This window comes from Salmo trutta, chromosome 21 (genome assembly GCF_901001165.1).
Source record: "Salmo trutta chromosome 21, fSalTru1.1, whole genome shotgun sequence".
NCBI classification, from domain to species: domain Eukaryota; kingdom Metazoa; phylum Chordata; class Actinopteri; order Salmoniformes; family Salmonidae; genus Salmo; species Salmo trutta.
The window spans coordinates 36,032,273-36,101,793 of NC_042977.1; the positions used below are offsets into that span (position 1 = coordinate 36,032,273).

Genomic DNA, 69,521 nt, shown 5'->3' on the forward strand with positions numbered 1-69,521 from the left:
GCATGACCGGTTTGGCGGAGGGTCAGTCATGGTGTGGGCTGGCATTTCTTTGGGGGGCCGTACAGCCCTCCATGTGCTCGCCAGAGGTAGCCTGACTGCCATTAGGTACCGAGATGAGATCCTCAGACCCCTTGTGAGACCATATGCTGGTGCGGTTGGCCCTGGGTCCCTCCTAATGCAAGACAATGCTAGACCTCATGTGGCTGGAGTGTGTCAGCAGTTCCTGCAAGAGGAAGGCATTGATGCTATGGACTGGCCCACCCGTTCCCCAGACCTGAATCCAATTGAGCACATCTGGGACATCATGTCTTGCTCCATCCACCAACGCCACGTTGCATCGCAGACTGTCCAGGAGTTGGCGGATGCTTTAGTCCAGGTCTGGGAGGAGATCCCTCAGGAGACCATCCGCCACCTCATCAGGAGCATGCCCAGGCGTTGTGGGGAGGTCATACAGGCACGTGGAGGCCACACACACTACTGAGCCTCATTTTGACTTCTTTTAAGGACATTACATCAAAGTTGGATCAGCCTGTAGTGTGGTTTTCCACTTTAATTTTGAGTGTGACTCCAAATCCAGACCTTAATGGGTTGAAAAATTGGATTTCCATTGATTATTTTTGTGTGATTTTGTTGTCAGCACATTCAGCTATGTAAAGAAAAAAGTATTTAATAAGATTATTTCATTCATTCAGATCTAGGATGTGTTATTTCAGTGTTCCCTTTATTTTTTTGAGCAGTATATGTGTGTATGTAGGTTTCTGTCAATGACCGTGTACACCTTAGCTTCCCACTTGTCGGCAAGTTTACTTTTTCCCCTTTCTCCTTTGCTAGTGAGAAGCACTCTGTCTCCTTTGTTCAGGTGAGTGCTTCTGACTTTTCTGTCATAATGTTTGGCCTGTTTCTGTTGTTCTTTAACTGTATGCCATTGAGCGATGTTCGCTGCTTCATGAAGATGGGACATCAGTGTTTTGACATAGCTACTATAGTCAACAACCACAGGATCCCTCAAAACTTGCTTGAACATTACATCAACAGGGAGTCTCGGAACATGACCAAACATGAGCTGGAATGGAGCATAGCCAGTGGTTTCGTGTACAGTAGCATTGTAGGCAAACGTTAGAGTTTGTATCTGCTGCGGCCATTTCTCTTTAGCTTTTAGAAGGAGTGAGCGAAGCATATTTCCCAGAGTTCGATTGAACCTTTCCGTTCCCCCATTCCCCATGGGATTATATGCAGTTGTGTGTGACTTGGCGACACCAGAGAGCTTGAGAAGTTCTGTGATTAGCTCACTCAAAATTGGCCCGTGGATCCGCTCAGCAAATTCATAAACACAAAATACCTTGTCCCATATCTTTCTGGCAACTTGCTTTGCCGTTTGATTTGAGCATGGAAAGGCATGAGCTAACTTGGTGAAGTGATCTGTCCGAACCAACACATCCACTGAGCGTTGCTTGTTGTCTTCAGCACTCCAAAAGTCAAGACATACTAACTCCATAGGCGCAGAGGTTCTGATGCTTTCGAGGGGAGGTCGAGCAGACGGCTCGGGAGACTTAGCCAGGATGCATCTCCGACAGCACTTGACATACTCCTTCACATCATGCTCCATCTTGGGCCAGCAGAAACGCTGCATTGCCAAATAAAGAGTTCTAGCTTGCCCTTGGTGGCCAGCAAGGTCATGCACACCACTCAATGCTTTCTCCTTCATATTTTTGGGCAGCACATACTGATGTCTCTTTTGTTTGCTCAGGGGATCCTTAGTCACCCTGTAAAGCACTCCATCTTGGACCCTGAGCCTTTCCCCTTGCTTGACGAGAGCAAGGGTTTGTGAATCAAATCCATGCCTCTCTCGTCTTGAAGGACGTCTTTTGCGGTTGACAAACAGGATAGCCTTAGAAATCGTAGGACTAACTTGGCAAATGGGTCCCTACTGACGGCATCAGCCACAACGTTCTTTGTACCTGCTATGTGCTTCAGATCGAACGAGTAAGGCGCCAATTTGGCTACCCATCATTGCTCGCAGGCGTCAAGTTTTTGTTTTGTCATTATGTATGTGAGGGTATAATTATCAGTCCAAACTGTAAATGAATGTCCCTTGAGCCAGTGGCTAAACTTTTCACACACACTCCATTTCAAGGCCAAATCTCAAGTCTGTGGGCAGGATATCTTTTTTGTGAGCCACTCAATGTTTTACTGGCAAAAGCGATGGGACGTGCTCCATCTTCACCAGCAGGTATTTCAGACATTACAGCGCCCAAAGCGTCCAGGGAGGCATCAATTGACAGGATCATTGGCCTTTTGATATCCGGATGACCAAGAACACCACAGTTTAACAACTTCTCCTTAAGGATGTCATGTCTTTGGGTCACCATTAAACTGAAGACATGTTTATCAATTAACTCCCTGTAATTATTATCACGCGATTAAACTGATTAACCGTTTAATTGTAATTAACTAGGAGATCGGGGCACCAAGGAAAATATTCAGATCACAAAGTTATAATTTTCCTAATATAACTTTCCTATATTATAACATTATATATTATATTCTATTATAGTATAGGCCGATTATCATCTGGTTTAAATGGTGTATTTTACCTCGCGTCCAGTCTCATTCCAAATGTCGTAAATTGTTGTATCTGCACGAATCCAGCCTTTACTAAAGTCATCCATACATCAATTGTCTTAAAATCATTTATTTACTAAACTAAGTAATTCACAGAAAGCATACAAACAGTAATTATCGTCACAAAGAATTGGTAGAGTAATGTGCCCTAGTGGGCTAAACAGGCATGGCTGGTGTCTTGTTAAACAATGGGTCATAAAAGGTCAGCTGAGGAGGCACACAGAGTTCATTAATATTAACTATTGATATGCTAATCCTTTGCACATGAACGCTCACTCATTCGGGAACAATTGCAATCAATATATATTTACGCTCAGTGTGTCGTCGGGATCCTTGTTGGAGAGTTCTCTCTCTCTCTTTCTCTCTTTCTCTCTTTCTCTCTCTCGGTTAGAATGGATCTTTCAAAGCGACATTCATTAATGTCGTCATAGAATGAATGTTTCGTTGGTCTTCGCGTTCAATTATATAATTTCTAGCTGCAGACTATTAATTAATATCAAAGACTTGTTCTTATTCTGTCGGTATCGATAGTCTAAAAGTAAACCACGTGGTATAGTTCACTTTCAATAGAGGAATTGGATGGTCAAACCTATTGGCCAACTCGCAATGGAGTGGAGGCCTGGTCTGCTCAATGTAAATCAGGGTGGGGGTTTTATAGGTGAACCTAGAACAGGCTTGTCAAATGACGCCTGGTCCTGTCCGTGTCCCTGGGGGAGTGCCGATGACTGATTTAATCTTTGAACATAAATACATTCTATCACATTAACATCAGTACACAGCATCTCAATGTATCACAAATAGCTTTATCCTTATTAATACATTCTATACAACCATTTGGATGCAAGTCCCATAGCTGAGGCTATTATATAAACAGTTTTATGGTAATATGGCTATATTGTCTCTTCTGAGTATCACAAAATTGTACCAAGCGGACCAGTTCGTAGCTGGATTCTTCACCAATCTTCCATACCTTCTCCAGAACATAAATGTCGTTCGGTTCCCCAATTCTGTGAGTTGGAAGAATTTCCGGTGTCTCTCTATTAAACCCCTCTCTGTCTCAACTGGGCCATGTGGTAGGAGATTCTCCTCTAGAATTTTACAACCCCTTCACAAAGGGCCTGGGTGGGGGGAGGTAGGTTGGGGGATGGTGCAAGGGGGAGGGGGTCAACTGTCCTCCCTGTACTCAAAGAGGGCAACGTCATGACAAGGCTGTTAAGTGAAGAATCACACTCATTAGTCCAGTCAGTAGGTTTCAACTTTCTGAAGCCGCCAGCTTGCTTCTCAGTCTTCACCTTCCCCCTTCTTTTCTGACCTGCAGTGAGAGCGAAGAGTGGCTTGGCAATAGAAGAACAGTTTGGAATGAAATGTTGATAGTAGAATATCATTCCTAGGAAGGATTTGATCCTTCGTACTGATGGCGTGCACCCATCTTCCTCCATTAAATCCGACTTTGTCATTTTGGATATCACAGCCACCTTGGTCGGGTCCACAGCCACCACATCACCATTAATGACATGACCCAAAGATTTCACAGACGTCCGCAAGAAATTGCATTTCTTTGGACTCAGTTTCAGGTTGTGCTGTCTGTCTCTGGAACACCAGCTCCAATCTATCCAAGGCTTGTCTTTCGCTTGGTGCAAACACCAAGAGGTCGTCTAGGTAGCACAGCAGGCTACTGAAGTTTAGGTCTCCAAAAATGCTAAGCATTATCCTCATAAATGAAGCTGGACTATTGCATAGGCCCTGCAGCATTCGATTGTATTCATGTAGACCCAGTGATATAGTGAAGGCTGTATACTTTTTGTCCTCCTCACACATAGGTATGTTGTAAAAGCCTGACGTCAAGTCCATCGTACTGAAGTAGGTGTTGCCCCCTAGAGATGCAAGACAGTCAGATTGTTGTGAAAACGGATGTGCATCTTTGTGTGTCCTTCCATTTAGCCATCTGAAATCTGTACATATACGAAGCCCACCGTCTTTCTTCCACACCATTACTAGAGGGGAAGCATATTCGCTAACGGATTTCCTGATTATTTCCTGTTCCTCCATTTCCGTCAACACTTGTCGTAGTTTCTGGTAATGGGCAGGCGGAACCCTCCGATATAGTAGGCGAAACGGTCTGTCATCTGTGAGTCGAATGCGATGCTCAAAGCCCTTGGCTTCGCCACAATCCAGAGCGCTCTTGGAGAACACATCGTTGTAGTTAATAAGTAACTGAACTAATTCCTCTCTTGATGCTTGACTGATTTTACAGGGTTCGATGTCAATCTCTCCCAACCCTACATCTAGCAGTCTCTGCTTCAATTCCACGGAGTCGGTTGTGATGGGCTGCTTTCCTAGAGTTCCCCCTTCCATCTTGCAGGAGCCTTGGAAAACGGTTTGGCCGATAGGTTAGTGACTTTCATGGGCACCCACCTGTCGCCCCACATGGGTGTAATGACTCGAACCACCATGATATTTCGTGGCATGGTCTTGAATGATGTGGGTTCGACCACAATAGTGCTCCCTGGAGACATTGGCACGCTGTTGGGAAGCCTCCCCCATACTAGATGCTCTTGTTTAGCGAGGAGTGTGACAGCCTGGTTGAGTTTGACTGTCCCTATTTTTCTGGGCATTTCTTCACTCTGCCAACATGTCAGGTTAGTCATCATGTTCAAGAAGTATTCACCTGCAGGTGATGGCTGTAAAGTACATTCTGATATGAGTCTCCAGTACTCGTCAGTACCCTTCATTTGATGCGTAAGGTGTTTTATCAAGTTTGTACCGAGAATGAGATCATCATGCTGACCTGGGACTAAACAACTAATCCCATACACGTTAAGGTCAACTTCATACATGCATTTTGGTTGTGCCGTTTTCCCCCCTACACCAACGAGAATGACTGGCTCTGATAGTGGCTTCTTCTCTAGACTAATATTTTCCGCAAGCATTCTTTGTTCTGCTGCTTCGCTTAAAGTACAGGCCATGGAGCCAGTGTCAAGCATCCCTTTCAATTGGAACTGGTTATTTACAGTGACTGGGGCATGAAACAGTTCATCAAATGGCGTTACTCTTTGTATATTCTGCGCTATGACCCGAACCCCTTCTGGTGCCATATCGTCGTTCTAAATCTTCATCACACTCAAGGGTTTGTTTCTCTTGAGCCGCATATCCACCCTCCAAATGCGGGCCCGCTAGTTTAACGGCTCCGCTCCATTGGTTGCTCGTGTGTCCTCTTCACTGTATCTAGGCCCAGACTTCGGACAGTTTTTCTTCCAGTGACCTGACTCAAAGCATGACAAACACAGACCCTCCCTTCTACAGTGTGCAAGTGTAGAGTGGTTTGAACCGTTACACACCTTGCAATATTTCCTGTAAGAGTACCCTTGGTTAGGTGGGTGCTGCAGTCTTACTGTTGTCTGAGTGTTCTGCGTTAGCACACGATCAAGTAAGCTTATCAAGGTTTGCATGCAGTTTCCTTCAGTTTGATTAGAGGGTGTGACAATTACCTCACTCTGGTTAGGAGACACTGGACAAGATGTCACTTCATCTTCAAGTACAGGCATCTGGACATGTGTGACCACCTGTCTCACAGCAGCAGGGTGCTTTGACCTGGTCAACATTTGGGCTTTCATTTCAGACTAATACTTATCTAGACGTTCTTGTATCTCAGCTGCTGTCCACCTATCAGCTTTTTTGAACTTTAAATCTGCAGAAAGAGAAGGATCTGGGCAGTGTTCACAAACATCATCATTACCTCTCGGCTGGAGTCCTCGGTGCTCCGACCCTGCCCCCTCAAACACTCGTCGGCCACATCTACTGCCTTGTTCAACCGGATCCAGTCCTCCATGGCATTTCTCCTAGTACTGGCAAAGTGTTATAAAGATCGGCAAGAGGCATGGATGAATATGTCAACTCACTGAAATGTTGTTTCAGTATATCTATTATCACTTTGGGGTTCTTGTGAGGTTTCAGAGATGTATTGCTGCGGAGTGTTATCTTTATGATGTCTCTAGCTCTCCCCATAAGCTTGGACATGATCTCCTGCAACTGTTCTATGACCGGCACACCCCTCTTTCTCAGGTAAACGTCCATGAGTTTCTCCCATTCATGTACTGAGTACTTGTCAGACCCATCCCCTCTGAAACATAGAGGCTTTCTCACGTCCGACTGCATGACCAAGTTCATACCGAATAAATTATTAAGGGAGGGTGTGTCAGCGAATGTCTGGCCTCCACTGGAGCTCTGAGCATGTGCGCCGCTATCCTCCTTCCTCTCACCTTTCTTCCTAATTTGAGCTGATATAGACTGTCCTATCTGATGGGCGAGTTGTGTGATAAGATTTCCCAAGTCAGGACTGGCCACCTCTGAACTATCTGAGTGAGTGTCACTAGACATAATTACAGGAGCTGAGGGTGTGTCGTTAGGCACCCGAGTAGAGCAAAACTTTGGTGAATCTACATCTATAGTTCTAGCTGGGGTCTGAGGCAACTCCCTGGAAAACCTCCCTCTCCCAAGAACCAGTTCAAGCTCATCACCGAAGACATGGTCTCCTTTTCCAACAATATAAGTCATTCACTATCAATATACACAAATGAAATATGTATCAACAATTTCAAATGAATCAGTTAATCTAAGAGATATACCTAACAAAACATTAGCTTTTTTCCCCCTTGCGTGTATAAGAGATTTCACTTCCAACCTATTTATAGCATAGCAACTCCCGGCGACCAAGCTGGTGTTGATCAACGACGATTCACAATGATCCACGCTGATCTGGGTCATGGCACCAATGTAACCGGTTCTGCACCGGTACCTTTCTGCATTGTGTTCTGGTAAGGTGTAGGTGGAAGATAAGGCTTTGGACACAATTCAGCCGGTTGTCTCTCTTTTAATGACAGCATGGAATGGATACAAATACAAGGCAAAAGTTACTGCTGCAGTCTGGACTCCATACAAGTATATTTGCCTCTCCTCCTCACGCTCTGAGCAAACTGAGGAGTAAGAGCATGGCTCCCGTTGATGACATCACAGCATTAACACAATTTAGAAAAGAAATACAATAAAATAATTCACTCTTGAAAGTAATGTAATACATCTTAAAATAATAAATTAAAATAAATATAATATTTTCGGTGAAATACATAAAGTATATTTTACATCTGTTACACAGGCAATCAATCACTGATCTGGAAATTATTACTATGAACTCATTCCAATCTTGCAATGAATTATCAGATACTTATGCTGCGTTTTTAACCAAGTGGGAGATGTGAATTTACCAGTTGTGATGTCATAACTAGTTGGATGCATTCCCGTGCTTTGAACTCGTTGAGAAACGGCGATTGGCTAATGGCCAACAAGCTGCATAAACAATAAACTAAAAGTACAGCTATCATGCTTGTAAACAAACTATAGTGTTCAAAAACCATATTAATAGATTGCTTTTTATAAGTAATGTTTTGTTGTTGCATTTAACTGAAGAAAATGCAATTATCGAGGTAATTTTCGTAGTAGATGACATCAGAGGTCAGCATGTGGGAGCTCAGGATGATAGACAAGTTTCCCACTAGTAATTACCAGTTGGAGGGCCGTTCAAGTGGAATCTTCCCAGTCATATATGGTGAATTACCACTTGGTTAGTGAACACAGCATTAGGTTGCGATCCCTTGCTCAGACAGTACATGCATCAACCAATGAGTGTGTCAGGAACCAGATTGCTATAACATATGTGGTTAGCTGATACTTATCCAGGCGTTGTAAGATCTGGCATGCCTCAGCAAAGCCTGGTCAGAGGAACACACCCTTAATCTTGTGCCAATAAAACTGATTGTGGTTTCTATGGCTGCGTTTACACAAGCATCCCAATTCTGATCTTTTGCCCAAAATCTGATCTGATTGAGCAAAAGGCCAATGAGTGGGAAAAAAACAGAATTGGGCTGCCTGTTTAAACGCAGTCATATCTGTCTTATCAGATCAGTAGGCAGGTTTCCATTGACCCAGGCTTATTCAGCAAAAGCAATGTTTCAAAAAATATCATTGCTACAAGTGTAGAAATGGCAGATATAGGATATATTTTCTGAAGATTGACACAATTTTTATCCGTTTGACATGGGCCGATTTTTATTTGGTCAAACTTCTTGCATGATGGAAACTGTTTTTTTTTTCAAATAAACGATGATTCACAAATAATTCTGAAGGTAGAACATCATCCAGTAGGTCTAACTATAAAGTTCCACTGCATTTATTTAGAAATGCCTACTGCTTGCAAAATCATTTTTTTCTGCTATAAAATGTTTTATTTGCAGGACAAGGATTGTCCAGACTTTCAAGAATGCCTGAATTGATTTGGCTTGCTTTTATGGTTGACTGGATGGATGCAAGTTTCACCGTTCAATTTTTTCAGATCTAGAGGAGTGCAATTATAATATGGCATGAGACAATTATTGCATTCTGTCCATGCTGGCTTTCGAGGGCTACCTGAGACATGAAACAGATAGGTGGCAGTGCATACAGGCTGTCTCAAATGTATTAATTCGCATTTTTAGCAATTTTTTTGAAAACGTACTGTTGCAGGAAATTCAATTGTCGCGACTATTTGTTTATGTCAACTTTCTAAATGTAATTTTTTTTAACAAAAAAATCACTGGAAAAGTAATGGAATAGCTAGTGATCTCATGGAAGGAAGAAAGCAATACGGCATTTCCAGAGTATTTGAACAGGTACAGAAAGAGACTTAAGCTTGTTTGGAATTGGAACTTTCCCATTTCTTATTCATCGCTTAGAAGTGTTGTAAATTCAACATCAAATCAACTGGGATATAGGGTACTATGGGGCGAGATGCACCCTGGGGTAAGACGTGCCCTCCCCCCTGTAACTCACAACAACAAAAAAATCAACAGTTCCTCTGGCTGCCGCTATTCTTGATCAACTACAAATGTCCTCTGTTTCAACATTTTTGAAGTCATTCCATCAAAACAATTGAGTTTAATTGATTTAATTATTTATAATTTAGAAAAAGTTGTAGATATAATCCAATGAAGTTAGATACATATGGTTATATATACACATGTAAGGAAGCCTTAAGATAAATCATCCATTTGTTTAAAGAGAAGCATTTTGTTTTTTTAGTAAAGTAGTAATATGTTAGCTTAGTATGTTGAGGGCAGGAATCCGCCTGCCACACCAATGCGGCAAGATATCTCTTTATGGTTGATCATTTGTTTCTAGCTGTAATTTAGGCACTGGCTAGCCAAGTTAGCTAGCTAGCAACCTCACCAGCAGAAAGTCCGAGGTGAAATAAATGCTAGCCAGCTAGCATAATATGTCTATCATAGCCAGCTAATCCCCCAGTTAGCAGGAATAGGGGTTAGGGTCAGAATAGGGTTTACGGTTAGGCTAGGTTCAGAATAGGAGTTAGGTTCAGGGTCAGTTCTCCACCATTCCTAAGATAATTCTGGTTTATTTTTAGATGAGTTAACAAGAAAATATCTGATTATGGAGGCTATGGCGAAGAGGCGCTTCGTTGTGCCCTGAATGCTATTGAACATGGGCAGGGCATTAAGGCAGCTGCCCGGGCTTTTAATGTGCCACCCAAAACCCTGAGGCGCCACTGAGACAAGCAGGTCAAAACCCAGGCCACGGCCATTTGGGTGGGTAACCAGTCTTCAGTGGTTCTTTAGAATGAGACCTGGTGAGTCATACCCCAAAAATGGAAAGAGCCCTGGGATGTCCCAAAACTTACTTTTGACCTGGCGGAGAGGATGGGAATCCAAAACACATTGAATAAGGAAAGGCAGTTGGCAGGCATAGACTGGTTTTAACAGTTTTATTTAGCGGCACCCAGGATAAGCCATCCTTATATCCCACAAGCAACCAGTCTGGCTCAAGCTGAAGGCTTCACACCCACCATGATCTCTACCCCTGCCACAACTTCCACAGGTCTCCAGTGACCTTCCTCCAAATGTTGGTTAGAAAGGGAAACGTCAGCACACATTTTAGGATAGCGTATTTTATTTAACTAGGCAAGTCAGTAGAGAACAAATTCTTATTTACAATGACCACCTACCCCGGCCAAACCCTAACAACGCTGGGCCAAATTGTGCGCCACCCTACGGGACTCCCAATCACGGCCGGTTGAACCAGGGTCTGTAGTGACGCCTCTCGCACTGAAATGCAGTGCCTTAGACCGCTGCGCCACTCGGGAGCCCATTATAATTGAACCAATAGTCATGAGTTCCTGTTCAAAAGTACCAGGTCTACAAACAGCGGCCATATTGCAGTCGCCCCCCAGGCCAAGGAAAATGCCAAGTCAGCTACAGTCGACATCGTCACCCCACAAGAGGTTCCTGGAGGACAAGGCAAAAAAAAAAAAAAGCAAAGGGAGAACGAAACCTGTGACGCTTGTTCTGTTACCAGATACAGTGCAAATACTGGCCTCATGAGCTATGCTGAAATTTAACTGGGGTGGGATTCATTCGTGACCTGTCAGAGGGGAAATGCCAGTGTTATGAAATGTTTAATCAGTTATGTTTTAATGAATGTGCCAAAAATATTAAACTGATGGGAACAGTTTAATCTTGAACTGCTGGGATTTTAAATCTTGCCTTAGTCTAGTTAAACTGTACATAAGCGTTAGAAAGGTATGCATTTTTGCAGGTGATGTATGAAAGACACTGAAACCAAGGCATAATCTTTGGGGTATATTCCCCTGATGGGCACTTCCTTAAAAAAAAAAATGTATAATTACATTTGAACTAAAATGTAAACTGCTGCCATTATCCTGGATTGTTACCTAAGCATGGCCATCAGCCACCTACAATCTCTAAACTTGGCTTGTGTCAATTTGATCTTGGGGTGGGCTACTGCTGAAAAAGTATAGCCAACAATAATCAGGTTCACTTATGACAATCTTTCAAATAGCTTTACCATTGCATGAACACCTGCTGTGACTATCATTAGCAAACTAATTATGCCAAGAGAAGAAAGTGTTACAGTTCAAGAGTAAACAGGACACTGGGTAGTCCAGAACACGAAGTCGCAAAACACTGAGCACTCACATTGTGATCATCTTCTTACAACCAGATGGTCACCTCTTGGCTATTTTGTGTAGATACCGGCTCCGCACTACTGGATTTAGGGTACAGCTCATCAGGATCATAGCATTTTGACAACCATTAGACACAAAAACCATTGTAAAGTACTCATTTTATTGAAACATGCTCAAGTCAAAGGACTTCAAATCCATACTGGGTGGAGGGGTTGTAGTTTCCAGCACTTCTCTAAATGTACTGTGATGCACACCCTTCAGGCCACCAACAATTAGATGGCTGTGGAGACAGAAAAGACAGCCATCCCTGTAACAGGTTGAAGAATTGTTAGTAACATGCATCTCATTGCCGTTGGGGGATGTTACAGTAAAATGACCGCCAATAACCAGCACACACACACACCTGACAAGCAAAGTGTTCCAGACCATTACACCAACCAGTCAACTGAACACATAACACAATGACAGATGAGTAGGTTACAGGTTCAAGTTCATTTGGCATCCAATCTGATACATTTATAAATGTAAACTATAGTCGTCAATGCCAAAATCACCAACCTTGTTTTACAGTAGGATATTTTACAAATTCACTGGGGATCCGGGTTTCAGAGTATTCCACTATTGTGAGCGGTCCAAGAACAGAGTTTTGAACCAGGCCCTGGGGTCCTGAGAACAAAAAAAATGAATTACTTCAAGCTGCATTCCCATCAGAAACTCAAGAGTGATCAGCTCAAATGAATATGGAACTAAACAGTTCATTCAGGCTTGAAATGAAGTGCCTCAAAATACCTGAATCCACACCCCTCTTCAACCGAGGCTTGCAACTCGAGTCACAGCACTTGCAGAGGTCACTTTGAGACGGGTCATCCAGCAGCTCCCATCTATGAATAAAAAAAGTTGGCTGTTGCATTGGCACTAACGTCATTATGGCCCAATGTTAAAGAATGTGACCAATACTTACTCTCCAGTCTCTTTAATGTAGTGGCAGGCCTTCTTTTCTATATCAAAAACCTCAGGGTCCCATGCAACAAGCTTACAATGAATATACACCTGGGGTGAAAGAGAACAGTCAAGAGCTACAGTATGAAAACAACCCAGTCATACCGAGAACTTGTGGTCCACTCACTTCCTCGCCTAGGGCAAACTTGAAGGACTGCAGGTAAAGCAGAATAGCAGACGAGTGGTACCTAGGCAGGAACCTGGAGTTCCCAGTCTTCCCATCAGCAAGGCAACTGAAAATGCATTGTGCAATGAGCAGACAAACAGAACTTCCATCCAGCAAATAATCAAACTTTAAAATGTATTCCATACTTTAATGGGATGAATCCCCCCAGTGCACATTTAGGCTTCGCCCTAGCACTACACAGCAGATTCAAATAATCAAAGCTTGATGACGAGTTGGTCATTTGAGTAGGCTGTGTAGTGCTAGGCAGTCAAAAACCAAAACATGGCCATAGCCAGGTCTGGTACATACCCCTTGTTGGTGATGATGGGGTACACCAGGCTCGCAGACTGCAGTTCTGGTGTTGTGGCCGCCACACACTCCTCCAAGAGCAGCAGCAAGGGCTGATGGTCCTTCTGATCCACTGCTGCCCAGATGGGGATGAAAGAGCCCAGGGGAAACAGGCTGGTCTTAGCCAGACCAGTAAGGTCTTCTACATGCAACAGAGGGGAAGGGGCGCAATGCTCATACGTACTGTACAGCCACAGGTTTCAACTAGCTTTGGGCAGTGTCCTCTGCTAGGAATTTCTTTACCAGGTAAGTTGACTGAACATATTCTTACAATAATTGATGTTGTATGAGTCACTCACCATTGAGGAGTGCCATGTGGAAAACCAATCCTCCATGACCCTCAGCACTACCATAGGCAGGGATAAGGAATGGGGGAATCCACCCCTCAGGTCTACATACAAGGGGGAATGTTTGGTTTAATAATGAAGGTGGCAAAGGCTTAGGAAGATTTGATTCCAACACCATAGCTACAGTACACTACACCCAATAGAGCCCTAAAACGCAACTCAGTTCCACTGCATTTTGTTAGTCATTCCCCTCTAATCAGGGACTGATTTAGACCTGGGACACCAGGTGTGTGCAATTAATGATAAAGTAGAACCGAAAGACAGCAGGCGCCAGACCTCTTAGGGTAAGAGTTGAGTACCCCTGGCATAGATGGTTACCTTATGTAAACACACTTAATATGGTGACTAATAGCAGCAGGTTTGGGCTTTCGGTCAGGTCTGTAAGTCAGGTTGGTTGAATAGATGTGTTTTTTGCCAGTCACCTAGGGAACAGAAGGAGAAGCATTAGTCGTCACAGGATCCAAAAGGGCATACATTGGGTCAAGAGTTAGACATTACCCGTTTCTTGATGGCACAGCCATTGAGGTTGTAGTGGAATGTCGCCATCCCTTCTCCCGTGGGAAGAACAGAAAATGTGGACGGAACACAGTGTCCAAGGAAAAGACGGGCAGCATTTTCAACCAACTCTGGACTGACCTTCCATGTCACTTTAATGGAGTGTTTCTCACAATCCACATTAAAATCTAAAAATATAAATTTGATAATGTCATCATTCACATCTCAAGGGTCAGCATGCGATAAGTAGCCTATTCAAGTTCACATGGTCTCAGCGGTACGTAATCATATTATGCGTTCATTATTAGACGTACCTTCATTGGCAGCGCTTGCTGCTACAACAGCCAAAACAATTGCACATTGCCAAAGGAGAGACATGACTGATTGATCTAGGAGTGCCTACAAACTAGAAATATTTATGGACCAATTGATCCTAATCATCTTAATTCTGAACACCTGTGAGAGGTCAAGGAGCGATAATTATAGACCTAAAAACTTACCAACGTCATCAGTTTTGGTATTTCCTGGTCTGAAAACATCCTTGAATTTTTATGGGTTTTAAAAGTAAAAATTGTAATAGTCACATCTTTTCCCCATAAAGTAGTCTGCAAAGCGGAACCTATGTCTCACAAAACACGATGGACGGACGGAATAGTGACTTACACAGGAAATAAAGTTGAATCAAAAAGATTGAACAATCTGGTTTGCTCAATTTGACAGTACCACACTAAGTGTGGATTAGGTATTTTTTACATCGATTTAAAGCGTATTTTATGCGACAGTCAAAATGCTGATCAAGGTTAAGGTAAGACCAGCCATTTAATTGGTGGCCAAGCCCGCTAGTTTACATACTGAATGATCATCTCATCACCGATCTAGCTATCTGCCGTAGCTAAATATATGAATAGATCTGAAAAGCGCTATATAGTGGGCATCGCAGCAGGCCATTGGCATTGAAACAGTCATCCCCGTATCGAATGCAGAGTTCGCTAACGTTAACTATACTGAACCAAAATATAAACGCCACAAGCAACGGTTAAAGATTTTTCTAAGTTACATTTCATATAAGGAAATCAGTCAATTGAATTAAATTCATTAGGCACCAATCTATGGATTTCACAGGACTGGGCAGGGGCGCAGCCATGGGTGGGACTGGGAGGGCAGGGGCGCAGCCATGGATGGGACTGGGAGGGCAAGCCAATCAGAATGAGTTTTTCCCCACAATAGGGCTTTATTACAGACATAAATACTCCTCAGTTTCATCAGCTGTCAGGGTCCCTCAGGTGAAGCCAGATGTGGACGTCCTGGGCTGGCGTGGTTACACGTGGTCTGCGGTTGTGAGGCCGGTTGGACGTACTGCCAAATTCTCTAAAATGATGTTTATGGTAGAGAAATTAACAGTCAATTCTCTGGCAAAAAAAAAAGCTTTGGTGGACTTTCCTGCAGTCAGCATGGCAATTGCACGCTCCCTCAAAACTTGACACATCTGTGGCATTGTGTTGAGAGAAAACTGCACATTTTAGAGCAGCCTTTTATTGTCCCTAGCACAAGGTGTCAAAGTGGATTGTTTGGATTGTTTTGGCAAAGGATAAATGCTAACTAACAGGGATTTAAACAAATTTGTGCAAAAAAAGAGAGAAATAAGCTTTTTGTTTAGCGAGAAACATTTGTTTTTTTAGTAAAGTAGTAAATGCTAGGTTAGTATGTTGAGGGCAGGATGCCCCGGCTATGCGGCAAGATATCTCCTCTTTATGGTTGATCATTTGTTTCTAGCTGTAATTTAAGCACCGGCTAGCCCAGTTCGCAACCTCACTAACAGAAAGTCTGAGGTGAAATAAATGCTAGCCAGCTAGATAGCATAATATAATGTCTGTTAGCATAGCTAGCTAGTTCCCAGTTAGCAGGGTCAGAGTTAGAATAGGGTTCAGGTTTGGGGCCAGGGTTAGGATTAGAATAGGGGTTAGGGTTATTGTCAATTGGCGATGCCTATAATAAATGTCAGCAAGCAATCAAGTTAACCACTGCCATCTGTGTGTTTTGCTATGTTAACAACCTCCAGCTGCAAGTGTAACTGGTTCTACACCGGTCCCTTTCTGCGTTGTGTTCTGGTAAGGTGTAGGTGGAAGATAAGGCTCTGGACACAATTCAGCCGGTTCTCTCTCTTTTAATGACAGCACGGAATGGATACAAATACAAGGCAAAAGTAAGTTACTGCTGCAGTCTGGACTCCATACAAGTATATTTGCCTCTCCTCATCACACTCTGAGCAAACTGAGGAGTAAGAGCATGGCTCCTGCTGATGACATCACAGCATTAACACAATTTAGAAAAGAAATACAATAAAATAGTTCACTCTTGAAAGCAATGTAATACATCTTAAAATAACCTTAAAATAATACATTAAAATAAATATGAGGGATTTTCGGTGAAATACATAAAGTACATTTTACACCTGTTACATTCACCCCTCCTGAATTTCACCAAAATCCTGAATGCATATCAAACAAGGTATGGAACACAAGGGACACTAAACTCTACTGAGTCACTACTGGCACAAGTGAACACCAAGATCTCATCTTTGGTCTCTGCTATACAAGCTATCTGCAGGCAGATTCAGAGGAATCTAAGGTTGATCAGGCCTGAGAACCTCCTGGACAAATACGATGCCAAGATCATCATACAACACTCGTCCTCACATCACATTATCCCTTGACACCATTCTACACATTACTTAGATGGCTTTACATATCCATGAATATTCCTCAGAACAGAAGAAATAAAGAAAACCTTTTTTTAAAACCGAGTTAGAGACTGGGACTTCTTTCCTAGTGTGGTGGCTCAGCCCTCCATAGTGAATGGTCTCTGAGCCATTGTCTCAATAAGTCGATTTACAGATTTCACTACCCTGCCAGTGTGTGTTCTGACCACATCTTGCGAATTTCGTGAACCCGGTCTTTGTAAGTCTTGGTCACTAGCTAAATCAGCTGGTGCAATTGAGTCAGGAATACCTGAAGGTTCTGTGTCAGGGACTACAGCTACCCTGTCATAGTCAGGAATGCTAATAGCTGTCTCATTATCGCGAGATAGCTGAGCTTGACGGTCTTGATTTGGATTGTCCCTGCAGCTGTACGCTGACTGTTCTTGCTCCATCTCATCTCTGACTGTCTCCTGTCTCTCGGAAGATTCCTGACTTGCAGGGTCATATACTCCACTGAGTATCCATGAACTGGTCATATCTCCAGAGCTTTCCTCTTCATCAAAGCCTTAAAGGTCCATTGACTGACGCTCATAAATTCATTAGGCACCAATCTATGGATTTCACAGGACTGGGCAGGGGCGCAGCCATGGGTGGGACTGGGAGGGCAAGTGCTCAGCCACAGGGGAGCCAGGCCAAGCCAATCAGAATGAGTTTTTCCCCACAAAAGGGCTTTATTACAGACATAAATACTCCTCAGTTTCATCAGCTGTCAGGGTCCCTCAGGTGAAGAAGCCAGATGTGGACGTCCTGGGCTGGCGTTGTCACACATGGTCTGCGGTTGTGATGCCAGTTGGACGTACTGCCAAATTCTCTAAAATAACATTGGAGGCGGCTTATGGTAGAGAAATTAACATTAAATTATCTGCCAACAGCTTTGGTGTACATTCCTGCAGTCAGCATGACAATTGCACGCTCCCTAAAAACTTGACACATCTGTGGCATTGTGTTGTGTGACAAAATATTTTAGAGCAGCCTTTTATAGTCCTTAAGTGGATGGATTGTTTTGGCAAAGGAGAAATGCTCACTAGTAGGGATTTAAACAAATTCATGCAAAAAAAATTGAGAAATAAGCTTTTTGTGCTTAAAAATGTCTGCCATCTTTTATATCAGCTCATGAAACATTAGACCAACACTTTCCATGTTGAATTTATATTTTTGTTCAGTATAACTAATTTACTTTAGGTAGCTAACTAACTATAGGCTAGCTGGGTGTTACTGCCTAACTAAATTCAATTGTATGGCCTATGTCCTACATTTGAGCTTCTTTGCTCACCCAGTCTACATCTTAATCCAGACAGGATACAAGGCCTCACTTAGTACAATAAACAGGTGCTGTAGAACCATAGCCATTACCCACTAATTTAGGCCAGACCTTATAAGATGTTGCTGTTTAGTGCAATATGGTATTTTATGCTCTAAAATGATCAGTTGTTTTACCGTTACAGACTCTCACTGGCAAAGAAATAGAGATCGACATTGAGCCCACAGACAAGGTATGAAACATCTACATTAATCTCATGGATTTGCTTTCTATGTGTAATATTTGGATTACTCATGTCAGCATACATTGCTGGGGAGTGACGTCCTAGTAAAGACATTTAGCTTATATGCTCTCTTGTACACATGAAGGTGGAGAGAATTAAAGAAAGAGTGGAGGAGAAAGAGGGGATTCCACCTCAACAACAAAGACTCATCTACAGTGGAAAACAGATGTTAGTGATTAACCCTTCCATCACAATCTTGTCATGAAACATCAGCTCCATTTAATCAAGTGGTGGTATTACATCTTGGATGTTTTATCTGCTCCCATCCCTCAGGAACGATGAGAAGACTGCTGCAGACTACAAGATCCAGGGAGGCTCAGTTCTGCATCTGGTCCTGGCGCTAAGAGGAGGGCTAGTCTGCCACTGTAACAGAATACAACTCATCGTCTAGTGGGCAGTGGGGCCGGCCTTGTGCCAACCCACAAGTTTCTGTCACTCACACCATGTTGCAGCACAGAGCAGCGAATTGCCACAATGGTGTGGCACTATAATAGGCTTCTTGGGCCTCAGCAAACAAAGGACTTTCTGCTATAATTCTTCTGTGTAGATTGTTTTAGTAACCACCTCTTGCTGTAAGTTTAAGTATTTTGCTTGTGATTAAAAAGGTAAAGTTGACTGTTTTTGTTTTGAAGTACGTGGCTGTATGGCTGCTATTGTATGAGTGTGTGACTTAGCAGTGCATTGTAAAACTACTTTCCATATATAAGCAGTGATAGGAATTCTAAACTCATTGAGGTTTGATAACCTTTAATTAGAAATGACACAACATGGGAGTCGAAGGCAATGCACAACGGAATTGTCTTTCCGTCTCCATTTCTCCCTCTGGTTCCTTTGAGGGTAGTGGTCTAAAGGGTGGATGTTTTGCTTATTTGCACTGAATCCCATTGAAGCGTACCATTAATATCCACAAACCAATTTTCTATCACTGCAAGTTACTTAACAATTGCGTGGGCAGCCGGTAATAAGGCCCAGAAGTTTGGAATATTGGAAAGTTACCAAATTAATTTTCTATTACTACTTTTGTAACCTTGTGGAGGCACTTCTCAAATATGCATCAGCACATGTATATCAATTATTTGGTATTGCAACAAGATTTGCAATTTCATACAAACAAAGACTATCTAGTGTTTTAAGAACATATGTCACCCATTGTGTCTATTTTTTTTGCTGAAAGAGGTTGAATAGTGTATACAGGGCAGGGGTCAGGGCCAGTCTTTCCCCTACATTTACTTTCCCTGGGCATAAAAAAAATAACTCCGTAAGCTAAAGCTATGGCAGGGGAAACACTGGTTAGGACTGCCTGACTGGCACTGATGCTTCAAAGATACAGCGATATGGGGGAGTTATATTATTCACAGATAAAACAGCAACTCTCACCTCAAAATAAAGTCAATATACACCATAATACCTCAGCTCCAAAAAGGGGTTCTGAGTGACAGGCACAAGGGAAGAGGGAAGCAGCCAAGCAGATGGTAAAGAGAGGTAGGGAGAAGAGCACACCAACGGAAGGCATGTACATCTAGATAAGGCGTAGTGTTAGGGGATGCTGATCATGTGGCTCAGATAGACTACAGAGAATTGTAACAGTGAGCCACACCAGTAAGTAGGTCAGTGGTTCTGGAGTGAAAGAAAAGTTGTCAAGCTTTTAACTAGTTTACAAGGTTGCATGAGCCAAGACTTCAAGCTACTCTTAAAATGTATCCCGACGGACCCCTTTCATGTGGACAGTCATGATTACAGTTCTCAGGATTTATTCACCTTCTGATTGGACGAGTCCCACTGGCTCAGGCAGACAGCTGCATATTACTGTTGTTGATTGATGTGACACAGATGACCTGCAACTCTGGAAATACACAGCGAAGCTAGTACCATGTTCAGTAGTGTCATTAATACCGCTAGTTAACCTATGGGAAATGTAATACCAGTAGTCCGAACAGGAGCTGAAAAGGTAGAATGGTGACAATGGCTTTTAGGGTGACGGAGTCTCTTGAGAGTTCATCTACATGAATCCTTGTCAAACTGTAGTGGGACAATTTCCACAGTTCACGAGGGTCAGCCATTTAGAAAAATAACAGAATTAAGAGTAACTTAAAAAAAACATCAGCTTGGATTGACAGAGCATCAGGTTGTAGTGTGGAATAGTTGATTGACAGAGAGGATCCCCTCTATATGATTTACAGGCTGCTGTTAGGTAGAATGGGTCCCCACTCCTGGGCCTGGTCAGCTGTCGATCCTTCCACGTACATTGTCTGATGTCTGTGTCAGTGTTGATGGACAGGTTGATTGCAGCGGTCATTACCAGGCGGTGCTTGGGAAGGAGTCGATCTGCACCGTGTCCTGGCAGACAGAGCTCTGGCTGGTGTAGCACACACGCACCCTAATCTTCAGACTCACCTGGGGGGGAAGGAAGTACATTTTTAGTCCATTGTTGGTGTGCGCATGCGTGTGGTGACCATGAACTGACTGAATTAAGAGCCACCTTGTTTGGGTTGTTGAGGAGCACAGTCTGGGTCACCTGACCTAAGCCATGCGCAGGGATGACGTCACCACTCGGAGCCTTCATCTGTAACTGGACGCTCTGAGGTGGATGGGAGTGCGAGACAAAGGTCATGAACAGCCTGTAACTAGGACCCAGAGTTTTAAAAAGGTCACAAACAGCCTATAAGTAGGGCCCAGAGTTCTTCCTGGTCAGTTACATGGTCTAGAGGACCCTACTTATGACGTAAAAGCTTAGAATACCAAACACAAAGGTACTCCGACACAAAAGAGAAGGGGAAGCAGACCTTGGGTACTGCTGCTTGCAGGGTGAGGCCAGTGATGTCCCCGTCAGTGGAGTTGGTGGCCGTGAGGGTAACAGTCATTCCTGTGTCTGTCTGTCGGTCAGTCTGTAGTTTCAGAGTCACACCGTTCTTCTCATACACTGTAACACTAGGTGGTGCTATGGAAACAAAGAAAAAAAAAAAAACCTGTCATTGGGAATCTTGGAATTCAACACCAAAAACAAATTATCATTAAATACATTATGAAGATGTACTGTATATTTTGTATAAAGCTACAGATGTGTTCATTCCAAAATAGTTGATATTTTACTCCATCTCGCCCTCCATCCATCTCTTTGCGACCCCCTGCTCTGCCCATCGCCCTCTTCTTCTCTCCCTCTCTCAGCTGTTGTGTGCGTCTCACCAGGGGTGACATCCAGGCCTCCCAGTAGGTCCAGTAGGTCTCCCCCAGCCGTGCTGCTAGCTGGGCCGGGTGCTGTGCTGGACAGGGACTGGCTGGGCTGGAAAGGCTCCCCAGAACCACCCAGCAGGTCCAACAAATCACACACCTTGACAAGGGAAAGTGAGGGTAAAGATTGCACATTATGTAACATTCAAGAAGTTTAGTTTGAGAAAGTACACGCACAGTATACAATAGTAGGTCAGTTCTATATATCCAGATAGCTGAAATACCAAAGTTTATTGAAGTCATTTTCATCACTTACCTGATTAGAAGGTTCCTGGGGAAACACTATTTCATGTGTCAGTTTGGTTGGCTCCAACTCTTTGATAGTCCCTCCTGCTGATTCTCCATTGGTATGTCCCGGGGAGCTTTTGTCAATCACCGGCATTCTCTCCAGTACCGCAGCCCTGCGAGCACAGAGAGCTCTCTTAGCAGTGTACTGGGGTGGGATATAGTGGCAACCATGATGCAAAGCCCCACTCACTGGCAATGTACCATACATAAAATATAATACTAGAAATCAAAAACAAATTGTATTAGTCACATGTGCCGAATACAGCAGGTGTAGCCCTTAGTGAAATGCTTTCTTATGAGCCCCTAACCAACAATGCAGTTTCAAAAAATACAGATAAGAAATAAACAAGTAAATCAAGAGCAGCAGTAAAATAACAATAGCGAGACTATATACAGGGAGGTACCGGTACAGAGTCAATGTGTGGGGGCACTGGTTAGTTGAGGTAATATGTACATGTAGGTAGAGTTTAAAGTGACTATGCATAGATGACAACAGACAGTAGCAGCGGTGTATGGGGGGGGGGCAATGCAAATCGTCTGGGTAGCCATTTGATTAGGTGTTCAGGATTCTTATGGCTCGAGTGTAGAAGTTGTTTAAAAGCCTTTTGGACCTAGACTAGGCACTTGCCGTGGGGTAGCAGAGAGAATAGTCTATGACTATGGTGGCTGGAGTCTGACCATTTTTAGGGCCTTCCTCTGACACCAATATATGCATGTATGATTGGCTAACATTGGAAATAGTATTATGTATATTATTGGTTGTACCTCATGTGGTCGTATTTCTTGAAGAGAGCGTTATATTCCACTGCTCTCTGCTGGAGTTCCACGTCGATACAGCTGCCGTAGATGCTGACGATGCTCCTAATGCGACTGCCAGAGAGGGACAGGGGAGAGAAAAACAGGCAGAAGCAAGAGCTATTTTAGTTTTCGCTGTATCAGCAATGTAGAGTCCCAGACCCCACGCAGTGGGCAAAAAAGCTGACACAGCAGTTTTCAGTTATTGCTGTATAGTGGTTCTAGCAGTGTGAGATACTGATGCTTACTCCACGTTATGTGTTATGCGTGTGCTGAGTTTCATGGTTGCTGTGAGAGCGAAGCCCCTGGTTGCTGGCGATGACATATGTGACTGTAGAACCGTTTCCAAGGCGTCCAGGACATCATCCTCTGTCACCTAAGGGCAGGACAGAAAACAAGAACTACTGCCTCGGTTTAATGACAATTACTACTGTATTGTCAATTGGTATTAACCATGACTGTGTTACAACAACCAAAGCATGTACCTGAACAGGTTCTGTCTCCTCACACTCTCCTCTCAGAAGCAGGTCTCCATACTCCCCAATACACCAGCATGCAACCTGTACCAGGGATTGCTGCACACACACAAACGTTGCACATTTCCACAGCTGATAAGTATAACCAGGGCCTTGAGGTTTTCCTGACTGATAACACACATTCCTACAGAGCTTGGCACACAAACACATTCATACTAAAGCCATACCACTGAGATGTCTGTAATCAGGGCTCTGTACAGCTTGTGGACCGTGTAGCAGTGAAGTTCTGTTGCTGTGGTGATGAGCTGGATCAGGTTGGGCACCGTCTCATCCCGAACGTCACCCCCTGCCTGAAAGAGATAGTTTGACTGAGCTGCAAGTTCCTTGGTGTCCACATCAACAACAAACTAGAATGGTCCAAACACACCAAGGCAGTCGTGAAGAGGGCACGACAAAGCCTATTCCCCCTCAGGAAACTAAAAAGATTTGGCATGGGTCCTGAGATCCTCAAAGGTTCTACAGCTGCAACCTGACAGTTTTGCATCACTGCCTGGTACAGCAATGGCTCGGCCTCCGACCGCAAGGCACTACAGAGGGTAGTGCGTACGGCCCAGTACATCACTGGGGCTAAGCTGCCTGCCATCCAGGACCTCTACACCAGGCGGTGTCAGAGGAAGGCCCTAAAAATTGTCAAAGACCCCAGCCACCCCAGTCATAGACTGTTCTCTCTACTACCGCATGGCAAGCGGTACCGGAGTGCCAAGTCTAGGACAAAAAGGCTTCTCAACAGTTTTTTCCCCCCAAGCCATAAGACTCCTGAACAGGTAACCAAATGGTTACCCGGACTATTTGCATTGTGTGCCCCTCCCAACCCCTCTTTTACACAGCTGCTACTCTGTTTATCATATATGCATAGTCACTGACTACACATTCATGTACATACTACCTCAATTGGCCCGACCAACCAGTGCTCCCACACATTGGCTAACCGTGGCTAACACTACTGCTACTCTCTGTTCATCATATATGCAGTATATCATATAGTCACTTTAACCATACCTACATGTACATACAACCTCAATAAGCCTGACTAACCGGTGTCTGTATATAGCCTTGCGTCTGTTATTTTGAAATGTATTTTTACAGTTGTTTTATTTCTTCACACACGCCTTTTTTCTGCACTATTGGTTAGAGCCTGTAAGTAAGCATTTCACTGTAAGGTCCTGTTGTATTCGGCACACGTGACAAATAAACTTTGATTTGATTTAGTACTGTCTAGTAGAAAGCTAGACAGCGGGTCCGGATCTAGAACTCTAAATAATGTCACGGGTCTGGGTCGGATCTAAATGTCCCAGGTATGTGTCATTTTAACTGACTTGTCCTGAAGGACCCGTACAGATCTGAATGTGACTGCTGCAGTAGAGAGATAAATTCTATAATTTATGCTGCTGATCTTGCTTTTCACGAGAGTGGAGCCTGAAGCGTGTAGCTTGTTGTTGTTGACGAATCATAAGTCATCAAAGCGCCAATAGGCTTCAGTCATAGAGCCTCCGTGTGGCAACAGTTCAGAGAGATCTAATCAATGGAAGATGGAATTAAAATGACCAAGAGCCAACAGGTAGGCTGCTACTTAATATTATTGTTATTTGTAGCCAACAGGTAGGCTGCTACTTAATATTATTGTTATTTGTAGCCAACAGGTAGGCTGCTACTTAATATTATTGTTATTTGTAGCCAACAGGTAGGCTGCTACTTAATATTATTGTTATTTGTAGCCAACAGGTAGGCTGCTACTTAATATTATTGTTATTTGTAGCCAACAGGTAGGCTGCTACTTAATATTATTGTTATTTGTAGCCAACAGGTAGGCTGCTACTTAATATTATTGTTATTTGTAGCCAACAGGTAGGCTGCTACTTAATATTATTGTTATTTGGAGCCAACAGGTAGGCTGCTACTTAATATTATTGTTATTTGGAGCCAACAGGTAGGCTGCTACTTAATATTATTGTTATTTGTAGCCAACAGGTAGGCTGCTACTTACTATTATTGTTATTTGTAGCCAACTGTGTAGGGCGAGAAAGCACACAAAGAATCAATTCGTCTAGCTAGCTTGCTTAACTAGCTTCTCCCAGTTTGAGGCAGTCAAGACAGACATGACGTTGCAGTCTATCCCTCCCTCCACTTGGTTGGTTGCTGTCTCATCTCTCCCCAACTCCTCCTCCCCCCAGTGTCACTGGCTCACACTCAGAGTACACACAACACAGCCCCTGCTAGAGCAGCACCTCTCTCTCCCTCCACTCCCTTTATCAGCTCTGGTTAATAAAGTAGCTTAAAAATGGACTTTTCTGCTACTTCACTCACTCGGATCGGGTCTGGATCTGACCAAGTCTATATGGAACGGGTCTAGTTGTCCTCAGGTCCGTTTGGAACGGGTTTCTATATTTTAAAATTGTATTTTGGGGGAAAGCCCAATGTACATTTCGGAACGGGTCCTTTCTGGAGCCATGAAGAACTCCACTCTCTAGACTAGAATCAAAGTGGCAATGTGGGGCGGCCTAGTTTCCACCAAGACGGCTTGAGGTATAGGCTAGTGGGGTGAGACCAGTGAGACACATCATGGGGTATTTACAATAGCTATTCGTAGTTAAAAACAAGTTGTAGATGCTCTGAACCCAGGTGATTGTGGTGCAGTACAGTGTCATTATTTACCGTGGTGAGGACATGCAGGATGGTATCAATGTGCCAGCGCTGAGAGGGAGCATACCTGACAGAGACACAGAGACTTAGTGGTCAGTGTTGCAGCTCAGACACAAATAGACAGACAGAGACTGACACACAGGGAGGGCAGTCTCCTGGCTAGGCCTGTGTGTGTTTTGTGATAGAACAGTCAGATAGCTGTGAGACATACAGACACTGAGAGCAAGACAGAAACACAGTAACACATCACTCAAAGAGACAGGGAAACATTCATATAGACAAAGACACAAAATGAGACATCCCAGCACACATAATAGAGATTATTAAAGCCCATAGCCAGGCGAGGTCCAGCCCAGTACCTCTCTGCAGCGTTGAAGATGCCTGAGGTGGTGTGTGCTCGGAGCTCTGGGGGACAGCTGGAGAGGAAGAGGAGAAGCTCCTTCATCAGAGAGCGGATGTTGACAGCTGACACCAGGGCCAGAGAAAGCTCCAACGCCCGGCTGGGAGATAAACATAAATAATAGAACTATATACTGTTTGCTGTTCTCTACATTACCACACCTCCTTCCATCGTAGCTCATGTATAGGCAGCACATGGCCAGCTGGTAAGACAAGTTCAGAAATCATTACCGTTTGACAGAGGCATCCTGGTCCTTCAGGCAGTCCACTATGGTCCCCCTGTGACGCTGCACTGCATTGTGGTCTGTCTGAACAATTTTCTGAAGGGAAGTCATAGAGATATACCTGTGCATGAATAAAAAGAAAGACATTCAGACAAGTTATATTTGTGTGAGGGCTGTGAATTGATCAACACAATTGGTGCATGGATACATTTCACGGAAAATATACTCTGCTCAAACAAGCAACATGCTTATGATTCTTGTCTACAAGTATCATTTCCAAGATCTCCCATCTCATATGCAAAAAAAATGGTGTGCTTTCTTCCCTGGTGTTAAGCATGACTGCTCTCCTCCAAGTTCAAGGTCTTTGAATTTTCTTTTAAATATCTACACTACATGACCAAATGTATGTGAACACCTGCTAATCGAACATCAAAATCATGGGCATTAATATGCAGTTGGTCCCCCTTTGCTGCTATAACAGTCTCTACTCTTCTGGGAAGGCTTTCCACTAGATGTTGGAACATTGCTGAGGGGATTTGCTTCCATTCAGCCACAAGAGCATAAGTGAGGTCGGGCACTGGTTGTTGTGCCATTAGGCCTGGCTCGCAGTCGGCGTTCCAATTCATCCCAAAGGTGTTCAATGGTTTTGAGGTTAGGGCTTTGTTTAAGCTAGTAAAGTTCTTCCACACCGATCTCAACAAACCATTTCTGTATTTACCTCACTTTGTGCACAGGGGCATTGTCATGGTGAAACAGGAAAGGGCCTTCCCCAAACTGTTGCCACAAAGTTGGAAGCACAGAATTGTCTAGAATGTCATTGTAGTCTGTAGAGTTAAGATTTCCCTTCACTGGAACTAAGGGGCCTAGCTCGAACCATGAACAACAGCCTCAGACCATTATTGTGTGCAGCTGCTCGGCCAAGTAAACCCATTTCATGAAGTTCATGACGAACAGTTCTTGTGCTGACGTTGCTTCCAGAGGCAGATATATAAGTTCAGCCGTGAAGTGGTAGGCCACACAAGCTCATAGAATGGGACCGCTGAAGTGCTTAGCACGTAAAAATTGTCTATCCTCGGTTGCAACACACTCTACCAATTAAAAAAAATATATATATTTATTTATTTAAAATCGGTAGAGTGTGTTGCAACCGAGGATAGACAATTTTTACGTGCTAAGCACTTCCGCGGTCCCATTCTATGAGCTTGTGTGGCCTACCACTTCACGGCTGAACCATTGTTGCTCCTAGATGTTTCCACTTCACAATAACAGCACTTACAGTTGACCGGGGCAGCTCTAGCAGGGAAGAAATTTGACGAACTGACTTGTTGGAAAGGTGGCATCCTATGACGGTGCCACGTTGAAAGTCACTGAGCTCTTCAGTAAGGCCAGTCTACTACCAATGTTTGTCTATGGAGATTGCATGGCTGTGTGCTCGATTTTATACACCTGTCAGCAACGGGTGTGGCTGAAACAGCCAAATTTGAATGGGTGTCCACAGTTTTGTATATATAGTGCATCTGGTGAAACGATATGACAGAATGATCCCATCTAAGCCAGTCTAGCAGCTCTCCGGCAGCCGTCACACTGTCACAGGGATGGGAGCTTAAGCCTAGAACCAGACAAGAAAAGCCTGCTGGACCAGACAGACCCTACTGGGACAATCCCAACAGGAAGTATGCCTCAGAACAGACAGATAAAAAGGAAACTTTATATGTGAACGTGAGCCCACGACGTACAGAGAACCCTGTCTGCCATTCTAAAGGCTCTAGCTAAATAATCCCACGACATTACTGACTGTGTTTAGCATGATCAGAATCCAGATGTTTGTCTGCCTCAGGCAACAATAATCTTCTAGGCAACGAGCTAGAAACTATGAAAAAGGACCAGATGAGATCAAAGGAAGAGAGAGAGGGAAGACTAACCGGATGTTCCTATCATTGTTCAGAAGAAATCTCCCCAGGATGTTCACAGCCAAGACCTGTCACACACAAAACATCTTAGATACGGCTTCTGTTATACAGAAATGTGAACTACATTAGCCTCCATCACTTGTAGCACTTCCAATAGATGTAAATATACACAAACGAGAAATGACGTTATCACGCGTGACACTTACCCTCAAGCCACTTTCTGATTTGATGTCCATGACAGTGAGAACCGTTTCATACAAAACAGCACTGCCTGCGGTCTTACTGCTGTCTGTGTTCGTAGCCACCTGAAGGTCAATAATACATAAGCTGTGATTAAAATCTAAATAGTTCATACAACAACAACCCTTCATGACTATTTACTGATGAAAATACTGTACCTGGGCCAGCAGGTCATTCATGGCATCACTGGCTGTGTCATTATTGCGCCCCAGGATCCTCAGCAACCTAAGAATGCGCACCTAATGATGGAGGAAGGAGGAGGAAGAGAGAAAGGGAAACATGTAGATTCAGTCACAATATGCTTGTTTTTACCCAAACTCCAATTCACTATTCAAAACACTGACCTGCAAGAATGGATCACTGATCCCAGCCACATTGTGTTCTGGAGAGTAACCCGACATCACCAGGCCTTTCATCATCAGGACCAGCTCCGGCACCACCTGGACCAAACACACACAGAGCAGGAGTCAGGCTCACAGACCATCATCTAGGGTTGTGGGAGAATGTGTTCTGTTTTTGTAATTAGATGTTACAGTGTAAAACCAGATTTCAAGGGACTGAAATGTAATGTCTCATGTTGAGTGGATGTACCGGAATGGAGTAGGATGAGGTGTGTCTTACCTTACGAAACTGCTCTAGAGTGTTTGGGTTGCGCTCACACAGCTCAGTGATCAGAACCACAGCTCCATGTAACACACCTGCAATCGGACCTAACCATTAGGACAGGGGAATATTTGCCACACTGACACCATTTACTATAACATGCATAATAACAGCTCACAGTCAAAATGGAAGACTACGTACTGTCCTCAAATGTAAGACTGAAATAGGTCTGGTACAGAGGAGCAGACAGTGAACAGCTGTTTAGAGTATTTTTTTTAACAGATTTCTGGTAATAAAAAGATATTTTTTAAACGGTTAGATGAAAGTGACTCACCGTGGTTCTTTTCAGAGAGCAGGGATCGAGCTGCAGGGGTGAACAGCTCTCCTAGCTCTGGTACTTTTCTCACCATGTGTACTGCACAAAGAGCTGCCTGAAATGGCAATGTCATCACGGTCAGCTTCATAACTAAAATAACCTTCAACATCAGTGCACATGATTGTTTACGTCAGTCTGTTGCAACGCAGTGTTTGACAGCAGTGATCAAGATGGATTGGTTTGTGTTTCTGCATTACCAAGCTCAGCCATGATGGAAGGAGTGGCGGTGTGTGTGTGTGGCTACAGACGGTGCTCACCTTCTTCTTGATGTAGGAGTTGGAGGCTCTGAGGAGGCGGTCGATCTCTGGGGCCAGGTCTCGACACATCTCAGCCGAGCCCATACAGGCCAGAGTACACAGAGCCAGAGATTGGACATACTGACTGCTGTGGGACAGGTCACTGAAACACACACACACACACACACACACACACACACACACACACACACACACAGAGAGAGAGAGAAGGGGTTTAATGACCATTTCTCAATTACTTTGTCATCAAGTAGAGGCTACTAGACCACCAGTTCAATGTTTATGTAACTTATGACTACATTGATCGTACACAGCCTAGACATGATTATGGAACTGTAGACAGAACCAGTTCCAGCCTGATTAGCAGAGTCAGAGTTCCGTCTGTCTGTCGTATATTTCCCCCTTTTAGAGTATTTCAGATAAAATTGTCCTTACTTCTTGATGGAGTTAGTGATGAGCAGGCTGGCATCCTGTTTCTCATCTAGAAGCATCATGGCACCCAGGTACCCAACACGTTTCTCATTGTACCGAGGGCTTGCAATCAGACGCACACACTCCATCTGAGACCAGATGGGGGAGGGGGGGGGGTGTTAGGATACAAAAAGAGCAAATATACCAACTCTACGGAGTCATCCCCTGACATCTTATGTACACTGAACAAAAATATAAATGCAACATGTAAAGTGTTGGTCCCATGTTTCATGAGCTGAAATAAAAGAGCCAAGACATTTCACATATGCAAAAAAAAGCTTCTTTCTCTCAAATTTGGTGCAGAAATTTGGCTACATCGTTGTTAGTGAGCATTTCTCCTTTGCCAAGATTATCCATCCACCTGACAGGTGTGGCATATCAAGAAGCTGACTAAACAGCATGTTCATTACATAGGTGCACCTTGTGCTGGGGGCAATAAAAGGCCACTCTAAAATGTGCAGTTATCACACAATATAATGCCACAGATGTCTGAAGTATAGAAGGAGCCTGCAATTGGCATGCTGACTGCAGGAATATCCACCAGAGCTGTTGCCAGAGAATTTAATGTTCATTTCTCTACCATAAGTCACCTCCAACATCATTTTAGAGAACTTGGCAGTACGTCCAACCGGCCTCACAACCGCAGACCACGTGTAACCACGCCAGCCCAGGACCTACACATCCGGCGTCTTCACCTGCAGGATCGTCTGAGACCAGCCACCTGGACTGCTGATGAAACAGACTGTGGGTTTGCATAACCAAAGAATTTCTGCACAAACTGTCAGAAACTGTCTCAGGGAAGCTCATCTGCGTGCTCATAGTCCTCACCAGGGTCTTGACCTGACTGCAGCTCGGCATCGTAACCAACTTCAGTGGAAAAATGCTCTACTTTGATGGCCACTGGCATGCTGGAGAAGTGTGCTCTTCACGGCTCAATCCCGGTTTCAACTGTACCGGGCAGATGGCTGTATGGCGTTGTGTGGGTGAGCAGTATGCTGATGTCAACGTTGTGAACAGAGTGCCCCATGGAGGTGGTGGGTTATGGTATGGGCAGGCATAAGCTAGAGACAAAGAACAACATTGCATTTTATCTATGGCATCCGGAGGCCCATTGTCTTGCCATTCATCAGCCACCATCAACTCATGTTTCAGCATTATAATGCACATCCCCATGTCGCAAGGATCTGTACACAATTCCTGGAAGCTGAAAATGTCCCAGTTCTTCCATGGCCTGGATACTCACCAGACATGCCACCAATTGAGCACGTTTGGAATGCTCTGTATCGACTTGTACGACAGCGTGTTCCAGTTCCCGCCAATTTCCATCAACACAGCCATTGAAGAGGAGTGGTACAACATTCCACAGCCTGATCAACTCTATGTGAAGGAGATGTGTCGTGCTGCATGAGGCAAATAGTGATCACATCGGATACTGACTGGTTTTCTGATCCACGCCCTTACCTTTGTTTAAAGGCATCTGTGACCAACAGTTGCATAGCTGTATTCCCAGTCATGTGAAATTCATAGATTAGGGCCAAATGAAATTATTTAAATTGACTGATTTCCTTAAATTATCTGTAACTCAGTAAAATCTTTGAAATTGTTGCATTTATATTTTTGTTCAGTGTAGCTACATACTGTATATATATTTTATATGTTGCTTGTTTATTTCTCTTATCAACACTGAGATTCTGTAATGAAAAGCGCTATAGAAACTCAATAAATAATGATTATCTTAAGAGCACAGTTCACTACCTGACCAAAGTGAGCGGGGTAGCCCAGCATGTGCACATACAGCAGCTTTGCCAGGTTGTGAGAGCGTGTCCCATTGTCAGCCTGTCTGAACTGTGCCCGGATGGCAGCACACTCCCTCTGGATCACACCACGCTCCTCACCCTGTGTACGGGCTCCTCTGATCACCCTGATCATCTCCTGCAGACGCACGGAAGGAGACATGGCTCTGCTGTTGGAGTGAGTGAGAGTTCAGGAAGAGCAATATTCAACAGCTCCAACAACGTCAACAAAGGTCCTTATTACCTGCCTGGTTCACCGGCACGTAAGGCAAATGACATACATACAAGAAGACATAGTAATCTGAACGGGAAAATGCATTGAGTATCGGTCCAAGCAGGACTAATAACATGTTCATGAGCGCCTGTAAAAGCACTAGCATTTCCTGTACAGTCATGAAGAACAACAATATTACTTCCGAGGTACAAGTGGGGTTAATGATACACCTGAGAAGGTCTCTAATTCGTTTAAATATAGCAGCCGTTCAGTCATTATTTACAGTGAAAAGTAAAATACGAAACGACCATGATGTACAACTAAACAACAAGCTTTACGCGATACAGGCAGCGGTGAAATAAGACAGTGACGTCAATTGTATCTTGATACAGTCAATGTAGTTAGCTATCAAATTCACTCGCCTAACTAGCACTCCTAGCCACACACGATGTTTTTATGCTGTAATGGCAAGCGAGGAACCACAGCTCTTGCATAGAAATTCAGTTCGTTAGGCGATCTACTTTTAGAACATGTTTAATAGAGATGTCAACCATGCATTTATTTAGCCAGCTAGCTAACGTTAATGCTCGAGGATAACCTCCGATTACATGGGAGCTTGATGCTCGTCTCTTACCTTCAGAAAGTGAAAACGCCCCTATAAAAATACCAAGCCGGTTTCTTTGCTCAATAAACGGAGATGTGTCAACATTCATTAAACTCTTGCCTCACAAATGAATGGGCAACTAAAACTACTCGGCGGCTTATATTGGCTGGACGCCTAATGTACAAAGGTACCTAAACCCATAAACTTCATCTGAAAAACATAATGGCAGCATCACTTCCCAAATCGGATCTCTGACAAGCCTTGAACTCCGCCCCTTAGGAAAACTGAAGGCTAGAAACTAATTATTTCTATACACACTAGATGATTTGTAGGGGGCGCTGTGTTGAAGCCTCTTGCCTCTGGCACTCCCTCGCTGGTGTAAAAAAATAGCTATAGAAGTTAATGCCTACATTCGTTTTTGCCACATTTGTTCTATTACAGATACCTTAATGCATAATGTTCGAGTCCACACTATAACAGAAACATACTTAAATACATGTCATTTTGTCCTTGAAACATTGAATTTAAATGCAGTACAATTCCATTCATTCCTATGGAGGACTGCGCCTGCTGGGGGTTGCCAATATGGCCGACCAGTGGTTTCAAACCCTCTCAGTGGCCAAAACATAGAATGCAATTCAGGGTTTATATACAACTTTGCTAGGAACTGTCTGTTTCTAGGCCTTAGACTGTAGGCTACGTGGAGGTCGGTGTCCTTGACAACAGGGGTGTATTAGTCAGATTCCGTTGCAAAACGTTTGTGTTGCAAAACATTTAGCAACTAACAGTTTGTTTATTCTATGAATCAAACGGAAGCAAACATAACTGAATTTGTCCTTTTGAAACTAGTTGTTGCAAAACAATCCAACTAATGATTACACCCCAGGTGGATGAAAACTTGTGGGGGTGCATAGTAAACTGATGGTGCATGGCCAGATAGAGAAGCGATCACCTGAACAATTACATTGGTCATGGTCAGTCATCTTTTTCCATATTATAGCAACAGTCCTCTCATCAGTCATCCCTAGAAATGTAATTTTCATACATAACATTGTGTGTGTTAAAGTGTCTAAGCATGCACTTTTCCCTTTCTGCCGCTGCAGACACACAACTCAAACACATTTACGTGATGAGAGCTGTATTACATATTACTAAACAGTGGTGGCACATTTATTGCACACATCTTTAAGGCAGTGTTGAATATCAAATGGAAAGGGAAGTAATATCCTCGGAAGCATAGATTGGACCACAAATGGAGCAGAGGTAGTTGTGTTTGTGGGAGGATTTTAATGGAAGGAACTAAACCACCAGCATTGGGCTTCCCAGCACCACAAGGAGACAGTGGGAGCATGCCTGTTCATTTTCATTGCCCGTTGTTGCGTTACAAACAGGGTAACAAAGCATGTAAGAAAGATGGTGGCAGTTCAGTGAGGAATTTCTTATCATTCAAGTGACTAGTAGTGTGTTTCATTGCGTGTCTGTATTGATATTGAGAATATAAGATGTTAATGAAACTTGAAAGTGTAAGGAATTAGTGATTCCATGCTGAGCAGCACAGTAATATCAAACATTTCAATCAATGCAAGATGTGTATCGCCAAATAAAAAGACCTGTGACTGGCATTACAGGAGTGCATTGCATTATTATTGACAACCATACACAGACAAGGTGTATGGTTTTGAGCAAAACTTAATGTAAATACTATATTTTCTATGCAGCATTTCTATGATTATTAATCATTTGTTTACATAATTACATTGTCATGCTAGTTCTTTTGCAAGAATATAAAATCTAATCTTGAACATCAACAAGTTCTGTGAGGGTGAGAACGTGACTATCACGTAAAAGGATCTGATCGTTCAGGAGTACACCATACATCTGCCCTCTATAGTACATTGAAGAGCAGTCTACAGAAAACATCACACTCATGTATAACAACATTAAACAATGAAAAGGGGTGATAAATTAAATGCAGTAAACAAATACATTTAGGGAATGACAGTTTGTTTAGTGTTATGTGAAAGACTATACATTAAGATCACTAAGATCACTATTAAACTTTGCCACAACCAAAACCGAAATAAAACAGATACCAAAATCTAAATAAAAAGACAATACAACATTTCCCAAAACAGATCCTACAGAAAATGATCTTTACATCTGAGCATCAACATTACTTATCTGTCCAATATATTGATATTGCAGCTCAGACTCATGGGAATGGGCAGTAGTATTGCATTGAGGCAGATGTGTAAAGTCTTAAGGCCAGTCAACATTTAAGAGAGAAAACCAAGTGCTGTAGCATATCTCCTTGAGTGCATCTGTCCATCTTTTGAAGTCTCCCAGTCTCTCGACGCCCTTTTAAGAGTGTGACTGTCTGTGCCAATGTTCATTCAAACGGGTTGAACATTCCCCAGTTCTTCTTTCTGTCCCTATTCCATTCCCTGGTTTCCTACATTTCTGCTTTCGCCCATGGCTGGGTACACCACCACACAGAACTTTTGGCACATGTGGGTCAGCTTACCTGGGTGGGAGAAGGAAGTGAGGAGTAACCAAGTGTAAAAGAGGAAAAAATTGAATTCACATCAGTACAGTCGTGGCCAAAAGTTGAGAATGACACAAATATTAATTTTCAAAGTCTGCTGCCTCAGTTTGTATGATGGCAATTTGCATATACTCCAGAATGTTATGAAGAGTGATCAGATGAATTGCAATTAATTGCAAAGTCCCTCTTTGCCATGCAAATGAACTGAATCCCCAAAAACATTTCCACTGCATTTCAGCCCTGCCACAAAAGGACCAGCTGACATCATGTCAGTCATTCGCTCATTAACACAGGCGTGAGTGTTGACGAGGACAAGGCTGGAGATCACTCTGTCATGCTGATTGAGTTTGAATAACAGACTGGAAGCTTCAAAAGGAGGGTGGTGCTTGGAATCATTGTTCTTCCTCTGTCAACCATGGTTACCTGCAAGGAAACGCGTGCCGTCATCATTGCTTTGCACAAAAAGGGCTCCACTGGCAAGGATATTGCTGCCAGTAAGATTGCACCTAAATCAACCATTATCATCGGATTATCACCGTGTGGCTCAGTTGGTAGAGCATGGTGTTTGCAACGCTGTGGGTTCGATTCCCACGGGGGACCAGTACGGAAAAAATGTATGAAATGTATCCATTCACTACTGTAAGTCGCTCTTGATAAGAGTGTCTGCCAAATGACTAAAATGTAAATTTCAAGGAGAGCGGTTCAATTGTTGTGAAGAAGGCTTCAGGGCGCCCAAGGAAGTCCAGCAAGCGCCAGGACCATCTCTTAAAGTTGATTCAGCTGCGGGATCGGGGCACAACCAGTACAGAGCTTGCTCAGGAATGGCAGCAGGCAGGTGTGATTGCATCTGCACGCACAGTGAGTTGAAGCCTTTTGGAGGATGGCCTGGTGTCAAGAAGGGCAGCAAAGAAGCTACTTCTCTCCAGGAAAAACATCAGGTACAGACTGATATTCTGCAAAAGGTACAGGGATTGGACTCCTGAGGACTGGGCTAAAGTCATTTTCTCTGATGAATCCCCATTCCTATTGTTTGGGGCATCTGGAAAAAAGCTTGTCCGGAGAAGACAAGGTGAGCACTACCATCAGTCCTGTGTCATGCCAACAGTAAAGCATCCTGAGACCATGTGTGGGGTTGCTTCTCAGCCAAGGGAGTGGGCTCACTCACAATTTTGCCTACGAACACAGCCATGAATAAAGAATGGTACCAACACATCCTCCGAGAGCAACTTCTCCCAAACATCCAGGAACAGTTTGGTGACGAACAATGCCTTTTCCAGCATGATGGCGCACCTTGCCATACGGCAAAAGTGATAACTAAGTGGCTTGGGGAAGAAAACGTCAATATTTTGGGTCCATGGCCAGGAAACTCCCCAGACCTTAATCCCATTGAGAACTTGTGGTCAATCCTCAAAAAGCAGGTGGTCAAACAAAAACCCACAAATTCTGACAAACTCCAAGCATTGATTATGCAAGAATGGGCTGCCATCAGTCAGGATGTGGCCCAGAAGTTAATTGACAGCATGCCAGGGCGGATTGCAGAGGTCTTGAAAAGGGTCAACACTGCAAATATTGACTTTTTGCATCAACTTTATGTAATTGTCAATAAAAGCCTTTGACACTTATGAAATGCTTGTAATTATACTTCAGTATTCCATAGTAACATCTGACAAAAATATATAAAGACACTGAAGTAGCAGACTTTGTGAAAATGAATTTGTCATTCTCAACTTTTGGCCACAACTATAATCCCGAAGGCTAAGCATTTTGCACTACAATAAATGGTACAAGCACTGTCATTTACCACTTTACTAGAACCCAGTGTTTCCTGACCACATGAACTGACCAGGAAGAACTAGGGGTCGTAGTAATGAGTATCACTAGTGAACATGGTTTCCATACCAATGAAGGTGTTGAAGCATTGGGGCTTGTTGTCCCAGTAGACCCCCAGGAAGTAGACAGGGACTCCAGTCAGCATGATAGCCATGCCGAGGCCACACACCACAGGCTCAGAGTACAGCGAGAAGATGAGCAGGAAGGCCCAGAACAACAGGTAGATCACTGGCCACACCAGGCTCACCTGAAGACAGGACAGCCAACAATCTATACAATCTCATACATAATCAAATTTACACAAACAATGTAATACATACAAAGTACAGAGTAAACAATTGAACAATCCACAGGGGGAACAACACATGCTTTGACAATTATGGCATTGTGCATGTGTCAGCTTGTAACTTGTCATAAACAAGAGTAGACCCATGACTGCAATCAGGACAATATTGAGTAAAGAATTCTTATCAAAACAATGCTCCTCCCAAAATGTGCAAGCAAGCAATAACCTTGTCCAATCGGATTGAGTGATGGAAGCACAGGCATGAAGGGTTTACCTTGATAGGCCGATTTAGGTCTGGCTGTTTGATGCGCAGCACAATCTGCCCAGCAACGGTGACCCCATAGAAGAGGTAGTTTATGAAGCCCACATAGTTGATGAGGGTATACATGTCACTGGTGCACAGCATCAGTAGAGTGGATATACACTGTAAAGAAGCAGGGTGGTGGGGCAAAAGTCATCCATTCATTTTAAAGAGTCAAGAGAGATCAGACTACTATACATAGAAAGAGAGTGAACTGGGATGACACGTTTGTAGATGTGAGAGGAAGAGAGATTATGTGGGGTAAAGTTAGGACTCACGGTGAATAGTAGGGCTGGGATTGGGGTACAGCGTTTCACATGAATCATTGCCAGTAGCCGGGGGAGATGGCCTTCCCTTGCTCCAGCAAAAAACAGCCTGAATGAAAGAGACCGTGAAGAACATGAACATAAGGTCAGCACAGATACTGGAAAAACAGTCCTCTCTTGTTGCTTTTGGACTCACAAAGAATGAGGGAAAAAATAAAAAAATAAACCTGTCCATTGAGGTATAGAACAACAAACACAGGTGATAACAAATGGGACACAAAGAAATGAAGACAAAGCAAGGCAGTGATGGTAGAGGCACACAGAGGTGCAACATATGGAATAAGAAAGGGGAAGAGATGGTGCAGAAAGAGCAGGAATCAGAGTGACTAGATGTGATCATTCTGTGGTCTGATATTTCCACACGTATGAAGGACGCACTACAGACAGGAGGCAAGAATGGGGAATGTAAATTACAGACAGCGTGAGAGCAAAAAGACAGACCGAGAGAGAGCAAGAGAGAAGGATGGGGTGCATAAACTGACCTCGACGAGGTGAAGAGGGAGCCATTGACCCCCCCAAAGGTAGACAGAGCGACAGAGATGGGCATGATCCATGACATCACTCCAAGTAACTTCTCACCAAATGTCTGGGAGAGAATTTGTGGACATAGGAGAGAGGAGAGTTTCAACACAAACAAATTCTACTAACTGATGTTTCTGGATGACTTTGAAACCCAAGACTGGTGACTAAAAGCATTTTCTACTGATAACCAGACTTTAGACCAAGCTGCATACGTCCCAAAAGCAGCCATTCCCAAAAGCAGCTACACAAGGGCAGTGGAATGGGAGGGCCGCATCTCACCACAGCGACGGCATTCGAGGCCAGCAGCTCCTGAGGACTCATGGCGGTGACATAGGCGATGTTGGCGAACACATAAACAAAAGTCACCAGAGGGATGGAGATGAAGATGGCCCGAGGAAGGTTCCTGGTATACAGAGAGAACAGGGTTGAAGAGCTGGGGTTCTGGTGGGGGTGTATTTATGGTGTGAATTACCATCCGATTTGATAACACAGGCCTAACAGGACACCATCTCATCTGTAATACAGAGTTATAGGTATAGATCATGGTTGACTAGGATAACCAGTGCTTGACTTGGACTGAAATAGGTACCGATACTCATTTTGGGTGCTGGTACCGTATATATTTAGGTGCAGCATTTCCACAATACTTTTGAGCTACTATTCTATAAGAGGTGCAGGAGCTCAAACAGTAGAACATTTTAGGTGCCGGTACTCCACTCCGGTGAGCTCCTGCCCAAGTCGGGCACTAATGATAACCAGACATGAAACTGGCTAGATTGGGTGTGTATGTAATGCTACCCTGTTGAGACCATGTGCAACTTGTGATTTCGGTCAAGTTGGGGGACCTAGCTCACTTGTAGGGGTCGACAAGCTCCTCTGTGACATAGTTGAGGAAGTTCCATCCCCCGTAGGCAAAGGAGCCTTGCAGGAAGGACAGGGCTATCTGGCCAATGTCATAGGGCTGGAACGTCTCAAATGCATGCGCTGGCTCCAGCCAGTAATACTCCCCTGGGCACAGACAACACAGACAACACAGACAACACAGAGTGGGTGGTGGAATTGTGTGTGGGGTCCATGGACATTAAAACCAGTAGATCGTGACAGCGCTGACGTCATCCACGTATTAATATGGAAAAAAAATCCAACAGCACATGAAGCCAGAAGTATTTTAATTTGTAGCGCGCAATATTGCTGAATTGAGCTGAATGGCACCAACAACGAAAAAAATCAATAAGGATCATGGTGAAAGTGGCTGTAACTGCAGGAAAGGATTGTGGTCGATGTAGTCGTTTTCATCCTGCCTGAGAGTTAACCTTAATGTCTATGGCATGAGGGCGTGGCCCTCCTCGGAGCCTACTGGCCCGTGATTTGTCTGTCAGCACATGGTCCTGCGTCACAACAAATGTAGTCAGAATGGATAACTACACTGAACAAAAATATAAATCAACATGTAAAGTGTTGGTCTCATGTTTCATGAGCTGAAATAAAAAAAATCCCTGAAATTTTCCATAAGCACAAAAAGCTAATTTCTCTCAAATCTTGTGCACAAATTTGTTTACATCCCTGATAGTGAGCATTTTTCCTTTTCCAAGATAATCCATCCACCTGACAGCTGTGGCATATCAAGAAGCTGATTAAACAGCATGATCATTACACAGGTGCAGCTTGTGGTGGAACAATGAAAGGACACTTTAAAATGTGCAGTTTTGTCACAACACAACGCCACAGATGTCTCAAGTTTTGAAGGAGCGTGCAATTGGCATGCTGACTGCAGGAATGTCCACTAGAGTCATTGCCAGAGAATTCAATGTTAATTTCTCTACCAAAAACAGACTCCAATATTGTTTTAGATAATTTGGCAGTACGTCCAACCGGCCTCACAACCGCAGACCCCGTGCCCAGGACCTCCGCATCCGGCTTCTTCACCTGCGGGATCGTCTAAGACCAGCCACACAGACAGCTGATGAAACTGTGGGTTTGCACAGCTGTCTGCAAACAGCCAGAAACCATCTCGGAAAGCTCATCTGCATGCTCACCGTCCTCATCAGTGTCTTGACCTGACTGCAGTTCGGCGTCATAACCGACTTCAGTGGGCAAATGCTCACCTTGCCCAGTTACGTGAAATCAACAGGTTAGGGTCTAATGAGTTTATTTCAATTGAGTGATTTTCTTATATGAACTTTAACTCATTAAAAATATTGAAATTGATGCATGTTGTTTATATTTGACAAGTACAGTTGAAGTCGGAAGTTTACATACACCTTAGCCAAATACATTCAAACTCAGTTTCACAATTCCTGACATTTAATCCTAGTAAAAACTCCCCATCTTAGGTCAGTTAGGATCACCACTTTATTTTAAGAATGTTAAATATCAGAATAATAGTTGAGTGATTTATTTCAGCTTTTATTTCTTTCATCACATTCCCAGTGGGTCAGAAGTTTACATACACTCAATTAGTATTCGGTAGCATTGCCTTTCAAATGTTTAACTTGGGTCAAACGTTTCAGGTAGCCTTCCACAAGCTTCCCACAATAAGTTGGGTGAATTTTGGCCCATTCCTCCTGACAGAGCTGGTGTAACTGAGTCAGGGTTGTAGGCCTCCTTGCTCACACACGCTTTTTCAGTTCTGCCCACAAATTTTCTATAGGATTGAGGTCAGGGCTTTGTGGTGGCCACTCCAATACCTTGACTTTGTTGTCCTTAAGCCATTTTGCCACAACTTTGGAAGTATGCTTGGAGTCATTGTCAATTTGAAAAACCCATTTGCAACCAAGCTTTAACTTCCTGACTGATGTCTTGAGATGTTGCTTCAATATATCCACATCATTTTCCTACTTCCTGATGCCATCTATTTTGTGAAGCGCACCAGTCCCTCCTCCAGCAAAGCAACCAAACAACATGATGCTGCCACCCCTGTGATTCACGGTTAGGATGGTGTTCTTCGGCTTGCAAGCCTCCCCCTTTTTCCTCCAAACATAACGATGGTCATTATGGCCAAACAGTTCTATTTTTGTTTTATCAGACCAGAGGACATTTCTCCAAAAAGTATGATCTTTATCCCCATATGCAGTTGCAAACCGTAGTCTGGCTTTTTTATGGCGGTTTTGGAGTATTGGCTTCTTCCTTGCTGAGTGGCCTTTCAGGTTATGTCGATATAGGACTCGTTTTACTGTGGAAATATATACTTTTGTACCCGTTTCCTCCAGCATCTTCACAAGGTCCTTTGCTGTTGTTCTGGGATTGATTGGCACTTTTCGCACCAAAGTACGTTAATCTCTAGGAGACAGAAGGCATCGCCTTCCTGAGTGGTATGACGGCTGCGTGGTCCCATGGTGTTTATACTCGCATACTATTATTTGTACAGATGTGGTACCTTCAGGCATTTGTAAATTGCTCCCAAGGATGAACCAGACTTGTGGAGGTCTTGGCTGATTTCTTTGGATTTTCCCATGATGTCATGCAAAGAGGCACTGAGTTTGAAGGTAGGCCTTGAAATACATCCACAGGTACACCCCCAATTGACTCAAATTATGTCAATTAGCCTATCAGAAGCTTCTAAAGCCATGACATCATTCTCTGGAATTTTCCAAGCTGTTTAAAGGCACAGTCAACTTAGTGTATGTAAACATCTGACCCACTGGAATTGTCATACAGTGAATTATAAGTGAAATAATCTGTCTGTAAACAATTGTTGGAAAAATGACTTGTGTCATGCACAAAGTAGATGTCCTAACCGACTTGCCAAAACTATAGTTTATTAACAAGTAATGTGTAAAGTGGTTGAAAAAACAAGTTAATGACTCCAACCTAAGTGTATGTAAACTTCCGACTTCAACTGTATATTTAATTAAATATCCCGATTTGTAGCGAACTTTAAAATGATTACCAGTGGGGGTCGAACTTCATAATAAACACATTTTAGAGGCCAAAACAGCAGCCTAAAAAAAGTTTTGTTTGGCCATTCTGCCGATTGTAATTTACATAGGCTTTCGGCACCGCTAGGTTGCTACGCAGGAGCCGACCAGCAGAGCTTGTGACTTCACGCTCTAGACTGGACACAGGGGTCCTGGTTTGGTAAGAGATTATGTGTGGGATGAAGAGGTAAGGGGACTTTAATCCCCTCTCACATAGGGACAATGCAAATCCTGTGGGAAACACGAGTTAACAGTATTATGGTGTTCTGGCACTATATGTTTATTCAGCCATACTTCCCCCTCTCACATCTTGTGATTATTCTTGTGTATCAAAGGTTCTGGATGAATAACAGATTAGACTAGTTTCTCAAACTTCTAGTGGCCTCAGACACTTTGTCCAGCAGGTGGAGACAGATTAAGACCGTAAAGTATGTGTCAGTGGGGAACGATAGCACAGAGCTTGTGAACCCGAGGCACAACTTTGCGAGACTTCCGGGAACGACAGTCAAAAACAACTTAAAGGAGTGCCTTTGATTTGACAGCCTGCACATGGGCAGTTCAGCACGAGACTACCGTTAGACCCAATGACGTGTTTCTATGCATGAGTTTGGCTAGCCAACGTCACCATGATTTCTCCTACAAGTGTGATCTGGGATTTCTATTAGAAAAGCAGTTTTTTTTCTATCGGAGAAGCATCTCCATAGTGTACCGTCTTTGCCAATACTCTACGTACAGTAGGCCTATCCTGTAGACATCCCAATGACTTTGTAATGAATGATGAAACAAATCAACAGTTACAGATCAGAATCTAAATCCAAGAGACCGAGTCTACCTTTGCAGATCTGCACAAAGCCCATGATGATGATAAGACCCAGGGCTAGCAGCTTCCCAGTAGTGAAGACATCCTGAACACGAGTGGCCCAGCGCACACTGGAGCAGTTCACCCATGTCAGCAACACTGGGACGAAAGGAGGAAGAGTCACATCACACATCATAGCAACTTATCACACATGGAATACAGTAACACTATACTAGACTGGGTAATACGGTATATTTGACCTACAAATATACCTCAAGTCGCAAATTCAGCGAAGAGGGCCAGGGCCCTGTAATCAGGCTGACGTAAACAAAGTAGTCCAAAAAAAACTAAGGCGGCATGCATGTTCTCTGAGGCGCTCACATAGACAGACAGCAGCCAGCAGGCGGAGGCCATTCTCTGGGGGGAAGCAGGAGGGAAATAGGGGCTGCAGGATATAGTTGGAGAAGGTGAGGGCGATGACCGCCTGGTTGGTGGGGTAGATCACCAATACCGCGATCCACAGACGCAGGAACCTGGGAGAGGTAGGTAGGGAGGGAAGGGGGTCGGAGAGTCACACGTCAAAACACCTCAATCACGCATATCAACATCTACATTTCTGATGTAGAGCAAAAACCTGTCAGAATACTTGAGATACTGTATGTGAGAAAAATAAATACCAGTGCTCATTAGAGGACAGTGGGAACACAAAGAACCAACTAGCAGACTATTCAATAATATGGGCTGGTGTATGTGTACAATAAAGGGCAGACATTAACAAAACAAGGTTAATGACATACAGGAAATGGTGGGGGACAAAAGGATGGTACTGTAGTGCTTTGTGGGGGGGCACATTTGTACAGTATACTGTCAATTTGTCTGTCTGAGAAAAGGGTGGCTCAAAAAAATGACAGATGGTAACCAGCACTTCTCTTGCAGTACTCTTACAGTATAAGTATTCTCTCATCACCATGCATTTCCCTTACCCGGCAAGTCCTCCAAATATGTCCTTGACGTACGAGTAGTCTCCTCCAGACTTGGGGATGGTAACGCCCAGCTCGGCATAGCAGAGTGCGCCAATGGCTGTGATCACTCCGGTGACAATCCACACGATGAGAGCCAGCCCCACAGAGCTCGCATTCTCCAGAACGCCCTTTGGGCTCACAAAGATCCCTGAACCGATGATGTTACCTGAGACCCAGACAAAGAGACAGGGAGGGTAAGGAGGAGTGGAAAACGCTGCATCAATCTTTCAAAAGTGGAGGGTAATATTTCACAACATTGACTAGGGCCGACATGTTCCCTTTGGCTGACAAACAAGTGGAGTGTGGACTGGAACGGAAAGTGAGAGTTTCCGGTCACTTAGTCCACAGCTTCCTGCTTAGTGCCCAAGTAAGCGCAACATCACGGGGACCCTCTGCCAACTTCTCATCCTGTTTAACTCACTTTCCACTACCTCTTCTCATTTACATCAGTCTCAACACAGCAACTACATCTTCAGACTACTTGTTGTGACTCAAACATAAGATCAGGATTATCAGAATGATTTTGGGAGTCTGGAATAATACAGTAGCACAAACAGGACAGCAGGGCAAAACCACCAACTGCTGACTAATCACACTCAGGAACAGACTGCTGACTGTCACGTTTTCCCCCAGGCTTATATGACTGACCCGTTCACCACAAAGACCACCCAGGAAGGAAGCTCCCAGTCAGACTCCAACTGCAAAAGTAATTCTAAAAGATTAGATCTACATGCAGAGAAATTGTTATGAAGTGTGATTCTACAGCACCGGTCTGGCTCTCTAACCCAGTTCCTGGAGAGCTATACTGTCCTGTAGGTTTTCACTTCAACCCTGGAGCCCAGTTAGATAAAACATCTTAAGTATTACCCTTAAAGGATAGAAGCATGAGTTTTTACTTGCCAAAGTAACAGTGTGGTCAAAGACTTAGTAACTTAGTTGTAGTCACGATCTGGTTACCTGAAACTACAAAAGTAAAAATGCTTAAACAACTAACTTATTTACGGATATCTTAGGAACTACCCACAATGCATTTCTCAACATCATATGGAGAACCGGTGCTACCTAGATAATTTCAGCTGGCTAACACTACCTACTAGCATGTAATAACATTCCAAACCAAGTGTTGTCACTGGTGAGCTACTATGTACATCCACAAAGAAGAAACCATATAAAGTAATGCGAGTTTGTTAGTGGTAGTCGGGTGAGTGTCGTAGTAGTTCTGTCATTTGTCACTAGTGCAGTAATACCCACAAGGATGGGGTTAGGACTCATTTGTGGCCCAACAAGGAGAAGCAAGCTTTGAAGTCGGAACGGTTTGTCCGGTTGAAGTGAGTGGATTGGAATAGGGGAACCCTGAGCACGTCACTGTATGCAGTACTCATTTCACCATTGATAACTGATGTTACATTTACATTTTAGTCATTTAGCAGACACTCTAATCCAGAGCGATTTACAGTAGTGAATACATACATTTCATGGAATTTTTTTTGTACTGGCCCCCCGTGGGAATCGAACCCACAACCCTGGCGTTGCACACACCATGCTGGCGTTGCACACACCATGCTGGCGTTGCACACACCATGCTGGCGTTGCACACACCATGCTGGCGTTGCACACACCATGCTGGCGTTGCACACACCATGCTGGCGTTGCACACACCATGCTCTACCAACTGAGCCACAGGGAAGACATGTCTTAGTATAACCAGTGGAAGGCAAGATTTGGAATGAGTGACAAACCAGGTGCTGTGCCTAGCGTGAAAGAAAGCCTGCAACCCATTTCCTACCGGTACATGGCGAGTGTCAACAGTGGAGATAAACCGGGTAAACCAGGTAAATGTAATGTGGATTTACCTCACTATATCGCCATTGGATTAGCTAGCTGACGCTCCCTCTGAAGGTCTCTCCTTAGCTCTTCTTTGACTTTGGTAACCAACTCAGCTGTCAATTTTTTTGGTTCTGTGGGTTCCTGCCTATGCTAGACTAATTGTTTTTCTGGCTTACTACTTAGCTATGTAGACCATGGTGGTTGACTAGCTGGCTGGCTAAGCTAGCTAGCAGGCTAAAATAACTTTAGCTGGCTAGATAAGAACTGCATATACCGGTAACATTAGTGGATAGCTGGTTAGACGGCGTTATGCATTTTCAAAACTTTGGTTTAATGTTGCTGGAAGGTAGGTGCTGATAGCATCTGGCTGACTAACGCAATACTAATGTAACGTTAGCAGATTGTAGGGCTAACGTTAGCAGGCTAGTAACCTTGCAAGCTGATTTGTAACAAATTCATATTTTCTTGTAAATTGGCTGAATTTAATTTAAACCAGTAATCATGAGTGCAATTGATTTGAAGTTATACATTTGAAGTTCTGTTATTTCTGTTGGCGTTTACATATAGGGAATAGGCCGACTTGTCCCATCCTCCATATTAAGTCACACCCCACAAATTATTTTTCTTTCCCGGCATGACTTCGGCATTCTTCGGAATGCTGATCAGTTTTATGTAACAACTCAAAATGTAAAAGTGAAGGGTAACGTTGCACTGGGACTTTTGCTGCGTATTCTAATGCAAATTCAAATGTTACATGTGGTTATGTTTATGCTACATACCCTTTATTAAGGGTTTACCTTAAAGCTGCAATATGCAACTTTTTGGGTGACCTGACCAAATTCACATTGAATGAGAAATCACATTTCTTTGAAAGCAAGTTTAAGAAGTGGTAGGTCTGTTCTGTGCGCTATTTCTGTGTGACATTTCTGCAGTGCACCTTTAAAAGATGCACTACTATACAGAAATAGCGCCGCCATTTCCTGGTTGCAAAAATTCTAGTAGTCCAATTTCAGTTTGACAAAACAAGCGAGTCCAGTACATTCTGAAAGTATTCAGACCCCTTAACTTTTTCAAAATGTTGTTACTTTACAGCCTTATTATAAAATGGATTAAATATTTATTTTCGTTAATCTACACACAATACCCCACAATGACAGTGAAAACAGGTTTCCCATTGAGCATCCTTGATGTTTCTACAACTTAATTGGAGTCCACCTGTGTTAAATTCAATTGATTGGACATGATTTGGAAAGACACCTTTCTATATAAGGTCGCATAGTTCAGTGCATACCTGAGCAAAAACCAAGCCATGAGGTCGAAGGAATTGTCCGAAGAGCTCAGAGACAGGACTGTATCAAGGCACATATCTGGGGAAGGGTACCAAAAAATGTATGTAGCATTGAAGGTCCCCAAGAACACTTTGCTGATGATTTAAAGTGCAGCTGGTACACAGGCCAAGCGTGATTGAGATTACTTTTTATTGACTTCCTCTGCATGTGGGTGGGATGGACGCTGCTCTGTGACAGACATTTCAGAACAAATCCACATACCAGATAAAGACAACCTCACACAGGCACATCATGTATTATTTTGAGCCCTGTGGATCTTCTTGCAATCAGAAAACGTTCAGGAGGTAGTCTGGCCATTAAAGAAAGATCAGATTGAAAACAGGTTTTTCAAGACCAGTTAGATCAGCTGCAAAATTAACACTTTTTGTGCAATCCATGTGGACCATACATTTCATCTCAATCTTTTAGGTTGGATTTTAGGTGGACACACCCATACCTACATTGAGGAAGACATAATAGATAGCAAGAACAACGGATGAGCATAATAATGACTTGCCCACAATAATTCCACATGCGCTGACAAGGCCAATCTCCTTCTTCAGGGCCACTCTTCCTGAATCCTCTTCAGTGGATTCGGAGGAAAGCGTATCCCCATCTCCCGACGCATTGCCCCGCAGCCTAGGACCATCGGTCATCTCGTCTCCAAGATTACTTTTGTTGGATGAAAAGCGCAGGTGCAGTGCAACCTAGCTCAGTTTGGTGTTACCTGCACTAATGGAGAACAAAAATGGTTGTCTACAGCAAAACTATTTCAGTGTCAAAGTTATCTTTGATGCCATAAAAAAACATAGCCCGTGGCACAAATTGTGATTTACAAATCGCAATTGTGAGAATTTTCTCTAGTCAACTAATACAAAAATGTAAGCGCTCAGACTGATGAAGCATGCAATATAACGCCCTATTACGTTTCCCTGCCATTCGAATAGTGTGTGGGCTACTAGGAGATTACTGCTATTATTAGAAACTACATCGCTTCATAAATAATTCAGTCGTTCGACGCAACGCGGTGCGACCAGCCAGCCCAGCCCCACCTGCGTAAAGTAGGTGCAAGATCACCCAGCAGTAATAGGCTTTGTAGAGGAAATAGGCCACTAAAGATAATCTTGTAGGCCTACTATACACAGCGGCTGGTCGACCACATTGAAAATAACAATGGCAAACTAGCAATGGCAAGCAATTTACAGCAGGCTATATCAGTAAACAAAATTTTCCCAAGAACCCATACTGTGTGCCAGACTAATACATTCAGCAATTTCAGAATGTGGGGGACGTCCGTCTCCGTCGCCCCCCCCCCCCCCCCCCCCAGTGAAAGTTGCGCCCCTGTAGTTTAGTGATGAGGGCGATTCAGTTTGGATGGATACAATATAGCCTATGCCATTGTAATCCTTGACACTGTTTGACAGCCTCAAATTCAAGCAATTGATAAAAGCAACGACCCACCTCTTCTCCGTGTAGCCGTGACTTTTAAAATGACGAATCGCCAGCATCCTGTTATCAGCACACCCGACAGCTGTTCGACATTAGCAAGTGAACAAGATCTCTGCCTTATTGGAAAATTTAACACCATTTGCTTGAAATGCTCATCCAATCAGCGTGGCCGAAATAGTCAACACAGGGTAAGCCCCTCCCCTCCACGTTTCAGCAGGGTTGTTCATTTATTATTTTACTGTTATAATGCTTTAGTAAACTCAAATACAATTTAAGAATGTTAGTTTAAATTAGTTTGTGAAAGGTCAAGAGGAAGTAGAATGATAGAAATAATTCAAATGCATTAATTAGGAAGGGTGAGTAGCTGTCATATTATATAGCATTAACACTCATTTCAGTGTTTTCTGTGAGTTGTCTGGAAACTAGACTGATCTGAGAAGCAAAGCAGGTTCCTCTAAAACAACCATGTTTTTGGGGTGGAGGCTACAACCTACACTCCTTCACACGTGTTTACAGCTAGATATTTGTTTTCTCTTAACATGAGCAACTCTGTCATCACAAGAAATCTGTCAAAACACATTATTAGGGTCACGCAGACGGACAGATGGAGAGAAACACTGACTTTGAGTTGGTCAAATTCCAAACTATGCCTCAGTGAATTATTGTGTTTCAGTGGGAAAAACATCTTATACTTGTGTCACTTACTGCCATAATGACAATTATCATGTGTGCACACATTACCTACACGGCTTGTTGGTAAGACAGCAGCCAGAGTGAGTGTGTGGGTGAGCTAGCGTTGCTGCTGGTCTTCTCATGGTAAAACAGCATGGGACAGAGACAGCAACACAGTCAGCGTTTTGAGAGAATGAAAACATCAATGGTAGTTAGTGAGCAGTTTGGTTTGTGATGTGGATTAAGGCCAACATTTGAGAATATTTATGAGCTTGTTTTGCATTAGTGTTTGTCCCACCCTAAAATAGCAGGGTACCTATATACCTAGAGCAGACACTATTTACAGGAATATGAGAGGGCCTAAGTGTTCTGGCCAAGAAAGGTCACTTGGTGCCAGAGCTGTGTTGAAATGCATGTATTAAATTATTTGTTATTTCAATTCAAATGTTTCTGTGTACAGTATTTTAGTATTTTCAAATAATGTGGCCGAAATCAGCTAATTCTATTGGAAGTATTTTCAAACAATTTCCCCCAAAAATTCCAATAATTTCCTATTTGAAAAATATTTGAAAATACTTATTTCCAATTACATTATTACAAATACTCCTAGGACATGGGTTCAAATGCATCAGAGTATTTATTTGAAAATACTCAGCATTTTAATACTTTGAAATACACATCAATACTTTCCAAGTACATATAATTTCCCCCCAAAAATATTTGAATATTGCTTTGAAATGTGAAAGTAATTGAAATGGTAGTTGAACCCAGGTTTGCTTGGTGCCATATTGATGTGGGAGTAGGTGAAAGTATTCCCTAGAAGTCTGCACTGCACCAATAACACTCCCGCCTTGTTTTTATGGAGACGAGTTTAAAAGTCTTCTTTTCCAGAAGGAAACTTGGTGTTTACCAGCAATTCCAAGAATCTGTGATAAACTTTCCTCTCAGTTGGTATACCTGTGTTCCTTCTCCATTTCTATTGGACCTGATCCCTAAATGACAGCATGTGTGGTTTAGCTACCTACTTATTTGGTGTTATTTTGATAGGTTTGCCTCTAATGGTGTAGGCCATCATTGTAAATAAGAATGTGTTCTTAACTGACTTGCCTGGTTAAATTAAAAATAAAATGCTAATTACATTCAATGCCAATATTTGATCCTGACCTCTCCTATGGTGACACCTACTGGACACAATACATCACCACAGTACATGCCATGGTGCAGTCAAGACATTAAAACCAGGGTGCAGTCTGTTGATCAGACACAAAAAGGAATGGTACATATTTTATATACAATTTCTTTGTGTAAATGCATGCATTTAAGTTTTCTACTCCAAATATCCTTTTGATATATGCATAGCCTATATTCAAAATAATTCAGTGGAATAACAGCCTGCCATTTAACCCACGAGGGAATATGCTAAATAAGTAGATGCAAGAGGTACATATACAAACAGGGCAAAGAGCAGCAAGTTGCTAGTAGTCGTCTTTATTGACAATATGGATCAGACAAAAACCGTAACAAAACAAAGAAATGAACACCTGAAAAACATATGACCTGAATAGCCCATCTCCTACACACTGCTGTATCGGAGTTAACCAGTTAAGTGTGTTGAGTTACAATTTAGAGCCATTTCATCTGCATTATAGTATAGAATAGGTCTTTTGACCAATCACATCAGATATTTTTCATAGATGACCTGATTGGTCAAAAGAACAATTAGTGAAAAAAATATCAGAATTCAGCTGCCTGTCTGAACGCTGCCATTGAGGGTATCTTGACTGCCGGCTAAATAAGTAACTTAAACTCAATAGGTATGTGAATGTGTGGATGATAGGAGTCAGTTTCCGGCATGGACTAACTATACTGTAAAGTAACAGTTTCAAATCGGTCCAATCTAAACCATTGATTGGGTTCTTATTCCCAGCTCTAAAGCCTCACTGTGACCCTGGTCTGTAGGTTTCTAAAGCCTCACTGTGACCCTGGTCTGTAGGTTTCTAAAGCCTCACTGTGACCCTGGTCTGTAGGTTTCTAAAGCCTCACTGTGACCCTGGTCTGTAGGTTTCTAAAGCCTCACTGTGACCCTGGTCTGTAGGTTTCTAAAGCCTCACTGTGACCCTGGTCTGTAGGTTTCTAAAGCCTCACTGTGACCCTGGTCTGTAGGTTTCTAAAGCCTCACTGTGACCCTGGTCTGTAGGTTCTAAACCTTCAATTTGGCCCTGGTCTGTAGGTTTCTAAACCCTCACTGTGACCCTGGTCAGTAGGTTTCATGGTATGAGCAGGCTCATGATTACAGGTGAATAGGTAAAATGCTAGACCTTTTGTGAGCAAGACTACCTCAACATTTGCAACTAAGTGCCTGTCTAATTGTGTCTGTATGCATGTGTGTGTTTGTATGCGAGTGTGAGATCTTCACAGGCCGATGGTGTAGGATCGTCCTGCTGGGTTGTGGATAGCGGAGCATGAGGGCTCTGTCACGGCCCATTCGTACCACACCTTCTTCCCATTGTTACACCTCCAGAACCTCACCACGACATCATCATCCTTCGTCACAGGGATCGGTTGCTGCAGGTGGGAGAGGGGAGGAAAAGTAAATGCACTACATTCTTTTGGGTAATAAAATGTGTTAAATGTAAAGACATTTTACATGACCGTATGACTGTCAACTTACTTTGAGAGGAAAGAGGATGGGGAACCAGGAGAACATTCCAGGAGAGTGGGTCTCTGGCTTGATACCTTGACCAAACAGATGCACACATTGATGTTAATGATATCAAAACACCTTAAAACCTCATCATCATCCACTCTTACTACTTACTGAGTGTGACATCTCCATAGAGTGTGGTCTCGAAGTATCCAGCAAAGCCATGCAGCACTGTGTTACACCCCACAGAGAATCTGAGGCACTGATACCGGTTGTTGTTCATATCTGAAGGAAATGAGAGAAGTGCATTTAGTACATAGCTTATGTGTGATCATTACCTGTGTTAGCTAGGGTGCGTAAGCATTAGCCATGTAAGGGTTTTTGACGTGTGTGTATGTGTTACCTGTGGTAGGGTGAATGAAGGTGAAGCAGGCCTTGGGCTCAGCCAGCTGGTGGAAGTTGTGGAGTCGGACTACGTAGGGGGTCTCAAAGTGGCACTCAGGGTCCTTGTCCCGCTCCCTGCACCCCCGGACCTCGTTATACAGCTTGGAGGAAGAGAGGGGGGCCAGGAAGGAGGTGTAGGAACAGGGGATGCTCACCCCACCATCTGAGAGGAATAAGAGAACGGGAACACGTTTAAGATGAGAAAGGGTAGAGGTGGTTGAGGCAAAATAAATGGGCATTGAAAGAAAATTACCATATGTATAGCTCGATCACATAATAAAGATTTCAATCAATCAGTGATAAGCAAAATTTCAATATCAACGAGTTGCAAATGACTGCAATTAGAGTGACTTCCCCCCTACCTTTGAGAAAGTTCTGTGCTCCATCTAAACACTCTGGGGACAGCTCATTGTCCCCGAAGGACCCGAGCAGCTCGCTGACGATGATGTCCGCCTTCTCAGGTGCCGCCCACTCCCTCATGTCACATGACACTACGGTCACCTGATCGCCCCACTCCTCAAACTTCCAGTTCTCAAGCCTGGGAGAGTGTGACAGGATCAGTACAGGAGGGTGGAGGGAATTTTTAGGAGCTCAGTGGAGATTAATGTTGCCAACCTCCCATTTTCATCTGGATTTATTTATCTTCCAGAGTATTAAAGCTATCCAGGGAAATAACTCCCAATGCCTGAATAAAAAAAATGGAGGACTTTAATTATCTTCTGGAATGAGTTTAGTCTGTGCTGGCAAATCTTTTGGAGGTCAGGGTTCAAAATGAGAAAAGGTTCCACTCACGTGACAACAGCGTTGGGGTTCTTCTCCACGGCGTAGATACGGAGCTTTCTGTCAGCCTGCTTGGCGGCCCTCAGGGAGGCGTTGACCAAAGGACCTCTCCCAGCACCCAGCACCATCAACACCCTGGGGTTACAGAGAATACATACTGTTACCCACCAGATACAGAGGGGGAAGGTGATTGTCAGGAGAATAGATACTCATTAACAGAGAGGACAGACAGTGAGGTGTTGGAGCTACTCACTGTGTATTGGTCTCCTTCTGCTCCTCCGGGACTCTGTCCATCAAACACTTATACACAGCCTGCAGAAAGATCAGGAGAACTCAATCGGTACTTAATGATATTACTGTGTTAAACCCTACCAGCCACATCACTAATAATGTTAGTGTATTATACTGTGAGAACATGCATGTCAAAGGCTCCTTACCTGCTGGTACTGGGAGTATTTGATGGGATCCTTCTCAAACACTTCATATGTCTGAGACTCCAGATTGTCCATGAGGGGCTAATGGGAAGAGAACAGTTAGAGACATAACAAAGAATCCAATGCATACAGACAATAGGTATGCCTATTTACAAACTTAACACACACCTGAAGAGGAGACTGTAGGTAATCCTCGTAACCCTTGGCGAACAGTTCATAGGCATTGGGGGCAGGGCGGTTCTGGTTGAGGTATTCAAGGTACTGCAAGTAAGAGCGGAAGTCCTTCTCACTGTGACGACTGGTGCCAGTGAAGATGAACTGGGCCTCAAGCTGGGAGAACAAGGAAATGTTTTGTCAAATTCATTTTCAAGAACAGAAGACAGACTGAAGATAAAACGGTTGTAGTTGCTATAACAATTGCCATATAGCCTAGCATTTACAGTACCTTGAATAGACGGAAGATGATTTGCTGGTGGGCTTTTGAAAGGACTGGGAACCCTTTTTTATTGGTCAGAAAGATCCTGGTGGGAAGAATTGCTGCTTTAATTGGCTCTCCAAGCCACTTGTCGATCACAGCGTTGGTGGGCATGTCTGCTCCAACCTCAATGGCTTCAGGGAAAGGAAGGGAAGACAAGGAATTTTGGTCACAATTGAGCTATCAGTTTGTCAACACTCCAACCATGTTTCCCTGTCCTGCTTCCTTACCTAAACAGATTCTCTTGTTGTAGTCACAAAGAGTTCTGAATGAATGCCACCTGAAATGAAAAACAGAAGGTACATTTTTACAAAAAGCAAAAATACAAGGCTGAAAACCTTGATGCCTTAGCCATGTGGCTCTAGCTGTGACGGCAGACCCACCAGGCCCAGGTCTTCTCGTCATTACTGCCATCATCTGTGTGTTTCGTTGGCTCATTCTCGATGATGTCATCACACATATCATCAGAGGAAATCAGGGGGACCCGGATCCAGAACTGATATGACACAATCCACAGTTTCTTAGTTGTAGGTTTTATAACTTCAATTTTAAGTTCACTGAAATACCATGAAATTGCCAGTCACAACACAAGCCAAGGATTAAGAATGAGTTATTGTTCTTAAATGGTACAGATAGATAATGCTTGACGGCTGTAGCTACATTACATTACATTTTAGTCATTTAGCAGACACTCTTATCCAGAGTGACTTACAGTAGTGAATGCATACATTTCATACAACTTCATACATTTTTTTTTTCTTTTTTTTTTTTCTCTGTGCTGGCCCCCCGTGGGAATTGAACCCACAACCCTGGTGTTGCAAACACCATGCTCTACCAACTGAGCTACAGGGATAGACATGCTACCATGCAGGAGTGGTGTCCAGTCTGGATGTGGTTGAGTAGCACACGGGCCAGGTTGGCACAGTGAGGGCCCTTCAGAGGGATCATAAAGGCTGGCAGACCCAGATACGCTGAGAAGTTCAGCTCCTGGACCAGGGCCTGAGACATGACAGAGGGATGAAAGGAGAGCAACAATTCAACCTGTGGCAAAGATGTTTCAAATGGTCTGCTTGAGCAGACAAAGCCATGGTGTATTCACTAAAATTCAAACGGAACCCAAACAGAACAAAATGGGGAGGGACCTACCTGAATTTGTACAATAGAAACTGTCATTTTCATAGCGAAACGTCCTCCATTGCAAAGCGTTTTGCTACTTTTTGTTACGGTGTGAATACGTCTTTTCATGATGTCCAACTCACCGCTTCTGAATTCCTGCGCTCCGTCTCCACCTCTGAGTCTGTCTCAATCCATGGAGAAAGCTTTCCAACAACCAGAGTGTTCCAGTCTGGGTAAGGAAGAATTGTAATTCAATATCCTGATACTTAATTAAAAAAAATACATACTGTAGAGCCATTAGATTGTTATGTCAGTAGATGCTCCTGTGTTCAGTGGAACTTGGGAATGAACTGTCTAGTTTATGCCATTGAGGCCAGTATAAATACAGGTTGCCTCTGACCTCACCTCGCCCACAGAGTAGCAGGTCCGAGCGTGTATGTGCTCCAGATCGGACTTTGGCGGGATCCAACTCAAACTCTCTCCTGAACCTCGGGTGGAAGAGGGGCATGCACAAGAAGTCAAACCTGAAAGAGAAGGGACACTTTAGTTGAGTTGTCGATGATCTACAGTCCCTGGTTCTAATCCAAGCTGAATCACATCCGGCCGTGATTGGGAGTCACATAGGGCGGCGCACAACTGGCCCAGCGTCGTCCGGGTTTGGTCGGGGTAGGCCGTCATTGTAAATAAGAATTTGTCAGTTAAGAACTTGCTTAGTTAAATAAAGTTGATTTAAAAAATATAAAAAAATGTAAATGTCGACTTGTCTGATGCTCTTGCAAAGTTTATTGTACGAAAATTACTTTACAAACGTAGCTAACATTTAATTGGATAATACTTTCAAGTAATGGATCTACAGTAGCCAACGTTATTTAATTGGATAATACATTTAAGTAAAGTCATGGATCTACAGTCAAATGTATTCTCAACAGATCATATTGAGGTAGTGGCCAGGAGGAACATTTCTTAGCCATTGTGATAGTGCACGTGCTAATATTTCACCGGCAAATGAACCTAGCTAGTTTGCTGTTACTGCCGCGCTAAAATAGCTAGCTAGTTAGCTGGTTACATCACGTGTAGAAATTAAGCCGATGGGTAGATAGGGATAGCATACTCGTCTCCAGTATTTGACTGCTTGAGCGAAGCAGTTTACTTACCCAAGTTTAGCGACCGCTGCAAGCGTGTCAGCAACCTCGGGCACACAATTCAAATCTCTCCCGCAAGACACCCTGCCCCCTGTACTGTGGGACGCCATCATTAAACGAGTGAATGGGAAAGAAGGGAGTTGCAATTAGAATCGGGAAACTGACGCCATTTTGGCTCTAGTCAAGCGTATGCTGTCATAGCGTGGCTGTGGAGCGCAGAATCAAAATGACTTCCAGTTTCAACAACTGTCGCGACACTTGCATTTCCAGCGAGATTTTGGTAGTTTAGGGCCACGTCATAGAGACGTTTGTCAGAGATGTTTGAAAAACCATTGGGATCATATTTGGTCAAACCCAGACAACGTAAGTAAGTATCTAAGTGCAGATTGTTTTGGGGTGGTTGTTAATTAGATTCGTCCCGCCGTTCTTGATTTCTTGTTTCTTTTATTTATATATAAAACATATATTGGCTATATAAATCACATTTTCAGTGATGTTAACTACTTAAGTAAAAATACTTTAAAGTACTACTTAAGTAGTTATTTTGGGTATCTGTACTTTACTATTTATATTTTTGACTACTTTTATTTCACTGCTTTACTTAAACAAATATTGTACTTTTTACTCCATACATTTTCCCTGACACCCAAAAGTACTCTTACATTTTGAATGCTAAGCAGGACAGGAAAATAGTAAAATTCACGCACTTATCAACCGAATATCCCTTGTCATCCCTACTGCCTCTGATATGGCAGACTCACTAAACTAACTTACTAAGAAATGCTAATATAGGTACCATTTGACTTCCATTAGATTTATGACACAACTGCTGAAAAGTTTGCATTTGAAACAGTGGCCAAGTAAATAAAACCAAAGCGTTGCTGTGATACCAGGGGTGTATTCAATACACTGATTCTGTTTCAAAATGGAAGCAAACAAGATGGGGTGGAACTTACCTGAATTTGTCCAATAGTAACTCTCATTTTTCTTTGTTCGCTTCAGTTTGGTTCTTAAACGGTGAATGATTTCCGTAATGAATATGCCCGTGGGCCATAGACTGCTTACAGAGTAAGAAAACCAATATGTATTTTTGTAATTTGAGTGAACTGTCCCTTTAAAAAGATAACATAATAGCTGGAACAGCACCATCTAGTGGTCAGAACCTGGTAATATCAGGATATGGGATGGTACATAAACCCAACAACTTCAGTGCCAAATTTAAAAAATAAAAATAAACGACAAAGAATACACTACATATGATGAAGAAACCATACTCTGAGCCACAGCTCCATACTATTTGTCAAACATAGAGAACTGATAGTATATACTCGTTGGGGGGTCCGTAGGTGTCTTTTGACAATTCCTCATGTCTAACTCATTAGCTAGGTTTCCATCCAATTGGCCACAGATTTCCGTGCGAATATTCAAAAATCTGCATAAAACTAATGTATGCATTTTACCACCAGAGATGAGTTTCCATCAAATGTACTTTTTGCGGATAAAAGGCTGTGTGTGATGATGTAGTGCACATTTAAAAAAACGTTTGAAGGTTAATTCCCATGAACTGAATAAAAAATACAGGTTAAATGGGTTTCCATTGCATTTTAAACTCCACTGATGGTTTTGTCACAAAATGTTTTGCATTATTGCAAATGTGCCCACTCTGGTATTGGCACATGTGCTCTAGCCAACAGATCGCAGCTACAGTGCGGGTATAGCGAACATTATGAGATTATTGTGGACAGAGTGAGATCATTTTTATTTGTCAAACGGCAGCCAAGCATCAACCATCATGTCACAAGAATAAAACAATCGATACTGTGCAGTATTCACACCCCTTGACTTTTTCACATTTTGTTGTGCTACAGTCCGAATGGAAAATTAAATTCAATTGAGATTTTTTTTCACTGGCCTACACACAATACCCCATAATGTCAAAGTGGAATAATTGTTTTACAAATAAATGAAATGCTGAGATGTCTTGAGTCAATAAGTATTCAACGCCTTTGTTATGTCAAGTTCATGAGTAAAAATGATCTTAATAAGTTGCATAAACTCACTCTTTGTGCAATAATAGTGTTCAACGTGATTTTTGAATGACTACCTAATCTCGGTACCCCACATATACAATTATTTGTTAAGTCCCTCAGTCGAGCAGTGAATTTCAAACACAAATTCAACCACAAAGATCAGGGAGGATTTCCAATGCCTCACGAAGAATGGCCCCTATTGGTAGCTGGGTAAAAAAACAAAAAACAGATATTGAATATATAAAGTCGTTCTGCCCCTGAGCAAGGCAGTTAGTGGATGTCGATTAAGGCAGCCCCTCGCACCTCTCTGATTCAGAGGGGTTGGGTTAAATGCAGAAGACACATTTCAGTTGAAGGCATTCAGTTGTACAACTGACTAGGTATCAAATAAAATTGTATTTGTCAAATGCGCCGAATACAACAGGTGTAGACCTTACAGTGAAATGCTTACTTACAAGCACTTAACTTCTATGGGCTAGGTGGGACGCTAGCCATACGACTCAAACATACGACTATTTTACACCATTTTAAAGATACACTTCTCGTTAATCTAACCACATTGTCCGATTTCAAAAAGGATTTACAGCGAAAGCAAAACATAGTGTATAACCCAACAGCTGTATGTTCTTAATGTCGATGTTCAGCCACGACTCGGTGAAACATAAGATATTACAGTTTTTCATGTCCCATTGATAGGATATACGTGCTTTCAGTTCATCTCATTCATTTTCCAGCGATTGAACGTTGGCTATCAGAACAGAAGGCAAGGGCAGATTAGCCACTCATCTCCTGATCCTCACAAGGCATCCTGATCTCTTTCCGCAAAACCTACGTTTCCTTTTCCAGCGAATCACGGGGATCTGGGCCTGGTCGGGTGTCTGAGTATATCCCCCGCGTCCGACTCATTGAAGAAGAACTCCTCGTCCAATTTGAGGTGAGTAATCCCAGTTCTGATGTCCAGAAGCTCTTTTCGGTCATAAGAGACGGTAGCAGCAACATTATGTACAAAAAAAGTTACGAACAACACCATTTTTTTTTTTTAAATAGCATGGTTGGTTAAGAACCGATAAGATGGCAGCCCTCCCCTCCGACGCCATCTTGTATATATCCCCCTTTCCCTATGGGTAATTGTGTGTAGATAGGTAAGAAAAAAAACATTTAAACCATTTTGAATTCATGCTGCAACGCAACAAAATGTGGAATAAGTAAAAGGGCATGAATACTTTCTGAAGGCACTGTATTTATTGGAAAGGAGCATCAAGCTCATCACCGTGCACTTTCACCACCCTGTGAAGTTCATCATAATTTATTTCATCTGTAGCCTAATAACCTGCATGCTTTCCTGAGCTGTAGTGGGAGGACCACACCACTAGTCATCGCCTGACTCCAAGTTGACTTCGATATGATGGTTAATATATCAATATTTGAGCATAAGAGCATTTCCACCGGTATTTCTCACATAATTAATTGTCTAGCGTATTTTGTTTTATCGACATTTGGAACGTTTAGCGACAAGGCCTGTCGTGACATTTTTTTATGCAACATGTATTTACTCGCATAAAAAGGTTGGATGGTAAACTGGTTAGAGTTAGAAAAAAGTTTAGTCCAAATCGAATGTTAGGTACAACATTTATTTAATATTATGAGTCCTATAAATTAAAATAGCCAATTTTGGTGCAATTAATTAGCTTAATTTCTCAGAGATCAAAATATATTTCAACAAAATAATGTTGCATGAATGCTAATCTTATCTGTTTCTAACAACAGAAATGATTTCAGAACAATCTGAGATGGTGGGTGTCGAAATCTTCTTTTTGAAGGGTAACGACCCTTTTGTGAAGAATAATAATAATTGGATTTACCTTCAAATATAACTCACAGATATAAAATGACATTAAATGTGAAACAAAAAATGTAACAAGAGGACATGTTCATGCAAGTACAAGTGTCGCTTCACTAATGTGGCCTATTGACAAGCTGCCTCAGAATTGGCCCTGTAGTGTTTGTAGAGTCGCTTCTCTATATCGTATCACCATCACAACAGAAGCACTATCATATATCGCTAAGTCAAGCTAAATGCTTGTGAGAAATATTAGTGTGTGTGTTTGTGTGTGCATGTGTGTGTCAGACTGCTATATAAAAACACTTCAAGTTCAGTGTCATTGTATTTGGGGAGAGAGTTGATACCAAGCAGGACTGTCATATACAAGGCTGTAAAAATGGATTTCACTGGGAGAAATTGGACAAGCCTAAGGACAGTTTCTCTGAATTATGGATTGCTCTGAGCTGTTAAATGTTATTGCCTCTCCTTATTGAGAGATTACACTGAGCATCAACCTTTTACTCAAATTCAAGGGACAGTAAATCTGTTTTTGTAGGGAGATTGAGTCTGTTTTGTGATCTTTATTGCATTGATATCTACCACAATCCGTCAGCTATAGACAATCACAATGGCTTTACAAGACGTAAGTGGCTTTCAGGACACCCCTATGTCTCACAGGTGGAACACTCCTGCCTCACTATCTGGGCCTATGGGAGATACCACTCCTCTCCTGGACATGGCTGATGAGAGGATCCTTGGTTGGGGAAGGTTTAAATCACCTGAGAGAGATGGAGGGGTCCCTCTGCGCTTTTTCATACCTACTCCTCAGAGCTCTGTTCCTTTCCGCTGTGACAACAGACACACGTCCCTTTCTTCCCTGTCCACCTCCTCATCACCGCCCACCCGCCGCCCATTCCCTTTGTCTCATGGAACCACTACCCTGGCCTTTGTGTTCCAAGGAGGTGTTATCGCAGCGGCAGACACACGTGCCAGCTGCTCAGGGCTTGTCGCCTGTCCCTCTGCCCAGAAGATCCTGCCCATCCACTCCCATTTACTGGTCACCACTTCAGGCAGTGGTGCAGACTGCATGCTATGGGAGAGAATCCTGGCCAGAGAGATCCGCCTTTACCAGCTACGCCACGGCCGCCGCTTGTCAATCACTGGCTCTGCCAAGCTCCTCTCTCATATGCTGCACCCCTTTAAGGGGACTGATGTGTGTGTGGCAGCCACTCTTTGTGGCTGGGATGTAGAGGAGGTTAGGATGGAGGAATTCAAGGGACAAAGAGTTGATAGGATGGGATCGGGCAGAGACGACAGCATCTCTCCAGTAAAACGGCCCCTTGAAGAGACAGGAATGTCAACTAGTGATGCTTGTAGTCAAGATGACTTGACTGACAGTGCCTGTGAGAGAACAAGACATGTAGTAACTGACGTGGACCTGACAAGATCCCCTGTCAGGGATCGTTGTGGCCCAAAGCTGTTCTATGTGTGCAGTGATGGCACCCGGCTGCAGGGAGAGCTCTTCTCGGTTGGCTCAGGTTCGCCTTATGCTTACGGAGTGCTGGATGGAGAGGTGCGGTGGAGCCTGAATGAGGAGGAGGCTATCTCATTGGCCAGAGAAGCTGTGTACAGGGCCACACACAGGGATGCATATTCAGGAAACTGTGTGGACGTTTTCCACATCACTGCCCAAGGATATTGCCGAAGAGACAGGGAGGATCTGAGAGAGGAGTACCACAGAGAGAGGGAGAGGGTGCTGAACAGGGGAAAAGAAGAGAGTGCGGAAGATAAGAAATAGGGATTGATAAATAGGGAAAGGGGATGATTAGGGTTGGGGTTAGAGGGTAGGGGTAGATTTAGCCCATTCATAGCTGCTAATTACCTTTAGCGTCTATTCATGAACGTATATCTTTTGGCTGGGGGAGTTTTGTTAAGAGCCCCGACGCTCGTGCTGAACGTTAACATTCATCGCTTGCAGTACGGTTTTGGAAACATAAGGAACGTATCTTTTATATCAGCCATATTTCCATGTTACAGCTCTTGTTTACAGAAAACAGATGGAAGACAGAGGCGACTACCTCTGCTAATTAGCTATCTGCGTCTCCGAACACCTGTGTGTAAACGGAAGACGGACGCCGTAATCGTGTTGTCACTAAAAAATACTGTCGGCGGCAACTCTGTTAAAACTGTACACTATTTAAAAAAGTTAAATAGTGTACAGTAAATGTAGCCTATATTTAGCATTTGTGAAATTATTTTGATGTGATAGGAAGGCAGAGGGCTTTATGTTTCTAGAACTGTACCGCAAATGACAATTAATTCACGTTTAGATGGAGTATTTGGATGTTTGGACTGCCAGAGCCAATTCACCTAGAAACAGAACATGTCAGTTCCTTGTACTATAGGGAGTAATTTTATGCTCCTTTAGTTCATTCTTGGGCTAGGGTAGATTTAAGGAAAATATAAAGTAAATAGAATCATTGGCCACTTTTTACAGAAAGTAAGGGAAATGCATGCAGAGATGGTGGGGCAGATACAGGGTGCGGGTGGAGAGGAAGAGAATGAAGAGGAAAGGTTGGCAACAAGCAAGGTATAAATTAGATGAGGGCTGCCACAGTCTGCCAGTGAGATACTACTTCTTGGATTAAGTTTAACAGCGGTTGGCATTGTGCCAGTGCAATAGTGGCCGCTCTTAGCATTTGGCGTCTTCGATTCAAAGAAGACAGAAAAGAAAGATGCCGGGAGTCATGCAACATCTTTGGTCTTGACTCTAGGTGTGGGGAAGTGGAGATCAGTAGAGCGAGAGAAAATACAGAGAGGTGGAGTAAAATGGCGTGGAGTGGAGCGAAAGCTGAGTTTGATTCGCGCAGAGCGTCAAGCAAAGTTGGTGAAGATGAAAGTCCTGTATGTCAAACTGGAACAAAAAGGAAATTGTCTAAAATTGGAGTGAAGGATACGTCTATGAATGAAAGTGATTTGCTTCTTTTTTGGGGGGGGTCTTATTTTGATTCGTTGTATTTCTTAAGAACAGAGGAAGATTGCAGTGGGCCTCAAAAGAATCCGGACAACAGAAGTTTCGTGCTTTGAACTTCAGAGTAAAGCACCCGTCAAAGGAGTCATCTCAAGGGTGACGATGGATGTTCATGTTGAATACCTAAGGAGAATTCCTGGTGTGGTTGGTGCCCGGCTTCTGACTTGCTGGGTGAATGGAGAAAAGAAGAAAGTCTGTTGGTCCTATTGTTTGTTTTTTTTACAAAGAGCATCTACCTACGCATGTGAAGCTTGGTTATGTAAGATACAGTGTTAGAGCTTTCGTTCCCAAACCACTGCAGTGTAAGAACTGGATTGTTGTTTCAAGTGTGTGCAGACGGGCAGAGTATACTGAAGAACGATGTGTAGAAGGACGACGGTGTTGCAATTGTGGTGGGGTTCATGATCCGGAGTTCCTGGAGTGAAGGAGATTGAGTTGGCAAAAGTTAGAGTAATCAATCGAATCTCCTATGCGGAGGCGATTTAAAATAATTTAGAAAACAAGTGATGCTAGTGAACTTAGGGTAGTGGATGCACCAAAGCCTGTAGTAAAAGTTTGCTGCCAGACAAACAATACCCTGTGTGTTAAAAAGGTAGAATTCATGGCCACAGTTATAAACTGTACGACTCAAGTCTCAAAGAAGTCTATAAAACTGGACATTGTGGCTGCGGCAGGAAAGTTTTTGGGACATAAGGATTTTACATCTGAAGACATGCAAGGGGTACTGGTGCCAGAAGAAGACCGGCCCTCCGAGGCTCCCCTTGAGCCTGTGTAGGGATCAGATCTATACATTTTTTTTAACAGTAAAGCTGTTTGATTTATTTAATACAATTTTAGGTATACACTACCATTCAAAAGTTTGGGGTCACTTAGAAATGTCCTTGTTTTTGAAAGAAAAGCACTTTTTTTGTCCATTAAAATAACATAAAATTCATCCAAAATGCAGTGTAGATATTGCTAATGTTGTAAATGACTATTGTAGCTGGAAACGGATGGTTTTTAATGGAATATCTACATAGGTGTACAGAGGCCCATTATCAGCAACTATCACTCGTGTTCCAATGGCACGTTGTGTTAGCTAATCCAAGTTGATCATTTTAAAGGCTAATTGATCATTAGAAAACACTTTTGAAATTATGTTAGCACAGCTGAAAACTGTTGTCCTGATTAAATAAGCAATAAAACTGGCCTTCTTTAGACTAGTTGAGTATCTGGAGCATCAGCATTTGTGGGTTCGATTACAGGCTCAAAATGACCAGAAACAGAGACCTTCCTTCTGAAACTCGTCAGTCTATTCTTGTTCTGAGAAATGAAGGCTTTTCCATGAGAGAAATTGTCAAGAAACTGAAGATCTCGTACAATGCTGTGTACTACTCCCTTTACAGAACAGCGCAAACTGGCTCTAACCCGAATAGAAAGAGGAGTTTGAGAAACAGACGCCTCACAAGTCCTCAACTGGCAGCTTAATTAAATAGTACACTCACAACACCAGTCTCAACATCAACAGTGAAGAAGCGACTCCGGAATTTCTCACATGGAATAGCCTTCATTTCTTAGAACAAGATAATGGGCCTCTGTACGCCTATGTAGATATTCCATAAAAAGTCAGCCGTTTCCAGCTACAATAGTCATTTACAATATTAACAATGTCTACACTGTATTTCTGATCAATTTGATGTTATTTTAATGGACAAAAAAATAGCTTTTCTTTCAAAAACAAGGACATTTCTAATTGACCCCAAACTTTTGAATTGTATATATAAATCCCAGACTCGGTAGTACCGTTCATAAATTAGAAAGTGTTATTCTCTTTTCATCCCGTACAGTAGATGGCGGGATGCACATTCAATTGTGCAATCGCAAAAATACCATAGAAGAAAACGTGCGTGTCGGTTGAGCTCCAAAACACTTTCAAAGATGGCGTTGTCTAGTGTTTTGCAGGGTGAGTCTGCGGATTTTTCATTTAGTAATGACCGGGCTTTTTCATTTGGTTGTGGGTTCGGTCAGACGGACTTGGGATTTGGGGCTGCACCGGGCGACAGACTTAATTTTACCATAAAAGCTTCACTCGGCCCTGACGACAAGGACGGCCCGGAGAGGAAAATAGAATTTCTCCATGGGACTACCACCTTGGCTTTCAAAGTAAATTGAGATTGCTAGTTAAAGCCTATTTTTTTTGTAAAATAACTCACACATTAACTAAAATGATATCCGTGATATTGTATTTGATATCAGCTATATCTAGCTATATTGGTGAAGTGTTGAGTTTCTTGCTGTGTCTGTTTTCAGTTTTCTTGATGGTTAGCTAGCTAGCTTATGTTAGCCAGCCAGTTAGCGTGCTAATTGTGCTTTATCATTGCCAACGCTAGCCAAGCTTGCAAGCTAGCTATTTAAATAACTGCTTACAGTAGCTTGACAACACTGACAGTTATTCAGCTAGATTACAAGTTTGCTTTATCCAAATGTGTCACATACTAGCTAGTAGCCACAGTAGTTTATTTGCTTGGCGTTTGTCAGTAATTTTAATTGCACTTAGTTAGTTACGTATTCCTATCCAGGGCAAAAGTTACTTGCTAAGTATACATTACATACTGGCCTAAACTTTGTTCATGAGAATTTGTATCCTTCTAAAAGTGATGGATCAACCTCTCTGTAGCAGAAATAAACTATCAACGGACAGCCAGTAAGGCCACCAATCTCTCAAGTCAAGTGCAGCTGGCCCTCCCTAACTAACCTGAAATCCCATTTGTCATTATTCCACAGTTCCAACATGGCGTCATCGTGGCGGTGGACTCTCGGGCCACAGCTGGCGCCTACATCGCCTCCCAGACTGTAAAGAAGGTTATAGAGATTAACCCGTACCTGCTGGGCACCATGGCTGGAGGTGCAGCTGACTGCAGCTTCTGGGAGCGCCTGCTGGCCCGCCAGTGTCGCGTCTATGAGCTTCGCAACAAGGAGCGCATCTCTGTGGCAGCTGCCTCCAAGCTTCTGGCCAATATGGTGTACCAGTATAAAGGCATGGGCCTCAGCATGGGCACCATGGTGTGTGGTTGGGACAAGAGGGGGCCAGGTAATTCAAACTCCTACACTCTGAGCACACGTGTTACCACAATTGACGTAGCTATGTTACAGTGGAACCCCAGTCATACCTGTACATGTATTTATTTACACTATGATCCGGTGAACTAGCCAACTATGTAAACACTGTTTTCCCATACTTATACCAAAGGTAGGCAACATACAGCATGAGTTAGTAGCTGCTCAGAGTATGAGGTGTGTGTGTGTGTGTGTGTGTATATGTATATATATATATATATATATATATACACACACACACCTTTTTGTTGTTGTTGTGGTTCATAATAGTTAGCGGGGATGGAGTGAACTTCTCCTGTCTCTGCTGCTTGTGAAAATGTTTACAACGCATCAGCTGTCAACAGTTACCAACACAGTTCAGAAAGTAGGCTAAGTACTGTATTGAGTGCATTTTGGTTGTCTCCCACTAGATGGCATTGGTGTCACACTTGCTTACTTTTGTGGATTTGACTTGTGTTTTTAGATGCTGTAAGAGTCAGTAGTCAACATTACAGTACATGAGGTGTGCTTAAAGAAGGCTGCACCGTGACGCTGTGATGGGAGATTGATAGGGCTGGGACTGTGGGCCAGGGAGAGCCGGCGTGGTGATTGACGCAAGGTCTTGGCCCGGACAATTGGTTCGCATGCATAAAGTGGTTCTGCTTGATCGATGAGCTTTGTTCGGAGTGGGGAGTATGTGTGGACTTCCAGACTGCCTGGGACCTAGGTGACTTGTATTAAATCCTGCAATCAATCGCGTGAATAATGATCCCACTATAAGTGCAATAGGAATGGCGGCAGCTACAATGCCAGTGATTGAATGGAGAGGTAAATGTCATCTAAATTAAATCAATCTCGATTAAGAGAAAGCTCATTAGCGGCTACAATGATGTCAAGCACTGTTATTCTGGTGATTAAGTGTCTTAAGTGGCACAAGAAATATATCTAATAAAGTATGTTAAGATCTTGACTAATATGACTGTAATAACATTCAATGCCATGACTCTCATATGGTGAACAGGCTTAGTGCCTGGCTGCTAGATGGTGTGAGTTAACGCACTCCTCTCATGGTCGTGTTCTGTCACCTCTGTCACTGGCTTCTAGGACACAAATCGTCTCGTGTTTTGTGATCAGTGGACTTAAAGTAACTGTCCAGTGAAAAGCTCACTTTTAAAAGTTCATATTCTGTTAACTCATTTCCAAATAATGTTGTTGACTCGTACTATACTCCTATTTGTGGCTAAAGCATAACTTGGTGAAAGAAAAACACTTCAAAAGCAAGAATATTTTTAATGACACATTCTGTACGCCCACACCATTCCAACACAATTAACATACTTAATTACAATTTTTTGGGGGAAGGAAAACTTTCACTAGTAATTATATTTCAAAGAAATCTGGGAACATTGAACAGTTACTATTAAAAGGGTAAACGTCATAAAATGGAGAGAGACTAGATGATACATTGACGGCCAAGTTAATGCACTGTAATACCAAACCACGTAGGCTCCTGAAGTGAGTGAGTCAGTGGATTTGCACAGGTAGCAGGAGCTGCACAGTATAGGTAAGCTGCTGTTCCCTAGTGAGTGTGAGGCTGAGCATCTGTTTTTGAAGCCCCTGGCCTCCTTTCCCTTAGAGCGGAGCCAGTGATGTGTTTAAGTGAGACAGACACATTCAGACAGACACTCTGCTCGTCCATCTGATGCCAGCCCCTGCTCTTCTGAATGCTGTCACTCTGATGTTCCTCATCGCTGACATGAAAAAGAGCTAGAGCTTAACCGCCTGTCACCTAACTGGTGGAGGCGCTATGCCGGAACGTTCCGCCGCTCGCAGCCCGCCGCCTTCCTGCAGGTTTATGTGGGCTCATGAATTTAAGCCCTTTTGTTCTGCCATGATGAGCGTCCCCCTCTTCCCTCATCTTCTGTGCCGCTTCTCAGTGACGCATTCTTCCTCCCCCTCCGTCATCCCAATCTTCATTCCTGCGTTCTCTACATAGATCCCAGGTGTGTTATGGATGTGGAGGTGTTGGTGCTTTTATCCCTGCCTGGCCCTGAAGAGCCACCCTCCTCCTTGCCTCTTTGCATGAGTGGCTGCCTTTAGAAAAGTCTCTTCTATTACATTTTTAACCAGTCCTCCTCAGTCTTCAGTCGCAACTCCAAAATGGCAAATTATCCTGGTGCATAGGCAGGAGCTTAGTGATTATCAGAGGGAGCTAACGATGCGTATAGAAGGTGCAATTTGCCAGTTGAAAGCAATTGTGACTTCTTAGAGCAATTTCTTAAAGACGTGTGCTTTAATAGGCTGTCCTTAACTGGCCTGGGAGCTGTACTCTGTAGCCTGTGTGATTCACAATTATCATAGGTTCACATTTTGATGGTGTTGAGAAAACAGGCTTTTTCCCTCCCTGATTCATCATCTGTAGGTTGGCTCTCTAGTGGAACAACACAGGCTGGTGGGGCTAGTCACTGCTGCTGCGTCACTGTGATCAAGCCCTCTTGCGTGTGTCACATTGGGGAACAAACTGTCTCACAAGTCATCCTTGCAAATACACCAGCCTGAATTTTGTGTGTGTATGTGTGCTTGCATTATCAAGTTTAGCATGTGCGAGTGTGTAAATATGGTTGTGATTTTGTTCTTTCGTTTTTCCATATTTCCTCTGAGTTTGGGTCACCTGCTTGGCCCGGTATGGGTCGATAGTTAATTTGGGTGTGTTGGGAGGGATCAATAAGGCCTAGAGCAGCGCCCCGGGGTAGACAGGCAGGCAGTGTGTCGGGATGTGCCTCGTCAGCAGGTTCTGCTGGGCTTGGTTTACTCTGAGAGGA

At 43.2% G+C, this 69,521-nt stretch overlaps 7 protein-coding genes across 11 annotated transcripts in view; 3 read left to right on the forward strand and 4 right to left on the reverse strand.

The window, feature by feature from the left end:
- Positions 1 to 11,856: 11,856 nt before the first annotated feature.
- LOC115157325 (uncharacterized) lies at positions 11,857 to 14,425 on the reverse strand. Of its 2 annotated transcripts, XM_029705488.1 has the most exons (11): positions 14,320 to 14,425; positions 14,009 to 14,193; positions 13,829 to 13,932; positions 13,463 to 13,554; positions 13,125 to 13,305; positions 12,777 to 12,882; positions 12,612 to 12,700; positions 12,440 to 12,531; positions 12,209 to 12,316; positions 12,054 to 12,095; positions 11,867 to 11,957 (listed from the first exon to the last, which is right to left on the reverse strand). In XM_029705488.1, the coding sequence occupies exons 1-10, from the start codon at positions 14,381 to 14,383 to the stop codon at positions 12,079 to 12,081; spliced, it is 1,038 nt and encodes a 345-aa protein (XP_029561348.1). In that variant the 5' UTR covers positions 14,384 to 14,425; the 3' UTR covers positions 11,867 to 11,957; positions 12,054 to 12,078. The 2 variants fall into 2 exon arrangements, with proteins under 2 accessions (XP_029561347.1, XP_029561348.1); XM_029705487.1 differs by lacking the exon at positions 12,054 to 12,095 and having other exon boundaries at positions 11,857 to 11,957.
- Positions 14,426 to 14,644: 219 nt separating this feature from the next.
- On the forward strand, positions 14,645 to 18,922 carry LOC115157326 (NEDD8). The gene is made up of 4 exons (XM_029705489.1): positions 14,645 to 14,810; positions 18,209 to 18,256; positions 18,393 to 18,475; positions 18,581 to 18,922. Exons 1-4 carry the CDS (start codon positions 14,793 to 14,795, stop codon positions 18,696 to 18,698), a joined length of 267 nt encoding a protein of 88 aa, XP_029561349.1. The 5' UTR covers positions 14,645 to 14,792; the 3' UTR covers positions 18,699 to 18,922.
- A 367-nt stretch (positions 18,923 to 19,289) lies between these two features.
- On the reverse strand, positions 19,290 to 33,139 carry LOC115157324 (AP-1 complex subunit gamma-1). The gene is made up of 22 exons (XM_029705485.1): positions 32,913 to 33,139; positions 32,027 to 32,234; positions 30,236 to 30,360; positions 29,804 to 29,945; positions 29,505 to 29,601; positions 29,189 to 29,265; positions 28,912 to 29,007; positions 28,726 to 28,806; positions 28,534 to 28,632; positions 28,340 to 28,395; positions 26,425 to 26,538; positions 26,154 to 26,294; positions 25,807 to 25,861; positions 23,322 to 23,444; positions 23,104 to 23,193; positions 22,867 to 22,994; positions 22,589 to 22,693; positions 21,792 to 21,936; positions 21,491 to 21,635; positions 21,091 to 21,245; positions 20,787 to 20,885; positions 19,290 to 20,701 (listed from the first exon to the last, which is right to left on the reverse strand). Exons 2-22 carry the CDS (start codon positions 32,225 to 32,227, stop codon positions 20,603 to 20,605), a joined length of 2,373 nt encoding a protein of 790 aa, XP_029561345.1. The 5' UTR covers positions 32,228 to 32,234; positions 32,913 to 33,139; the 3' UTR covers positions 19,290 to 20,602.
- A 1,009-nt stretch (positions 33,140 to 34,148) lies between these two features.
- LOC115157328 (large neutral amino acids transporter small subunit 2) lies at positions 34,149 to 49,233 on the reverse strand. Of its 4 annotated transcripts, none has more exons than XM_029705492.1 (12): positions 49,047 to 49,130; positions 48,103 to 48,312; positions 44,392 to 44,596; positions 43,790 to 43,941; positions 43,442 to 43,567; positions 39,547 to 39,700; positions 38,972 to 39,095; positions 38,653 to 38,756; positions 38,123 to 38,219; positions 37,818 to 37,967; positions 37,327 to 37,504; positions 34,149 to 35,406 (listed from the first exon to the last, which is right to left on the reverse strand). In XM_029705492.1, exons 2-12 carry the CDS (start codon positions 48,239 to 48,241, stop codon positions 35,315 to 35,317), a joined length of 1,521 nt encoding a protein of 506 aa, XP_029561352.1. In that variant the 5' UTR covers positions 48,242 to 48,312; positions 49,047 to 49,130; the 3' UTR covers positions 34,149 to 35,314. The 4 variants fall into 4 exon arrangements, with proteins under 4 accessions (XP_029561352.1, XP_029561351.1, XP_029561353.1 ...); XM_029705491.1 differs by having other exon boundaries at positions 48,103 to 48,317; positions 49,047 to 49,125; XM_029705493.1 differs by lacking the exon at positions 48,103 to 48,312 and having other exon boundaries at positions 49,047 to 49,233.
- A 1,945-nt stretch (positions 49,234 to 51,178) lies between these two features.
- On the reverse strand, positions 51,179 to 56,928 carry LOC115157327 (protein arginine N-methyltransferase 5). Its single transcript, XM_029705490.1, has 16 exons — positions 56,754 to 56,928; positions 56,005 to 56,123; positions 55,743 to 55,828; positions 55,348 to 55,482; positions 54,867 to 54,979; positions 54,714 to 54,763; positions 54,454 to 54,617; positions 54,177 to 54,338; positions 54,012 to 54,089; positions 53,828 to 53,886; positions 53,587 to 53,709; positions 53,157 to 53,332; positions 52,754 to 52,957; positions 52,525 to 52,635; positions 52,378 to 52,442; positions 51,179 to 52,271 (listed from the first exon to the last, which is right to left on the reverse strand). The coding sequence occupies exons 1-16, from the start codon at positions 56,852 to 56,854 to the stop codon at positions 52,119 to 52,121; spliced, it is 1,899 nt and encodes a 632-aa protein (XP_029561350.1). The 5' UTR covers positions 56,855 to 56,928; the 3' UTR covers positions 51,179 to 52,118.
- A 4,022-nt stretch (positions 56,929 to 60,950) lies between these two features.
- Positions 60,951 to 62,401, forward strand: LOC115157329 (proteasome subunit beta type-5). Its single transcript, XM_029705496.1, has one exon. It carries the CDS (start codon positions 61,222 to 61,224, stop codon positions 62,389 to 62,391), a length of 1,170 nt encoding a protein of 389 aa, XP_029561356.1. The 5' UTR covers positions 60,951 to 61,221; the 3' UTR covers positions 62,392 to 62,401.
- Positions 62,402 to 65,512: 3,111 nt separating this feature from the next.
- The window catches only part of psmb5 (proteasome 20S subunit beta 5), a 6,449-nt gene continuing 2,440 nt past the window's right edge, over positions 65,513 to 69,521 (forward strand). Inside the window, exons 1-2 of the mRNA XM_029705497.1 lie at positions 65,513 to 65,766; positions 66,388 to 66,694. Of these exons, the coding sequence (XP_029561357.1) occupies positions 65,542 to 65,766; positions 66,388 to 66,694 (532 nt within the window). The 5' untranslated portion in view covers positions 65,513 to 65,541. The remainder of the gene's footprint in view (positions 65,767 to 66,387; positions 66,695 to 69,521) is intronic.

Bases quoted from the DNA above. Each gene is read 5' to 3' on its own strand.
- LOC115157325 (XM_029705487.1), bottom strand. From the start codon at position 14,383: ATGTCTCTCCTTTGGCAATGTGCAATTGTTTTGGCTGTTGTAGCAGCA. The intron at 13,555-13,828 runs GTAACCATCTAT...CCTTGTATGTAG, and splicing joins ATTAAGTGTGTTTACATAAG to ACCTGAGGGGTGGATTCCCC. The intron at 11,958-12,208 runs GTTGGTGATTTT...AACCTGTTACAG, and splicing joins ATATCCTACTGTAAAACAAG to GGATGGCTGTCTTTTCTGTC.
- LOC115157326 (XM_029705489.1), top strand. The intron at 18,257-18,392 runs GTATGAAACATC...GTACACATGAAG, and splicing joins ACATTGAGCCCACAGACAAG to GTGGAGAGAATTAAAGAAAG. The intron at 18,476-18,580 runs GTTAGTGATTAA...CCCATCCCTCAG, and splicing joins ATCTACAGTGGAAAACAGAT to GAACGATGAGAAGACTGCTG.
- LOC115157324 (XM_029705485.1), bottom strand. From the start codon at position 32,227: ATGTCTCCTTCCGTGCGTCTGCAGGAGATGATCAGGGTGATCAGAGGA. The intron at 28,807-28,911 runs GTCAGTGTTTTG...CTCCATCATTAG, and splicing joins TCAGTGATCCATTCTTGCAG to GTGCGCATTCTTAGGTTGCT. The intron at 22,694-22,866 runs GTAAGCATCAGT...CCTCTCTGGCAG, and splicing joins CGCATAACACATAACGTGGA to TCGCATTAGGAGCATCGTCA.
- LOC115157328 (XM_029705492.1), bottom strand. From the start codon at position 48,241: ATGACCGATGGTCCTAGGCTGCGGGGCAATGCGTCGGGAGATGGGGAT. The intron at 39,096-39,546 runs GTGAGCTAGGTC...TCTGTATACCAG, and splicing joins GAGCTTGTCGACCCCTACAA to GAACCTTCCTCGGGCCATCT. The intron at 37,505-37,817 runs GTAAACCCTTCA...TCCTGTCTTCAG, and splicing joins ACCTAAATCGGCCTATCAAG to GTGAGCCTGGTGTGGCCAGT.
- LOC115157327 (XM_029705490.1), bottom strand. From the start codon at position 56,854: ATGATGGCGTCCCACAGTACAGGGGGCAGGGTGTCTTGCGGGAGAGAT. The intron at 54,090-54,176 runs GTGTGTGTTAAG...TCTTCCCATTAG, and splicing joins ACCTACAGTCTCCTCTTCAG to CCCCTCATGGACAATCTGGA. The intron at 53,333-53,586 runs GTGAGTGGAACC...ACACTCTCCCAG, and splicing joins AACCCCAACGCTGTTGTCAC to GCTTGAGAACTGGAAGTTTG.
- LOC115157329 (XM_029705496.1), top strand. From the start codon at position 61,222: ATGGCTTTACAAGACGTAAGTGGCTTTCAGGACACCCCTATGTCTCAC.